Source organism: Lissotriton helveticus, chromosome 8 (assembly GCF_964261635.1).
Source record: "Lissotriton helveticus chromosome 8, aLisHel1.1, whole genome shotgun sequence".
In the NCBI taxonomy this organism is placed as follows: domain Eukaryota; kingdom Metazoa; phylum Chordata; class Amphibia; order Caudata; family Salamandridae; genus Lissotriton; species Lissotriton helveticus.
Genome location: NC_136069.1, coordinates 1,196,794,229 through 1,196,866,317, shown reverse-complemented (window position 1 = coordinate 1,196,866,317; position 72,089 = coordinate 1,196,794,229).

The following is a 72,089-nucleotide window of genomic DNA, read 5'->3' as shown; positions in this document are numbered from 1 at the left end:
CATCGCCATATACACATGTCCAAATGCCAATGGCTACCTTGCCTGGGAAGATGGTGGTGCTGGGGTCACACCGCCGGGGCCAGGCGGTAGGTACCGCGATTCTCGTTACTTAAAATTGCTCTGTCCGTCGGGGACACTGTATCAGTACCCAGCAGCAACATGGTGCAGGGCACAGCCTTGTACACAAAATGCCCTTCTTCCATGTCAATCCCACATTTTGGTATGTGGTACCTGCCATGTTATTTGTGCATTTGTTGATTGATGATGCTTGACACTCTCGAGATGGTAACAATGATGTTCATGTGATCAATGTGATGTGTGTCATTGCTGACCTTGACTAGGCTTGTGTCACTGTATGGCTGTGGTTCCCAAACTGTGCGCCGCGGCGACCTGGTGCGCCGTAATGAGGTGTCAGGGGAGCCGCGCACACTAGGATGACCAACCGTCCGTAATTTCACGGGCCTTTTATCTGTAATTTTGGCCAGCACAGGGAGCAGCGCTGCTCCCCTGTGAGAGGCTTCTCCCCTGTGAGAGGCCTCACCCCTGCTGCTGGAGGCGCCTCGCACTCCTCCAGGAGCACAAGAGCAGCCCCTCCCGCCCATTGTCATTCAGTATGCCGCTGATTGCCACTTACTGAATGACAATGGGGCAGTCTGGGGGTGTGACACCATGTGGCGGCATCCTCCTGCCTCAGACAGTGTACAGAAGGGCATTCTGTATGATAAAAAGTAAAACGCCCACGCTGCAACATTAGAAAACACTTCATTCAAAGAAGCCTGTAAAACAAGTTAAAAAGAATGGTTTATCGTTCTCTCACTGTCCTGTCATTTCAGAACTGAAGTATTTTCAATATTGTATTCAAGAAAGCCATGGTTGCTCCTTTTTTTTTTAAGGAACTAGCAACCAATGACAAAGCCAATAGTCCTGGCTTGTTGAGGTGTAATGATACTTGCTGTATTATATATCTGGATGCAATGACAGAAACAATATAATACCACTGAGGCGGAACACTATGCTAAGCGCAGATTTTTAGCCTAGGTGTTTTAAGCTTCGCTCTTAATTACTTCAAACACCCCATTTGAAGAGACCCCCCCAGTTTTTTTTACACCGCTTAAAGCCCTGGAAACAACACCATGTTACAGTAACCTCACATCCTGGCACTGTGCATCATGCATGACTTCTACGTTTTCAGTCTGCCTATGTGCAGGGGCATAGTGAACTCTCCACCAGCCCACCCCTTGCTGTAGTTCATTCTTGATGGGACTCTTCTGCCTGCAACTCTGCAAACAAAGGCTCAGCTCATAATGTGAAAAGGTGGGTGAGTAAATAAGTGAAGGAATGTCTGAATGGCTGGATGGATTACTGAAAGGATGAATGAAAGGGGGAATGGATAGATAATGAAAGAAAGGATGGATCGATGAGTGAATGAATGGAAGTATGGAAGAGAGAAAAGATAAATAGATGGATGTATGGGTGGAAGGGTAGATGTATGGGTGGAAGGGTAGATGGATGGGTAAAAGTGTGGATGGGTGTGTGAAAGGATGAATGCATGAGTGAAAGGCCAGCTGATGGGTGAGTGAATTGGTGGATGGGTGTGTGAAAGGATGGATGGGTGGATGAATGAAAGGGTAGATGATGGGCAAGTGAATGGGTGGATGGATGAATGGATAAGTGAAATGGTGAATGGATGGATGAGTGAAAGGGTGGATGTAAGGATTGATGAGTTAGTGAAAGGGGGTAGATGGACAAAAGGATGGATAGATGAGTGAAGTGAAAGTGTGGATGGATGAGAGAACGAATGACTGGATGAGTGAACGGATGGTTGGATGAGTGAAAGAATGGATGAGTAATAGGATCATTGGATGGATTCATGAATGGATGAGTAAATGGGTGGGTAGATGGATGGATAAGTGAAAGGGGGATGGAGAGAGAAAGGGAGGATGAATGACTGAAAGGGTGAATGGGTGGAAGGATAAATGACTGGGTGAATGGATGAGTAAGTGAATGGGTGGATGGATGAGTAAGTGAATGGATGGCTGGGTGGAAGAGTGGATGCATGGATGATTGTACAGATGGATGGGGTGAAAGGATGGGTAGATGAATAATGGATGGATGAGTGAAAGGGTGGATGGAGGGATGGATGAATGAAATGATGGACAGAAGGATATATGGTGGATAGGTGTGCAAATGGTTGAATATGTTTGGATATAGATGGGCACACAGATGGAAGGACAGACCTTTTTAGTGTAAAAATAAGGCTGGGGATACTGATTACGACAGACCAAACTCAATCTTCCATTTTCTCAGAGCGGGTCTCAGTACCAAAAGGTACTGAAAGAAGCAGCTGGCATAAATAAGGGTTTGGGACCAGGCACTCTGTTGGGGAAAAAAACGATGGATTGGGATGCAGCCAAAGTGATTGCCAGTGGATGAGATTAATAATTCAAGCATTCCAACCAATATAATACCTTCATTGCGTCCCAAATACTTTAAGGAAGATAACAGGAGGTACACACAACCCACCCACCCACCGCTAAAAAAATGATGGGGAGCCACGGCCAACTGCCGATTAGGTCAGGGGAGCCACAGGTCAAAAAAGTTTGGGAACCACTGCTGTATGGTATAGTCCCAGACTGGTGCCTTCACATCAGCTCGTGCACACAACAGACATTTTTCATGCTGCTGTGATGTATGTGTGGACGGATGTATGCGGGCTTCACATAATGCATAGAGCTGTGACAGGCACAGCAGATGGTCATGGAAAAGTCATGTTTCTGCAAACACATTTGCGGATGTACCAGCAACTGGCGGGCATATGTGACATGTATTGTTCTGCTTGTGTGCATGCACATTGACCAATGTGTTGGTGGCACTTGTGTATGGTTAGTGGAGATGTGTGCCCACTGTGTGTATCATGAGGACACACATGTAACCTGATGTGCAATACAGCTCTCAGGCAGTGTTTGTTTTAACATTACATAGTTGTTGGCATGTGCTGTGGACATCTCATGATGGTTGACCCTGACTTTTTCTATGTCATCTCGCAACTAGGAGAAGGCCAAATCTCCTACGTCACCTGACAGTGCTGGAGGACATGGAGAATGTTGCAATCATTAAAAAATTCCGCCTGGATAGACCAACACTGAAAGTCCTGTGTGATCATCTGGAGCCCCACCTGCAGCCTCGACGTCACTATCCAACTACTTTCACACCCACATACAAGGTGATGGCAGCCCTTTACTTTTTCGCAACTGGTTCCTTCCAGGAGACCGTGGTTAGCGCTGCAGGGATGTCGCAGCCCATGTTCAGCCAGGTGCTGAGGGATGTTCTTGCAGCCATGATGATCTATCGGAATCGCTACATCCATTTTTTGAGGGGAGCAGAATTGGCCGGTGTGAAGGGTGACTTCTATCCCCTTGGGCGCCTCCCACATGTTGTAGGTGCCATCGATTGCACGCATGTAGGTCTGGTGGCTCCACAGGCAACAGAGCACATATATAGGAACAGAAAACATTTTCATTCAATCAATGTTCAGGTGGTGTGCCTTGCGGACATGACCATTTCACATGTGTGTGCAAAATTTCCTGGCTCTGCACATGACTCGTACGTCATGAGGAACAGCATTGTGCCCCGACTGATGGAAAATCTGCATCCCGAGCGTGCTTGGATTGTGGGTGAGTATGCCTACAGATTTGCGTGCTGTATGTTACCTGATGCACTCTGGCTGTGCAACATTGCAATGTGTGTTTGTCATTCACAGGTGACTCTGCATATCCCAGTAGGCCATGGCTGTTGAGCCCGCTGAGGAATCCACAGAGCCCAGCTGACAACCGCTACAATGAGGCCCCTGGCAGGACCCGACGTGTGATTGAGCGGACTTTTGGGCTGCTGTAGTCAAGATTCCGCTGCCTTGACAGGACAGGAGGTGCACTGTCATACTCGCCTGGGAAGGTGTGCAAGATCGTTGTGGCATGCTGTATGCTGCACAACCTAGCCATCCACAAGGGGATACCCCTGCTCCTGGACGATGATGAGGAACCAAGGCCTGCACCTGCTGAAAGACCTGCGTCCAGTGATGAGGACAGTGGAGAGGAGGAAGGATTTGACCTGCGACAACAGCTCATCGCCCGCTACTTCACGTGAAGGTGGGTGACGACGTACAACGTGTACATTGTCTGGTGTGGTTGCTGTTATTGTGTATGGCTATGCGCAGTTGTAACAAACAGGCACACGTACAGTCACCTGTGTGTGGTTGATGTGACATTAACGTTCCATATGGGGACGTATGCTGGCCTCTATTTGTTCACAACTGCAGCCCATTGTCTTGTATGCCAGTAGTGTCTTGTGTATGTTTAGTGTAGTGTACTGTCTGTGATGTCACAATGACACCAGTGACTTTGGTTCTGTCTCCCTAGGTGCTTCAGAATAATGCTGCCCTACACACTGTACATCATTTGGACACATCATGGACTTTGTTTGCACTGTGACTGTTGCACTGAATACCGATACTGAACACAATCTGGTGCGTCATGTATTTTATTATTGAAGTGGACATGTGATTGGTGAGGGAATATTTACAGAAAGGTGAGGAATGAGCAGTGAGTCAACAGTCATGGTACATGAGTTGCAAGAGTAGACACCACATGGATGTGGTGGCCCAGTCCAACAGACGAGTGCCATTTCAGAGGAAACATGGGGATGGACAGTCCAAAGAGTCGATGCAGTGGTGTAGAGGGTTGTCATCAGGACTGGCTCTGTGACGGGCGTGTGGCAGGTGCTTGTGCTCCGGGGACTCCCATGGTCTATTTTGGCGGTGGGGGGTCTGCTGACGGGCCAGCGGCATCAGGGGACTCGTCCCTCTCTGTTGGCGCAGGGGAGGATGGTGCACTGTCATCCTGCAGCACAACAGGAGGGGGCTGTGTTGTTGGTTGTGACACAGGCCTGTCCCTCTGCAACGCCACTTGCTGGCCCATGAGGTCCACCATCTGGCCAAGGCGGTTGTCGGTTGACCTCATCAGCAGAATGAGCTCCCTCAATAGTTCATCCAACTGGCCACTTTCTCCCTAGACCTGTTGGTACGCCTCCACAACTCTGGTGAAGTGATCCAGGGATGGTGTCCACTCCTCCTGAGGTCTGGTGGTGACCCTGGCCCTTCCACCTGACATGCTGCCACGGTCCTCTTGCCTCGCCACTCTTGGTCCCCGCACACTCTCCCTGCCCTCCACAGTTAATGTTGTTGCCTGGTTGTTTCCTGGGACAGGGGGTGTGCTGCAGGTGGTACTGGTGGTACTGGTGGTGGTAGTGGTGGCGGTGATGGAGGCAGAGGACATGACTGCAGGGGTCTGCTGTGCAGTTGTTGTTGCAGCAGACGTGTTGATGGGGAGGATGGGTTCTTGGGACCTCTGGGTCTGTGGTACACCAGATGTGCCGGCCAGGGGCTCATCGTCCAAACTGTCCCGGGAGTCCACATCTGAGAGTCCATGGACCGGGGCTGGAGACTGGCTCTGCTGCTCGTTGTTGTGGTCATCAGCAGTGAGTTATTCATCACCCGTGGATTAGATGGTAAATGGTCAGTGTTGTGCACTGTGCAAGTATTGTTTCATCTGCATTTCATTGAGTATCTATACACTACACAATTCTGGATTATCCACTAGTATTATTGATGGCAACACTGTGTGTGATTCAATTGTGCAGAGGTACAACATTTATACATACATGTCAGGTGTCGATGCATTGCATGAAATGGTTGCTTTGTGTAAGGATGCAGGTCTCACACACACATCATGAAGAGTTAAAATGGTCTGCCTACCTGTTACTCTGTTTGTTGAACTGTCCAATGGCTGCCACATGCTCCTGGGTGGGGGAGGCATCCATGCTGCTGGGCTGTGGGCCAGGAGGCATGCTGGGAGTAGTGAAACAGGCATCCCACCCACAAACAGGACTCCATTACAAGATGCCTACCTACCTGTTAGGTGAGGGGGAACAGTGCAATGGCTGCCACATGCTCCTGGGTAGGGGAGGCCTCCATGCTGCTGGGCTGTGGGCCAGGCGGCATGCTGGGGGTAGTGAAACAGGCATCCCACCCACAAACAGGACTCTATTCTAAGATGCCTACCTACCTCTTAGGTGAGGGGGAACAGTGCAATGGCTGCCACATGCTCCTGGGTGGGGGAGGCCTCCATGCTGCTGGGCTGTGGGGCAGGGGCATGCTGGGAGTAGTGATACAATCCTCCCACCCACACACACTCCTCAATTACAGGATGGCTACCTACCTGTTAGGTGAGGGGGAACAGTGCAATGGCTACCACATGCTCCTGGGTGGGGGAGGCCTCCATGCTGCTGGGGGCAGGAGGCATGCTGGGAGTAGGGAAACAGGCATCCCACCCACAAACAGGACTCCATTCCAAGATGCCTACCTACCTGTTAAGTGAGGGGCAACAGTGCAATGGCTGCCACATGCTCCTGGGTGGGAAGGCCTCCATGCTGCTGGACTGTGGGCCAGGAGGCATGCTGGGAGTAGTGAAACAGGCATCCCACCCACAAACAGGACTCCATTCCAAGATGCCTACCTACCCGTTAAGTGAGGGGGAACAGTGCAATGGCTGCCACAGGCTCCTGGGTGGGGGAGGCCTCCATGCTGCTGGGCTGTGGGCCAGGAGGCATGCTGGGAGTAGTGAAACAGGCATCCCACCCACAATCAGGACTCCATTCCAAGATGCCTACCTACCTGTTAAGTGAGGGGGAACAGTGCAATGGCTGCCACATGCTCCTGGGTGGGGGAGGCCTCCATGCTGCTGGGCTGTGGGGCAGCGGGCATGCTGGGAGTAGTGATACAATCCTCCCACCCACACACACTCCTCCATTACAGGGTGGCTACCTACCTGCTAGGTGAGGGGGAACAGTGCAATGGCTGCCACATGCTCCAGGGTGGGGGAGGTCTCCATGCTGCTGGGCTGTGGGGCAGGGGGCATGCTGGGAGTAGTGATACAATCCTCCCACCCGCACACCTCCATTACAGGATGGCTACCTACCTGTTAAGTGAGGGGGAACAGTGCAATGTCTGCCACATGCTCCTGGGTGGGGGTGGCCTCCATGCTGCTGGGCTGTGGGCCAGGAGGCATGCTGGGAGTAGTGAAACAGGCATCCCACCCACAAACAGGACTCCATTACAAGATGCATACCTATCTGTTAGGTGAGGGGGAACAGTGCAATGGCTGCCACATGCTCCTGGGTAGGGGAGGCCTCCATGCTGCTGGGCTGTGGGCCAGGAGGCATGCTGGGAGTAGTGAAACAGGCATCCCACCCACAAACAGGACTCCATTCCAAGATGCCTACCTACCTGTTAGGTGAGGGGGAACAGTGCAATGGCTGCCACATGCTCCTGGGTGGGGGAGGCCTCCATGCTGCTGGGCTGTAGGGCAAGGGGCATGCTGGAAGTAGTGATACAATCCTCCCACCCACACACACTCCTCCATTACAGGATGGCTACCTACCTGTTAGGCGAGGGGGAACAGTGCAATGGCTGCCACATGCTCCTGGGTGGGGGAGGCCTCCATGCTGCTGGGCTGTAAGGCAGGGGGCATGCTGGGAGTAGTGATACAATCCTCCCACCCACACACACTCCTCCATTACAGGATGGCTACCTACCTGTTAGGTGAGGGGGAACAGTGCAATGGCTGCCACATGCTCCTGGGTGGGGGAGGCCTCCATGATGCTGGGCTGTGGGCCAGGAGGCATGCTGGGAGTAGTGAAACAGGCCTCCCACCCCCATACAAGAATCCATTGCAAAATGGCTGGCTACCTGTTGGGTGAGGGTGGACAGTGTGATGGGGTTAGGGTTGTGCAAGGGAGTAATTCTCAGTGTGTTGTTTGGCATTTGTTTGTACTTACCAGCCTCCATCCCCCCGCCTACTCCTGTGAGACTCTCAGGATGCAGGATGGCAAGCAACTTCTCCTCCTATGGTGTGAATGTTTTGTGTGGGATGGGAGGGCCACTGCCAGTCTTCTCAGCCAGCATCCAGTTCTTGCTCCTCTTCTCCTTGACAACCCTCTTGAGATCATGCCACCGCTTCATGATCTCCTTCTTGGATCTTGGGGGGTTCCCTACTGCATTCACCCTTTGGACTATCCTTTCCCACATTTGGGTCCTTCTGGCTAATTGTGTCTGTTGGACCAGGCTACCAAACAGTTGTGGCTCTACTCTCACTATCTCGTTGACCATGACTGTCAACTCACTCTCAGTGAATTCGGGCATTTTAGGTGAGGTCATGTTGTGTTGTGTTTGGATTGTTTGTGGGTGCTGGTGGGTGGGTGGTGGGTGTGATGTTGGTGTGTGAGGTGTGAGGTGTGCTGGGGGATTGTTGGTGCTGGTGTGATGGTGTTGGTGATGGTGGTGGTGTTTGTGTGTGTGTGCTGTGCTCTTTTGCCTCTCCTGTAAGATGTGGTGTATGGCCTTCTCTTCTGGAGTATTGCAAAGGATTGTGGTCAGTGAAGCTGGTGGTTTTATACTCAGCTGTGTGGGTGTGGCATTTGGATGTCAGGTGTGTTGTGGGGGTAGCCCTGTCCTTGTATATTTTTCTTAGCAATGTTTATTGCTATTTGCATTTCTTTCATGGGGGTGGCATGGCTACATTGATTTGTTCAATGTTTGTCATCACTGCGGTGTTTTGGATTCGTCCGCCATTTTTTTTAATGTTCATTCCGCTGCAGTGGCTATGTTGCAGCTCTTCCACTATCTCTCCCATTCACTCCTGTGTGCGACCGCGGCGGTCGGAAACAGCGGTTCCGACCGCGGGACACTCGTGGATATCCTAATTTCCTGTGCGGTGTCTCCGCTTTACCTGTGGCCGGTTTTGTCTTTTCCGCTGCTTTTCCGGCCCCGCGGTCGGAGTTTTGCCATCACCGCACGCGTCGGGCGGTTTTATTTCAACCGCGGTCGGTCTTTAGTGGCGGTTGATCCTAATTTGACCGGCGGTTTATCCGCGGTCCTGGCGGGCGGTTGTTTTCCGCCTCCATGGCGGTCGGGGCGATTTTCTGCCTGCCATCCTAATGTGCCCCTTAATCTTTTGACTGCAAATGAATGTTGGACGTGAATTATTACTTTTTTAACTAAAATATTTGTGTTTAGAGTAATTTTCCTGCCTGAAATTGGTCAAAACAGATGCTTCTGAGCAGGAGGAAAAGTCAGTAAAAAAGGCAAATTTGGTCACTGTGAGGTTTGAAAAAGTGGTCATTCAACATGAGGCCCTATCCAATTGACATTTTGAATCATTTCTGGTACATTCCAAAAAATCTATTTTCTGATGAAAAACAATGGCCCCGGACCTGTCGAACTTTCCCAAAAGGGGTCAGTATTGATGATTTTTAACCATTTATCCTTTTGACTATAAATGACTGTTGGATGTTAATTATTTACTTTTTCAACAAAAATAAGTGTGTTTAGAGTCATTTTCCTCCCTGAAATTGGTCAAAATAGATGTTTCTGAGTAGAGGGAAATGTCAATAAAAATGGGAAATTTGTTCACTGTGAGTCTTTAAAAATTGGTTATTCAACATGAGGCACGATCCAATTGACATTTTGAATAATTTTTGGTACAGTCCAAAAATTCTATTTTCTGATGAAAAACAATGGCTTGTACCTGTCGAACTTTCCCAAAATGGTCTGTATTGGTGATTTGTGAACATTTAATCTTTTGACTTTAAATGACTATTGAAAGTGAATCATTACTTTTTAACTAAAATAAGTGTGTTTAGAGTCAATTTCCTGCCTCAAATTTGTCAAAATAGAAGCCTATGAGTGAGAGGAAATGTCAGTAAAAAAGGCAAATTTGGTCACTGTGAGGATTTAAAAAGTCTGTTTTTAACATGAGGCATGACCCAATTGACATTTTGAATCATTTTTGCAACAGTCCAAAAAATCTATTTTCTGATGAAAAACAATGGCCCCGGACCTGTCGAACTTTCCCAAAAGGGTCAGTATTGATGATTTTTAACCATTTATTCTTTTGACTATAAATGACTGTTGGATGTTAATTATTTACTTTTTCAACAAAAATAAGTGTGTTTAGAGTCATTTTCCTCCCTGAAATTGGTCAAAATAGATGTTTCTGAGTAGAGGGAAATGTCAATAAAAATGGGAAATTTGTTCACTGTGAGTCGTGAGTCTTTAAAAATTGGTTATTCAGCATGAGGCACGATCCAATTGACATTTTGAATAATTTTTGGTACAGTCCAAAAAATCTATTTTCTGATGAAAAACAATGGCCCCGGACCTGTCGAACTTTCCCAAAATGGTCAGAATTAATGATTTTTTAACATTTAATCTTTTGACTGTAAATGCCTGTTGGATGTTAATTATTACTTTTTCAACTAAAATAAGAGTGTTTAGAGTCATTTTCCTGCCTGAAACTGGTCAAAATAGATGCTTCTGAGTAGGAGGAAATGTCAGTAAAAAAGGCAAATTTGGTCACTGTGAGGGTTTATTCAACATGACGCATGATCCAATTGACACTTTGAATCATTTTTTGTACAGTCCAAAAAATCAATTTTCTGATGAAAAAAGATGACCCCGGACCTGTCGAACTTTCCCAAAATGGTCAGTATTGATGATTTTTTAACATTTGATCTTTTAACTGTAAATGACTGTTGGACTTGAATTATTACTTTTTAACTGAATAAATTGTATTTAGAATAATTTTCCTGCCTGAAATTGGTCAAAATATATGCTTCTGAACAGGAGGAAAAGTCAGTAAAAAAGGAATTTTTTTTCACTGTGAGGCTTTAGAAAGTGGTTATTTAACATGAGGCATGATCCAATTGACATTTTGAATCATTTTTGGTACAGTCCAAAAAATCTATTTTCTGATGGAAAACAATGACCCTGGACCGGTCGAACTTTCCCAAAATGGTCAGTATTGATGATTTTTTAACATTTAATCTTTTGACTATAAATTACTGTTGGATGTGAATTATTACTTTTTCAACTAAAATTAGTGTTTAGAGTCATTTTCCAGCCAGAAGTTGGTCAAAATAGATGCTTCTGAGTAGGAGGAAATGTTAGTAAAAGAGTAAAATTTGGTCATTGTGAGGATTTAAAAAGTCTTTATTCAACATGAGGCACGATCCAATTGACATTTTGAATAATTTTCGGTACAGTCCAAAAAATCAATTTTCTGATGAAAACGATGACCCTCCGGACCTGTCGAACTTTCCCAAAATGGTCAGTATTGATGATTTTTTAACATTTGATCTTTTAACTGTAAATGACTGTTGGATGTGAATTTTTACTTTTTCAACTAAAATAAGAGTGTTTAGAGTCATTTTCCTGCCTGAAATTGGTCAAAATAGATGCTTCTGAGTAGAAGGAAAAGTCAGTAAAAAAGGAAAATGTTTTCACTGTGAGGCTTTTGAAAGTGGTTATTTAATATGAGGCATGACCCAATTGACATTTTGAATCATTTTTGGTACAGTCCAAAAAATCACTTTTCTGATAAAAAACGATGAACCCGGACCTGTCGAACTTTCCCAAAATGTTCTGTATTGGTGATTTGTGAACATTTAATCTTTTGACTTTAAATGACTATTGAAAGTGAATTATTACTTTTTAACTAAAATAAGTGTGTTTAGAGTCAATTTCCTGCCTCAAATTTGTCAAAATAGAAACCTCTGAGTGAGAGGAAATGTCAGTAAAAAAGGCAAATTTGGTCACTGTGAGGATTTAAAAAGTCTGTTTTCAACGTGAGGCATGACCCAATTGACATTTTGAATCATTTTTGGTACAGTCCAAAAAATCAATTTTCTGATGAAAAAAGATGACCCGGACCTGTCGAACTTTCCCAAAATGGTCAGTATTGATGATTTTTTAACATTTAATCTTTTGACTGTAAATGCCTGTTGGATGTGAATTATTACTTTTTCAACTAAAATAAGAGTGTTTAGAGTCATTTTCCTGCCTGAAACTGGTCAAAATAGATGCTTCTGAGTAGGAGGAAATGTCAGTAAAAAAGGCAAATTTGGTCACTGTGAGGGTTCAAAAAGTCTTTATTCAACATGACGCATGATCCAATTGACATTTTGAATCATTTTTTGTACAGTTCAAAAAAATCAATTTCCTGATGAAAAAAGATGACCCCGGACCTGTCGAACTTTCCCAAAATGGTCAGTATTGATAATTTTTTAACATTTGATCTTTTAACTGTAAATGACTGTTGGACTTGAATTATTACGTTTTAACTGAATAAATTGTATTTAGAATAATTTTCCTGCCTGAAATTGGTCAAAATATATGCTTCTGAGCAGGAGGAAAAGTCAGTAAAAAAGGAACTTTTTTTCACTGTGAGGCTTTAGAAAGTGGTTATTTAACATGAGGCATGATCCAATTGACATTTTGAATCATTTTTGGTACATTCCAAAAAATCTATTTTCTGATGGAAAACAATGACCCTGGACCGGTCGAACTTTCCCAAAATGGTCAGTATTGATGATTTTTTAACATTTAATCTTTTGACTATAAATTACTGTTGGATGTGAATTATTACTTTTTCAACTAAAATTAGTGTTTAGAGTCATTTTCCTGCCAGAAGTTGGTCAAAATAGATGCTCCTGAGTAGGAGGAAATGTTAGTAAAAGAGTCAAATTTGGTAATTGTGAGGATTTAAAAAGTCTTTATTCAACATGAGGCACGATCCAATTGACATTTTGAATCATTTTTGGTACAGTCCAAAAAATCAATTTTCTGATGAAAAACGATGACCCCCGGACCTGTCGAACTTTCCCAAAATGGTCAGTATTGATGATATTTTAACATTTGATCTTTTAACTGTAAATGACTGTTGGATGTGAATTTTTACTTTTTCAACTAAAATAAGTGTTTAGAGTCATTTTCCTGCCTGAAATTTGTCAAAATCGATAATGCTGAGTAGGAGGAAAAGTCAATAACAAAGGCAAATTTGGACACAGTGAGGCTTTAAAAAGTCGTTATTCAACATGAGGCCCGATCCAATTGACATTTTGAATCGTTTCTGGTACGGTCCAAAAAATCAATTTCTGATGAAAAACTATGACTACGGACCTGTCGAACTTTCCCAAAATGGTCAGTATTGATGATTTTTTAACATTTAATCTTTTGACTGTAAATGAATGTTGGACGTGAATTATTACTTTTTCAACTAAAGTAATTGTGTTTAGAGTAATTTTCCTGCCTGAAATTGGTCTAAACAGATGCTTCTGAGCAGGAGGAAAAGTCAGTAAAAAAGGCAAATTTGGTCACTGTGAGGTTTGAAAAAGTGGTTATTCAACATGAGGCCCGATCCAATTGACATTTTGAATCATTTCTGGTACATTCCAAAAAATCTATTTTCTGATGAAAAACAATGGCCCCGGACCTGTCGAACTTTCCTAAAATGGTCAGTATTGATGACTTTCTAACATTTGATCTTTTAACTGTAAATGACTGTTGGATGTGAATTTTTACTTTTTCAACTAAAATAAGTGTTTAGAGTCATTTTCCTGCCTGAAATTTGTCAAAATCGATAATTCTGAGTAGGAGGAAAAGTCAATAAAAAAGGCAAATTTGGACACTGTGAGGCTTGAAAAAGTCGTTATTCACCATGAGGCCCGATCCAATTGACATTTTGAATCATTTCTGGTACAGTCCAAAAAATCAATTTCTGATGAAAAACGATGACCCCTGACCTGTCGAACTTTCCTAAAAAGGTCAGTATTGATGATTTTTTAACATTTAGGGGTCGATTAGGATGGTGGACGGAAGGACGACCGCCGGGCTGGAGTAGGCGGAAAAAGCCATTTTCTCGTCCGCCGGCCGCGGTCACTTCGTCCGCCATATTAGGATGGGAAACACTGTCAAATGTCCGTACGCGGCGAAAGAGCACGCACCGCCGTGGAACTACACCTGACCCCGCGGCGGACATAACCAATCCAGAGACACCGCCCTACCAAATGACGTCTCCGACCGTCCTCTACATCACGATGACGGAAAACACACATCAAATCGCTGCGGAAAAACAACCTGCCTGAACACGGCGGATTCACCACAGCGAAGATACAACACATTGCAGAGATACCCACCACAAGCATCTCGCCGTCATGGACCCAGCGCTACACGCATTTCCGATACTCTTCGTGCTCCACCACCAGCAATGCAGTATCAGAACAGCAACAGGGCAGTGTTCACAACAGAGCAGGTACATCTGAGGCAGCACATGAGAGGGGCTAAGTGCATCAACAGTCCATGGCAAGGCACAGGTACATCAGAAACAGCACATGAGAAGGGCTAAGTACATCAACAGTCCATGGCAGAGAACAGAGCAGGTACATCTGAGGCAGCACATGAGAGGGGCTAAGTGCATCAACAGTCCATGGCAAGGCACAGGTACATCAGAGGCAGCACATGAGAAGGGCTAAGTGCATCAACAGTCCATGGCAGAGAACAGAGCAGGTACATATGAGGCAGCACATGAGAGGGGCTAAGTGCATCAACAGTCCATGGCAAGGCACTGAGTAGGTACAGCAGAGGCAGCACATGAGAGGGCACAATGCAGTATCAGAACAGCAACAGGGCAGTGTTCACAACAGAGCAGGTATATCTGAGGCAGCACATGAGAGGGGCTAAGTGCATCAACAGTCCATGGCAAGGCACAGGTACATCTGAGGCAGCACATGAGAGGGGCTAAGTGCATCAACAGTCCATGGCAAGGCACAGGTACATCAGAGGCAGCACATGAGAAGAGCTAAGTGCATCAACAGTCCATGGCAGAGAACAGAGCAGGTACATCTGAGGCAGCACATGAGAGGGGCTAAGTGCATCAACAGTCCATGGCAAGGCACAGGTACATCAGAGGCAGCACATGAGAAGGGCTAAGTGCATCAACAGTCCATGGCAGAGAACAGAGCAGGTACATCTGAGGCAGCACATGAGAGGGGCTAAGTGCATCAACAGTCCATGGCAAGGCACTGAGCAGGTACAGCAGAGGCAGCACATGAGAGGGCACAATGCAGTATCAGAACAGCAACAGGGCAGTCTTCACAACAGAGCAGGTACATCTGAGGCAGCACATGAGAGGGGCTTAGTGCATCAACAGGCCATGGCAAGGCACAGGTACATCAGAGGCAGCACATGAGAGGGGCTAAGTGAATCAAAAGTCCATGGCAAGGCACAGGTACATAAGAGGCAGCACATGAGAAGGGCTAAGTGCATCAACAGTCCATGGCAGAGAACAGAGCAGGTACATCTGAGGCAGCACATGAGAGGGGCTAAGTGCATCAACAGTCCATGGCAAGGCACTGAGTAGGTACAGCAGAGGCAGCACATGAGAAGGCACAATGCAGTATCAGAACAGCAACAGGGCAGTGTTCACAACAGAGCAGGTACATCTGAGGCAGCACATGAGAGGGGCTAAGTGAATCAACAGTCCATGGCAAGGCACAGGTACATCTGAGGCAGCACATGAGAGGGGCTAAGTGCATCAACAGTCCATGGCAAGGCACAGGTACATCAGAGGCAGCACATGAGAAGGGCTTAGTGCATCAACAGTCCATGGCAGAGAACAGAGCAGGTACATCTGAGGCAGCACATGAGAGGGGCTAAGTGCATCAACAGTCCATGGCAAGGCACTGAGCAGGTACTGCAGAGGCAGCACATGAGAGGGCACAATGCAGTATCAGAACAGCAACAGGGCAGTGTTCACAACAAAGCAGGTACATCTGAGGCAGCACATGAGAGGGGCTAAGTGCATCAACAGTCCATGGCAAGGCACAGGTACATCTGAGGCAGCACATGAGAGGGGCTAAGTGCATCAACAGTCCATGGCAAGGCACAGGTACATCAGAGGCAGCACATGAGGGGGGCTAAGTGCATCAACAGTCCATGGCAAGGCACAGGCACATCAGAGGCAGCACATGAGAAGGGCTAAGTGCATCAACAGTCCATGGTAGAGAACAGAGCAGGTACATCTGAGGCAGCACATGAGAGGGGCTAAGTGTATCAACAGTCCATGGCAAGGCACTGAACAGGTACAGCAGAGGCAGCACATGAGAGGGCACAATGCAGTATCAGAACAGCAACAGGGCAGTGCTCACAACAGAGCAGGTACATCTGAGGCAGCACATGAGAGGGGCTAAGTGCATCAACAGTCCATGGCAAGGCACAGGTACATCTGAGGCAGCACATGAGAGGGTCTAAGTGCATCAACAGTCCATGGCAAGGCGCAGGTACATCAGAGGCAGCACATGAGAGGGGCTAAGTGCATCAACAGTCCATGGCAAGGCACAGGTACATCAGAGGCAGCACATGAGAAGGGCTAAGTGCATCAACAGTCCATGGCAGAGAACAGAGCAGGTACATCTGAGGAAGCACATTAGAGGGGTTAAGTGCATCAACAGTCCATGGCAAGGCACTGAGCAGGTACAGCAGAGGCAGCACATGAGAGGGCACAAGGCAGTATCAGAACAGCAACAGGGCAGTGTTCACAACAGAGCAGGTACATCTGAGGCAGCACATTAGAGGGGTTAAGTGCATCAACAGTCCATGGCAAGGCACTGAGCAGGTACAGCAGAGGCAGCACATGAGAGGGCACAATGCAGTATCAGAACAGCAACAGGGCAGTGTTCACAACAGAGCAGGTACATCTGAGGCAGCACATGAGAGGGGCTAAGTGCATCAACAGTCCATGGCAAGGCACAGGTACATCAGAGGCAGCACATGAGAGGGGCTAAGTGCATCAACAGTCCATGGCAAGGCACTGAGCAGGTCCAGCAGAGGCAGCACATGAGAGGGGCTAAGTGCATCAACAGTCCATGGCAAGGCACAGGTACATCAGAGGCAGCACATGAGAAGGGCTAAGTGCATCAACAGTCCATGGCAGAGAACAGAGCAGGTACATCTGAGGCAGCACATGAGAGGGCACAATGCAGTATCAGAACGGCAACAGGGCAGTGTTCACAACAGAGCAGGTAAATCTGAGGCAGCACATGAGAGGGGCTAAGTGCATCAGCAGTCCATGGTAAAGCACTGAGCAGGTACAGCAGAGGCAGCACATGAGAGGGTACAATGCAGTATCAGAACAGCAACAGGGCAGTGTTCACAACAGAGCAGGTACATCTGAGCCAGCAAATGAGAGGGCACAATGCAGTATCAGAACAGCAACAGGGCAGTGTCCATAACAGAGCAGGTACATCAGAGGCAACACAAGTACGTGGGTCAAGCGCCCCGTCCCAAGGACATTAATAATGCATGGGTGGTGACAATGGACAATCTAGACACCAAGTCAAATGGCATGTGACTGATGGGAGCTACACCTCACAGCACAGAATCTGGAGGTCTGCTTGAACTAGTCGCCTCGGACACACTGCCAGCACCAGAAACAGGAGTGTGAGACACAGCCACAGCTCTAGTGACTGACACATGAGCCATAGACCCCGACACACTGCCAGCACCGGAAACAGGAGTGTGAGACACAGCTACAGCTCTAGTGACTGACACATGAGCCATAGACCCCGACACACTGCCAGCACCAGAAACAGGAGTGTGAGACACAGCTACAGCTCTAGTGACTGACACATGAGCCATAGACCCCGACACACTGCCAGCACCAGAAACAGGAGTGTGAGACACAGCCACAGATGTAGTGACTGACACATGAGCCATAGACCCCGACAGACTGCCAGCACCAGAAACAGGAGTGTGAGACACAGCCACTGCTCTAGTGACTGACACATGAGCCATAGACCCAGACACACTGCCAGGACATGTCCCTGTACAGTGACCTACAAATACCATGCCAGCATCTGACACATGAGAGTGGCGGACACGCACAGTGCCAGTACCTGAAACATGAGAGGTCACAACTGACGCAGTGCTACTACATGATGCATGACAGCGAACAGCAGACTCAGTGCCACTATCTGACACATGAGAGTGAACTGCAGCTGACCCACTAGGACCACTGAAATGATGAGCCACAGGGCTGTATGGGCCAGGAGGCAGGGTGGCTCTGGGAGCTAGGGACAGCTGTACTGGAGCGACATTGGGGTGGCCAGGTCTCACTGGTGTTTGTCTCCGTTTCTTTGTGAAATATAGGGGCACCCTGGACATGACTGGACTGGTAAGTGGTGTGGCCTCATCAGACATCAAAGGTGGATCATGTGCTTGTGGTGGTCTGCTCTCTGGGGACGTGCTGGACCCTGCTTGACGTTTGCTGTGGGCCTGCCTTCTGCCCTCTGCATCATGTGTAATGGGGGATGCAACAACAGTGTACTCCTTCCTCTGCTTCTGCAGGGTGTGGATGGGAGTAGAGGTATGTGGGGACTGCACCGCTGACACATGTGTTTTACGTTCCTTCAACAACATCAGCCTCAGGGCAGCCAGGGGTGATGTATGCCTGTCCTTGATGGAGCTCGTGTCCATGGGAGAACCCTTGTCCCTGGGATAGGCCTTGGCCGTAGGAGGTGTCCTGTCTCTGGAATGTGCCTGATCCCTGGGCGGTGCCCTGTCCCTGGGAGCTGACTTGTCCATTGTAGTGTACTTGTCCTTTGAAGTGTCCTTGTCCTTGGGAGTGTCCCTGCTCTTGGGAGGTGCCCTTTCCTTTGAAGTGTCCTTGTCCTTGGGAGTGTCCCTGCTCTTGGGAGGTGCCCTTTCCTTTGAAGCGTCCTTTTCCTTGGGAGTGTCGCTGCTCTTGGGAGGTGGCCTTTCATTTGAAGTGTCCTTGTCCTTGGGAGTGTCCCTGGCCTTGGAAGGTGCCCTTTCCTTTGAAGTGTCCTTGTCCTTGGGAGTGTCCCTGCTCTTGGGAGGTGCCCTTTCCTTTGAAGCGTCCTTGTCCTTGGGAGTGTCGCTGCTCTTGGGAGGTGGCCTTTCATTTGAAGTGTCCTTGTCCTTGGGAGTGTCCCTGGCCTTGGGAGGCGCCCTTTCCTTTGAAGCGTCCTTGTCCTTGGGAGTGTCCCTGGACTTGGGAGGTGCCCTTGCCTTGTGAGTACCTTTTGAGTGGGATGCCTGTGTTACATGTGAATCCCTTTCCCCCAACACCCCTTGAGGATCCTGTGTGTCAACTCCAGTGTAGCTCACGTCGTCTTCGGTGAAAGATTTTCCTGTCCTAGGGGATGGTGTCTGTGCCCTCCGTGCCCTGCCTTGCTGCCTGTGGCTGCTTCTAGTGCAATACCCCGAAAATGAGGCCTGGTCTGAAATTTCACTCTCCCCTGAGACATCAAGTGGTGTGGGTGGGGGAACTGAAGTACCACCCTGTCCATGCGACTGTAGAATGGCTGAAGACACAGTGTTTGCTAATGACTGAACTGTTCTGTGGAGACCAGCAACATCGCCATGCATCCCCTTCATGAATGCTACCACCTGCCCCAACTTCCTATCGTGGTCTTGGAATGCATTGATCATGTTGGTCTGCCCTACACACATCTTTCGCAGCAGATCAACAGCCTCAGCACAAAGTGCACTTTGTGTCACAGGGGCAGGGGCAGCGGTGCCTGCACCGAAGGCAACTCTGCTCCCCCTACTCTTGCAAGCACAAGCAGTACTTGTTGCAGTTGGTGGCAGTGTGGGCCCTGTGTGCTGTGTCCCGACTGAAGGTGTTGATTGCCCAATCCCTGTCTGTGACAACAGTGCTGACTCACCAACACTGGCTGAAGATGAGGACGATGGTGTCTCCACATGTGAGTCCTCAGGGACGGTTCTGTCCCCCTCTTCGGGGCTGCCCTCTTCAGTGTCAGTCTGCGTGTGTGTGATCTCGGATCCGGATGCATTGCCACCACTCATCTCTGTCGTCTGTGGGTCAGTGCCCTCGGCCAAAGCTGAAAGAGAGGGAAAAGATGTTTACCTAAGTGCCACACTCACTTACTGAAGGTTACATATTCACAACTTTCCATACAGTCGGATGACATGTGGCACCCATCCTGCACACAACCCACCCCTACCAGACCTCCTCATATCAAAGAACCGGGGGTGCCTGTGAAACCTGTACATCATACAAACGGGGCAAGTGCATGCAGAACACCACACATGTCATGCCATGGGACCACATACCTCAACGGCATGTCCTGGAACCATAAACTACAAAGCAACTGGTATGTCCACCTTTGCGGACATGGATGCTAACGCTCACTCCGCTAATAGCACCAACATGCAATTGCAGCAAAACAAACGCACCACGGATGTCACTACTGTGTCTGAGCACCAATACATGCATGCACTCACAAGTCACAGACACATACAGTCTGCGTACCGCTAGTTTGCTGTTGATCCCCTCTCAGCCGAGAGCACAGGTCAGGATGCGTCACAGCAATGATACGGTGCATTAGAGGGGTCATGGTGCATCAGGCAAGCCGGGTTGATCTTGGAATCATCCCCAGTGTCATCTCCGCAACATTCTTGCTGAGCCTGGTTATGTCGTCCCAGCGCTTGTGGCAGTGTGTGTGTCGTCTATTGCACACCCCCACTGCCCGTACATCACGTGCTATGGTCCTCCACACCGCCTTGCGAAGGTGCAGCTTCACCTATCATGATGGGAGACAAGAGGGGAATGTCAGTGGACAGTTTGACATTCACAAACATCGTAGAAACACGTATCTTTATGCAGCGATGCTCTGTACAACACATGTGAAGATCCCACAGCACACCGCCAAGCTTGCAGAAGCCAGGAGTCAGTGACCACATCATGCCCACCAACATGTTCCCCACTGCACTTACCACCTGTCCGGGGGCACCGTAGAGCCGTTCATAGTGGCTGAGCACACCGTCCACAAGGACATCCAGCTCCGCTGCGGTGAAGGGACGAGACCGGATCTCTCGCACTCTCTGCATGGCAAGGTCCAGGACTGTGGCACTACAGCATCAGTTGTTGGTTAGCTCAGCAGCAGCAGGATGAGGTGATGGTCGCAGGCAGCAGTTGTTGGATAGTTCAGCAGCAGCAGGTCGAGGTGATGGTCGCAGGCAGCAGTTGTTGGATAGTTCAGCAGCAGCAGGTCGAGGTGATGGTCGCAGGCAGCAGTGGCTGGAAACAGTGAATGTGTGCTGCAGAAATTCACAAATATATAGAGCCCTGAGCTCATATCAGTGGCACACGTCTGCAGCAATTGGTTTTCCCTGGATGCCTCATTCAAAAAGAGCCAATGACTGGCCCTGGTGTGGCGGTGCACGGCTTCCCCTATTTTTGAATGCGATAACGTGCCCCGCATTACCTGTTTCCATTGGCCTCATGTGCACGGACCGCCACGGTTACACACCGGCAACCGCATGTGTGTGCTACCGCGACGGTGCATCATTTGAAAAGAATCAATCACTGGCATCGCTATGGCGGTGCACGCATTCCGCGGGGGCGGAGCAGGCTAACACCTACATTTGATTTTTTAATTCGAAATGGCATGTGATACCCCCCTTACAGTCACATTGCATCACCCACCGCAGACCGCCGGTCCTGCCCGGTCACCCACCGCCGGTCCTGGCCGGTCACCCACCGCCAGCACCCGGCGGTGGGTGACCGGCCAGGAGCGGTGGTGGGTGAGTGGCCAGGACCGGCAGTGGGTGACAGGCCATGACCGGCGGTGGGTGACCGGCCAGGACCGGCGGTGGGTGACTGGCCATGACCAGCGGTGGGTGACCGGCCAGGACCGGTGGTGTGTGACCGGCCAGGACCGGTGGTGAGTGACCGGCCAGGACTGGCAGTGGGTGACCAGCCAGGACCGGCGGTGGGTGACCGGCCATGACCGGCGGTGGGTGACTGGCCAGGCCCGGCGGTGGGTGAACGGCCAGGACCGGTGGTGGGTGACCGGCAATGACCGGCGATGGGTGACCGCCCAGGACCAGCGGTGGGTGACCGGCCAGGACCAGCAGTGGGTGACTGGCCAGGACCGGCGGTGGGTGACCGGCCTGGCCCGGCAGTGGTTGACCAGCCAGGACCGGCGGTGGGTGACCGGCCATGACCGGCGGTGGGTGACCGGCCAGGCCCAGCGGTGGGTGACCGGCCTGGCCCGGCGGTGGGTGACCGGCCAGGCCCGGCGGTCTGTGTTGGGTGCTGCAATGTGACTGTAAGGGGGGGTATCAACTGCCATTTCGAATTACATATTCAAAAGTATGTGTTAGCCTGCACCGCCCCCGCGGAATGTGTGCCCCGCCATAGCGACGCCACTGAGTGATTATTTTTAAATGATGCACCGTCGCGGTAGTATGCACATGCGTTTTGCGGGTTGTGACCGTGATGGTCCTTGACCATGCAGCATATGTCATGCACAATTGCAGGGTCAATGATCAACTTCTGTGTTGGTGGAAGACGTCCCCACATGGCGTATGTACACACACTGCATGTCTCCGCACACATGTAATGTTCTTAGTTGTACATGTGTTAGGACATGTCCAGAATGCTGCAAGAATCCTAATGTCAAGTCAATGGCCCGTGGCCACGTGTGTCTTTCATGTCCATTTTTTGCATGTGTGTTCATACTATTGACCTTGCCAGTGGTTAACAAAGGCTATTGATGTGCACCCAAATTGCGTCAGATGTGCATGACGACGTATTGATGTGTTAGTTTTGCGGACACACGTTTCCATTTGTACACATCTACACAGTACATCAAGGGTGTCTACCCACATTCAGAAGCTGTTGTGAGTGTGTGGTTTGTGTGTGCAAGTAACATTTATGGGGGTATACATGCATTCTGTATATGCGTATGTGTGTTGCCTGTTGTGTGCCCATGCATGACACGTGAGGATGCCCAGCATTGTAGGTGGGGTCATGGGTGCATAAAGACAAGGAGGGTGTGTTCCATGTTCGTGTTGTGTGTGCACGTGCATGTGTGTCTGTGGGGACGCTTGTCCACATTTTGTCCCTCAGGCATGTGTTGTTGTCAGTTCTTTCTACATGTGTGCATGTTACATTGGACATGCTTGCACACCTGATGTTGTTTGTTTGTGGGTGAACGTTGTGTGTGTAGTTAGCTGTATTGCCTTATATATTGGTCCCGTCACACATGTAATCAGTGTCTTCAACATGTATTATTTGCATTGTGTTGGTCAAGATGTGATAGTGTGGCACAGCTATGCGTTGTTGGTCAATTGACATCTGCTACCATCTACTCCCACACAGGAGGGCTCCAAATGTTCATCGACCATACACTGTGCTGGAGGACATTGTTAACGAGGAGGTGATCCGCAAATTCCGGCTTGATTGACCTAGATTGCAGGAGCTTTTAGCCCAATTGTCACCTCATCTGCAGCCACGCAGGACATATCCAGGAGCCAATACACCCACAGCAAAGGTGATGGCGGCACTTATTTGCAACTGGCACTTTCCAGTACACAGTTGGACATGCCGGGGGGATGTCACAATCCATGTTCAGCATGGTACTGCGGGATGTTCTGAATGCCATGATGCTTTACAAGGATGATTACATCCATTTCCCACGGCCGGCAGAGTTGGCAGCAGTCAAAGGGGACTTCTATGCCCTGGCCCAGATACCACACGTAGTGGGTTCCATTGATGGCACACATATTGGTCTCATTCCACCCCAGGCACGTGAGCCTGTATATCGCAATCGAAAGCACTACCATTCAATCAATGTGCAAGTGGTGTGCTAGGCTGACAACATCATTTCCCATGTGTGTGCCAGATTTCCAGGCTCCGCACATGACTCACACATCCTGCGGAGCAGCATTGTCCCCCAACTGATGGCTAATCTGCGTCCAGAACATGCGTGGCTTGTAGGTGAGTATGCTGTGAGGACAATTGTGTTGTATGTGTGGCATGGTGTTCCCACCAATCCTGGTAATGATATTTATGTCTGTCATCCCCCACCTAGGCGACTCTGCGTACCCAAACCGGCTGTGGCTGCTGAGCCCCATACGGAATCCTACTACCCCTGGTGAAATGCGTTATAATGATGCACATGGGAGGACACGTCGAGTGGTGGAACGTACTTTTGGTCTGCTGAAGTCTTGGTTTCGCTGCCTGGATAAAACCGGAGGGGCCCTGCCATACTCACCAGGCAAAGTATGCCACATCGAGGTTGCCTGCTGCATGCTCCACAACCTGGCCTTGCGCAATAACATTGAACTGATCATGGACGCTGAAGACCAACAGGTTGCTCCGCCTCCCATCCCACCCATGTCCAGTGATGAGGATAGTGGTGAGGAAGAAGGTGTGGACCAGAGGCGTCAGCTCATTGATCGCTATTTTCCTTGAATGTGAGTAACTACCTCTTGTGCAGCTAGACAATGCGTGATGTATGTTTGCTGGTGAAGTGTGGATGTGATGTGTCAATGCTGCCTGTTCTGGTATGTTCTGTTTGGAAATGTGTGTGGGAGATGGTGTACATGCAAAGCTCCCTGATGTGTGTGTCCTGTGATCCACTTAATTGGTGATGAGTGTGGTTTGTGGGATGTTGCAGTACAGTGTGTTGTGCTGGGTGTGAATCACTTTCCTGACCTGTGCTTGTTGTTCTCTCATTATCCCTAGGTCACTCCCACAGAGGCATGATTCTCCAAAACATTGATCCCTGGACCTGGTAATGACAATTTATAAGACAATCATGCGATTAAAACATGGAGGTCACACAGCATTGAGTATTTACGTGGTGTTTATTAACAGATTGTGGATTGATGTTGGTGCATATTTACAAGTAGGTGTTGGGGGGAAGTGAGAGTTGAAGGTCATGGCAGATGAAAACACCGTGGGGACACCACATTGTGTGATGTCCACCTAGTCCAACAGACGTGTGCCAATGCTTGGCATTGTGGGGCAGGATAGTTGGCAGGCTCAAGGAAGGGTGAAGTCAGTTGCGGCCCCTCTTACAGCAGGTAGATGAGGCATTTCCACTGCTCTCAGCTGGATCCAGCCTCGGACGGCCCCTCCGTCTTGAAGCCGGAGCGGAGACAGCTGTGGGGGCAGGTTGGCCAGAGACCACCTCCCTGTCAATGGCCTCAGGTGATGGTGGCGGTGGTGTTGGTGACCTGTCCCGCTGGGCACTTGGGTGAGGGGGTGGTGGTGTGGCGCGGGATAACCAATCCCTCCACAGAGCAGTTTTCTGGCCCATGAGGTCCATAATTTGGCCAATGCGAGTGTCAATGGATCTCAACAGCTGGCTGCTCTCTTGTGAGTCTTGGTGGGCCCGATCGGACTGTGCCTGCGACCGCTCATAGGAGGCATGGACTCTGGCGATGGCTTCCAGGGTCTCGGCCCCAGGATGCGGTAGGTCTCCTTCCGGACGTCGCCTAACAACTGCACTCCTGTTTGTGAGCTGCGCCCTCACCTGTGTCCTGTCCCGTCCACTCTCCCTGCTTGCCTGGGATGCCGATGGCCCATTATCGGGCGATGGGTCAGCCAGGGTGGCACAGGCAGGAGTGGTGGTGGTGGTGGTGGTGGTAGCTGCACAGCTCACAATGACAGGTGTTGGTGTAGTGACACAGACCAAGGTGGTGGAGGCAGGGATGTCCTGGGAGCCTGATGGCCCTGGGAGTCTGCTTGGGCCAGCATCGTCCTCTGCACCCGAGCTGTCAATGGGATCGTCCCCACAGAGTCCATGCTGTGAGGGGGGCGACTGGTGCTGGCGGTTGCTGCTTTCGCCGGTCAAGTTGTGATCACCTGAGGGACAAGATTTTCAGAATCAATGCTGTGGACATGACATGTTTTTGGTAGCAACATTACAAATCACTATGGAATCAGGACATGGTTGTTGTTGTCATCATGTTGTTGTGGTTGACAGTACAGGGCAGCATGGTGGCATGGAGGTGGGAAGGCAATACTTATATGTGTGGTCCTGTTCTGCCATTGGATGTTCCCCCTGTGAAGATGTCTATCTACCTGTCAGTTTGCAGGAGGAGATGCACTGGTCAGCAAATGGTGGGCGGACTCAATCTTGCTCTGGGATGAGACATGGGGGCCTCTTGGAAGTTGTAGTGCTGGTGTCTGACACTCCCCATCCCCCACCACCCTCCCTGTAGACATGGGGGCCTGTTGGGAGTTGTAGTGCTGGTCTCTGACACCCCCCACCCACCTCTCACACCCCCTACCACCCTCCCTGTAGACATGCGGGCCTGTGGGGAGTCTGTAGACCTGGGGGCTTGTGGGGAGTTGTAGTGCTGGTCTCTGACACCCCCCACCCACCTCTCACACCCCCCACCACCCTCCCTGTAGACATGGGGGCCTATTGGGAGTTGTAGTGCTGGTCTCTGTCACCCCCACCCCCTCCCTGTAGACATGGGGCCTCTTGGGAGTTGTAGTGCTGGTCTCTCACACCCCCCACCACCCTCCCTGTAGACATGGGGGCATGTTGGGCATTGTAGTGCTGGTCTCTGATACCCCCACCACCCACCACCCTCCCTGCAGACATGGGGGCCTGTGGGGAGTTGTAGGCTGGTCTCTGACACCCCCCACCCACCTCTCACCCCCCACCACCCTCCCTGTAGACATGGGGGCCTGTGGGGAGTTGTAGTGCTGGTCTCACACACATCCCACCCCCACCACCCTCCCTGTAGACATGGAGGCCTATGGGGAGTTGTAGTGCTGGTCTCTGACACCCCCCACCCACCTCTCGCACCCCCCACCACCCTCCCTGTAGACATGGGGGCCTCTTGGGAGTTGTAGTGCTGGTCTCTCACCCCCCCCCCACCCCCCACCACCCTCCCTGTAGACATGGGGGCCTCTTGAGAGTTGTAGTGCTGGTCTCTGTTACCCCCCACCACCCTCCCTGTAGACATGGGGGCCTCTTGGGAGTTGTAGTGCTGGTCTCTCACACCCCCCAACCCCCACCACCCTCCCTGTAGACATGGGGGCCTGTGGGGAGTTGTAGTGCTGGTCTCCCACCCCCACCCTCCCTGTAGACATGGGGGCCTCTTGGGAGTTGTAGTGCTGGTCTCTGACACCCACCACCCTCCCTGTAGACATGGGGGCCTCTTGGGAGTTGTAGTGCTGGTCTCTCACACCCCCCACCCCCACCACCCTCCCTGTAGACATGGGGGCCTGTGGGGAGTTGTAGTGCTGATGTCTCACCCCCCCCCACCCCCCACCACCCTCCCTGTAGACATGGGGGCCTCTTGGGAGTTGTAGTGCTGGTCTCTGTCACCCCCCACCACCCTCCCTGTAGACATGGGGGCCTCTTGGGAGTTGTAGTGCTGGTCTCTCACACACCCCACCCCCCACCACCCTCCCTGTAGACATGGGGGCCTGTGGGGAGTTGTAGTGCTGGTCTCTGACACCCCCCACCCACCTCTCACACACACCCCACCACCCTCCCTGTAGACATGGGGGCCTGTGGGGAGTTGTAGTGCTGGTCTCTCACACCCCCACCCCCACCACCCTCCCTGTAGACATGGGGGCCTCTTGGGAGTTGTAGTGCTGGTCTCTCACACCCCCCAGCCCCACCACCCTCCCTGTAGACATGGGGGCCTCTTGGGAGTTGTAGTGCTGGTCTCTCACCCCCCCCCCCACCCCCCAACACCCTCCCTGTAGACATGGGGGCCTGTGGGGAGTTGTGGTGCTGGCTGCTTTGACAACATGCAAGCCTGGGAACATAGGCAACACTTGTGATTGTTCATGGTGGGTGCATTTGAGTCCAGGACTTCAAATTTGGGTGACTATGTGGCCCAGATGCATGGATTTGAGCATGGGAGATGTGTCTTGGCAGTTGTGCAAGGCAGACCATGGCAGTGAGATTGTGGGCATTGGTTTGTACTTACCAGCCTCTAGTCCCTCTTCGATTCCTTCCAGGCTCTCAGGGTGCAGTATGCCCAACACCTTCTCCTCCCATTCTGCATATGGTATGGGTTCCGGGGGAGTGCCGCCGCCAGTGTGGTGTGCCAGCAGGTGGTTCTTGGCCCTGATGCCTTTCACCCTTGCCTTGAGGTCGTGCCAGCGCCTCTGGATCTCGTGTTTGGTGCGTGGCACGGTCCCTGACACATTGACTCTGGTCACTATCCCATCCCACATGTTGGTTTTGGTTGCCAAGGTGGTCTGCTGGACTAGGGTACCGAACAGATGTGATTCGACACGGATGATTTCATCCACCATGACCTTCAACTCACTGTCTGTGAACTTGGTATTTTTCTTTGGTGCCATGGTGTGTGATGTGCAAGGTGTTGGTGGGGTGGGGTGGGATGTGCAGGTGTGTGGTGTGTAGGGATGGTGTTGTGGGTGTGTTTGTGGGCAGGTTGTATGTGTGTTTGTGTGTGTCTGCTGTTAGTGGTATTCTGCCTCTTGCTTGCAGCTATGCTGTGATGCAAAGGATTGTGGTTGTGGGAGGGATTCATTTTATACTCTGTGTGGTAGTTGTGTCCCAATGGTTGTTGCCAGTCAGGTGTTCTGTGGGTGTGGTGACTTTGGTGCATTTTTCGGTGCTTGGGGGGTGTCATTGGGGCATGTAGTTGCTGGGGGTGGGTGTTTCAGGTGGGTGTTCAGGTGGGTGGGTGTCCTGTTTAGTGTGTTTTCTATTTACTTCCGTCTGCCATTTTGAAATCGGTGTGACGGCAGGGATGGTGTTCGTGTGGTCCTTACGCAGTCATGCACCATTTGTCGATGCATTGTTTCCGCTGCAGTCGAGGAAGGTGGTGAGTTCCATTGGAATGGAGGCGTTATCCTAATTGCGCGGCCAGACCCTACGCAGGTATAGCGGCGGTTGTGCCTGTTCCCGCGGTCATGTTCGTCCGCGGGTGTTTATTTGGTACCGTCCGCTTACGGCGGTCTTTGGTGTGATCCGTCCGCCGCGGTCGGAGTTTCTTGACATAATTATCCTAATAGTCCGGTGCGGTCGGGAGTGTTTTTGCCGCTACCATGGCGGACGGGACACATTTCCGTCTGCCATCCTAATAGGCCCCTTAATGTTTTGACTATAAATTACTGTTGGATGTGAATTATTACTTTTTCAACTAAAACAGGAGTGTTCAGAGTCATTTTCCTGCCTGAAATTCGTCAAAATAGATGCTACTGAGTAGGAGTAAAAGTCAGTAAAAAAGGAACTTTTTTTCACTGTGAGGCTTTAGAAAGTGGTTATTTAACATGAGGCATGATCCAATTGACATTTTGAATCATTTTTGGTACAGTTCAAAAAATCTATTTTCTGATGGAAAACGATGACCCCGGACCTGTCGAACTTTCCCAAAATGGTCTGTATTGGTGATTTGTTAACATTTATCCTTTTGACTTTAAATGACTAATGGAAGTAAATTATTACTTTTTAACTAAAATAAGTGTGTTTAGAGTCAATTTCCTGCCTCAAATTTGTCAAAATAGAAGCCTCTGACTAAGAGGAAATGTCAGTAAAAAAGGCAAATTTGGTCACTGTGAGGGTTTAAAAAGTCTTTATTCGACATGAGGCATGATCCAACTGACATTTTGAATCATTTTTGGTACAGTCCAAAAACTCAATTGCTGATGAAAAACGATGACTCCTGACCTGTCGAAGTTTCCTAAAAAGGTCAGTAATGATGATTTTTTAACATTTAATCTTTTGACTGTAAATGACTGTTGGATGTGAATTATTACTTTTCCAACTAAAATTAGTGTTTAGAGTCATTTTCCTGCCAGAACTTGGTCGAAATAGATGCTTCTGAGTAAGAGGAAATGTCAGTAAAAATGGCAAATTTGGTCATTGTGAGGGTTTAAAAAGTCTTTATTCAACTTGAGGCATGTTCCAATTGACATTTTGAATCTTTTTTGTAGAGTCAAAAAAATAAATTTTCTGATGAAAAAGTATGACCTCCGGACCTGTCGAACTTTCCCAAAAGTCTTTATTCAACATGAGGCCCGATCCAATTGACATTTTGAATCATTTCTGGTACATTCCAAAAAATCTATTTTCTGATGAAAAACAATGGCCCCGGACCTGTCGAACTCTCCCAAAATGGTCAGTATTGATGATTATTTTACATTTATTCTTTTGACTGTAAATGAATGTTGGATGTGAATTATTACTTTTTCAACTAAAATAATTGTGTTTAGAGTAATTTTCCTGCCTGAAATTGGTCAAAACAGATGCTTCTGAGCAGGAGGAAAAGTCAATAAAAAAGGCAAATTTGGTCACCGTGAGGCTTGAAAAAGTGGTTATTCAACATGAGGCCCGATCCAATTGACATTTTGAATCATTTCTGGTACATTCTAAAAAATCTATTTTCTGATGAAAAACAATGGCCCTGGACCTGTCGAACTTTCCCAAAAGGGTGAGTATTGATGACTTTTTAACCATTTATTCTTTTGACTATAAATGACTGTTGGATGTCAATTATTTACTTTTTCAACAAAAATAAGTGTGTTTAGAGTCATTTTCCTACCACCTGAAATTGGTCAAAATAGATGCTTCTGGGTAGGAGGAAAAGTCAGTAAAAAAGGCACATTTTTTCACTGTGAGGCTTTAGAACATGGTTATTTAACATGAGGCATGACCCAATTGACATTTTGAATCATTTTTGGTACAGTCCAAAAAATCTATTTTCTGATGGAAAACGATGACCCCGGACCTGTCGAACTTTCCCAAAATGGTCAGTATTGATGATTTTTTAACATTTGATCTTTTAACTGTAAATGACTGTTGGATGTTAAATATTAATTTTTCAACTAAAATAAGTGTGTTTAGAAAGTGGTTAATTAACACGAGGCATGATCCATTTGACATTTTGAATACATTTTGGTACAGTCCAAAAAATCTATTTTCTGATGAAAAAAGATGACCCCGGACCTGTCGAACTTTCCCAAAATGGTCAGTATTGATGATTTTTTAACATTTGATCTTTTAACTGTAAATGACTGTTGGATGTGAATTTTTACTTTTTCAACTAAAATAAGTGTTTAGAGTCATTTTCCTGCCTGATATTTGTCAAAATAGATAATTCTGAGTAGGAGGAAAAGTCAATAAAAAAGGCAAATTTGGACACTGTGAGGCTTGAAAAAGTCGTTATTCAACATGAGGCCCGATCCAACTGACATTTTGAATCATTTCTGGTACAGTCCAAAAAATCAATTGCTGATGATAAACGATGACCCCTGACCTTGTAGTGTGTTTATCTAGGGACCTGAATCGATATTTCTATTTTATGCCCTTGTCCGGTTATAAATCAATAATATCCATACAAAGGCATAAAAACCCTATTTATAATTCAGTCGTAGCACATGCTGTCACATTAAGCAAGCCTACTCCTCCAGCCCCCTAGAAAGCACACCGAGTTCTCTAAACAAACCAAGCCTTCAGCAACCTGGGAAATCCCCATTGCCTTTGTTTTGATTTCGTCCGAGAACTCCTGTAAAGCACTGTAAGAACGACCAGTTCTTAGTGACATCTTTATTGATATCTTATGTCCAGCCTTACGTCAAACCCGGCACATTTCAGGTATAAATATACCAACGCTGCTTTAAGCAAACACACGGTGATGATTCTGGAGCAGCTATCTACTTGCCCGAGAGCCCAGCTGATGCGAGAGCCCACGGACGCTGCCCCTCCCTTTTGACGCGCTGAGAAAGATGCTGTCTTTTCTCCTGCTGAGAAAATCCAGCTCCGGGGGTTTCCAGCCTACCCTTGCGGGTGACTGGGATATCGAGTCCTGAGAGAGAGATACCAGCCCTCCTGCTTTCTATTACCCAGGTACTGAGCTGACTAAACCCTTACAGAGAATTCTTGAGTCAGATTATTGGCAAAACAAACTTAACTTAAACTGCTTCTTACTTACTCCTTCCCACGTATTAGGCTTAGGTCAGGTACACCGGGGTAGGCTTATTTAGAAGCACCAGTTGAGTACGATTGGTCAATGTATATATGTATGTATATATTTTATCTATTTTAAAGTATCATATGGCTAAGAAACCATATCAATGCTTTTACAGTATTATTTTATAATCCTGCTTTTACTGTACGCACTTTACTTTACTATAAGTATTGCAATTGTAGCAATTCATTTCTCTTGCATGAGGAAGAAGACTGCTCAATAAATAACACCTTTTATTGAAAACGCCCGTCTCTCTTTTCTCTGCAATCTGGTGAAACTAAGTACGCACCTTTGACTGAGTGAAATAGCTGTCTTTTGTTTTCACACGACTCTAGAGATATACTCTTAATCAGGGAGAGCAAAGTTGTCATGTTTTATGGTTGTCAGAAACTAAATCCCTTCTTGTCTATCTAGGGAGGTTAAACTCCACCTCGCTTATTCGAGAAAGTTTCTAGTGACCTCTTAGCTAGCTGGCAAAAACTTAGGTCTAATATAGTCAGTAGAGACCTAGTTAACCTCAGTCCTACGTCTACACTGCTGAATATATTATACCAATGCGCAGAGCCTATTGGGACTATAGGAACTACACTACATGGCGCCCAACGTTTGGTAAGGCAATAAATCTAACGCAAGACGTTAGAGTAACTCAGTCGTGCTTTTTCACACAGACCCTTTCTCCCGTAAATACTCCAAAGACGTCTGGAGTGGGTCAAAGGTTAAAATCCGCCGAAACTTAGTAGGAAGAGATTTCTATGTATAGTTTTTGGTTTATTCAACGTTGAAGGATACAGTGTTCCAAAATATTGTGCACCTAATCTTTGTTTCCTTGAAACTTGATCTGCAAACAAAAACCTTTCTGCCAGTAAAATGGGGGAAAGTGAAGAAGAAAGGGAGGCAGCTAGAATAGCAGCTCGACTCCTAGAGGATGACACAAGTCTCCTACAGAGTGACCCGGATGCAATACTCATTCCGGTCAACATAAGAAAAATTATAACTCTTAAACTTATAGAAAATGGACTGACATCGAGAGGTGGTACAGTCATATTCGTAATTGAGGCACATGAATATCGGCAGACAGAGGTATTCTATTCATGGATAAATTTTCCAGCAGCAAACGCTGTCACACACGAATTCCACTATTACAAAATAGAGGAACCTCCGGATGAGTACACTCCTTTCGAGGAGGTGGAAATCCCATTAAAATACCAAGAGCACCTGCTCTGGTTTAAAGGCGCCCTAAAACATAATAATCACATAACCAGGCTCGTCCACTAGGTAGACCAGGAGCAACGTGGCCGGTTCTAGCCAGCTACACACCACATCCAGACATTGAAAAAATGTCAATACCAGAACTTTTAGCACAGCTAAAACAACTGATTAAAATTCATAGACAATTAGTCCAATATGTAATGCAGACTTCAACAGTCCAACCAGCTATTAACATTCCACAGCTGACCCCTCATCAGGGGAATACAAATAAAATAACACCACAGAACATACAATCATGTCTGGGTAAAGTACCCATAAAACGGGAACAAATTCCATTCTGGTTAGCAAAAAAAATCACTCAAATAGAGGCAGTATTTCCGGATACTACCCCTACTGAGAAACACAGAATTCTGACTATCTGCCTTCCAATGGGGATCGCACCACATATGGAGGACTGTGACACTTGGGGCACAGTCTTTGCTTCCATTTACACAAAAACACATGGTGTTCCATCCATGGCGGTTATACCAGATGTGCTAAGACAGATTCAAAATGAATACGGTCCAGAACCTGCTTTAACTCTGGGTATGAAATTACTGAAAGACTTCAAGCAGGTCTCAGCTTTATTATTATCCAACATAAAAGGAGAAGCAGCATCTGTGGCGATCCTCCAGAAATTGAAAGAAACAGATATAGCAGAACAACCATTTGAACTTGCCAGAATCATAGAAAAATCCTATGAAGAACTAGGAAGAGATAGTTTGGGTGGGAAACCAGTAAAACCCCAACTAACTGAAAATCATGAAAAAATATTTATTAAAAATAATCTAAATACTCCAAAAAATAGCTGGGATGGAATTAAACAATCCACTCCCAAAGAAAAAAGATTCCAGTCCAGAGGAAGGTCTCCTCGGCGGAGAGAGAGATCTCCGGACCAAGGACACAAGTCTCCCCAGAGGGAGCCCTCTGAGAAAAGATACAATCTTAGAAATAGGGATAATTTGAAGAAACCTGATAGATATCAAGATATTGATACACGTCCCTCTCGATCTTTTCAGACCTCCTCGCAGAAATTGGAAAGAAGAGGACGGTCAGAACACAGGGAAGAGCACGTCAAATCCAAAGACAAGGAACCTGCTCATCAAAGTAAAAAATTACAATTTCCAAAAAAGAAGGTAGCCAGTATAAAAGTAATCAAACATGCCGAGGATCCTGAGGACACAGCTGAAAAACAGAGAGTGGGCTCAGACAATGCTAGACAGCGCAGCAGAAGTGAGCATAGCTCGCAAGATCCTGATGAATCATCTGGAGACAGTGGACACGAATTAATACATTCAGGTGGAAACTGCAGATACCAGAGTTAGCAAACCTCATAAAATATACGAAATAACATTACGTATAGAGGGAGATAAGACTAGGAAAATAAGGGGTCTATTTTGGGATAACCTTTCCAAAGGCTATGACATCCTTTTAGCTGAAAAAGACTGGCCACCAGAGTTTGTCAGGGAGTGCCCTCATGGCGAAGAAATTATTATGCCTGCCTTCTCAAATCATAATCCATTTCATAAAAAATATACACTTGCAAGAAAGTGGGCAGTAGCCCAAGCTCCTGCATTATATAAAAACCATGTAGGATGGGATGAGGACTCTCCTCCTCACAAAATCCAGTTAAATTGTCAACCAACTACACAGAGGCAGTACCCAATTAAGCAAGAAGGTAAAAAACAGGTCAGGGAGATCTTAGATCAACTTGAATACCAAAGGGTGATTGAAACTTGCACCTCACAAATGAACAATCCTTTGCTTCCTGTCTCCAAGCCAGACGATTCATATCAACTAGTTTTGGACTACAGACACCTAAACTCATGTTGAAAAACGTTTGCAGTACAAAACTCAAACAGTGCAGCACTAATGAATAACATCGTGCGCAAAAAATACAAAACAACATTAGACAACTCTAATGGATTCTTTAGTCAAAACATAGCACCTGAAAGCAGGTATTTGACCGCTTTCTCAATAATGGGCTCGCTGAAAAATTTCTGTCGACTCCCACAGGGGTTCAAGAACAGCCCAGGATTATTCTCAGCAAGAGTAACAGAGTTACTACAAATGTATGATGATGAGGCATTATCTTATGTCGATGACATCTATCTAACAGATGATGACTTGGATACTCACTTGAAAAGAGTGAACACAATAATACTTGGGTTCGCAGCAGAGTGTTACAAATTCAACTTTAAAAAGTCACAAATTGCCCATCTAACTGTCCTGTTTTTAGGATATGAATTATCAAGTGAAGGCAAAAGCCTGGCAGACAATTTCTTAGAAAAATGCGCTGTAATCCAAGCACCAAAAACGCTGAAAAACTTACAATCAATTCTAGGTTTCCTGAATTTCGGAAGAACTTACATTCTAAATTATGCAGAGAGGGTTAAACCTCTCTATGAATTAATAAAACCTGATTTTAAATCAATCAATTGGACTAAAAAACACACAGAAATTTTGAGATCATTACAAACAGACATGTTAGCTAAAACAAAATTGCAAACCCGCAATAACACACGCAACCTTGTAATCCGAGTCATCCCAGGAAGATGCGGATTCACATACCTAACCTCTAATGAGGGAGAAACGGTACCAATAGCATACAAATCACATTTGTACACAAAAGCTGAAATGAAATTTAGCTCAACTGAAAAAATTCTAACCGCGGTTCAGACTGCTGTAGCAAAAGAGAGAGCCCTAGCACAAGGTAAATGAATAATAATCATTACACCAGTACCGGCTCTAGAAGCGGTAACAAAGGCAAGCATTCCGAATGCTACAGCACTACATCCGAGATGGATACAATGGGTTAATTCTCTTACTGCAACAGACGTGGTATACGAATTTGATCCTACTTTGAAAACACAATTCCTACAATATGAATATGAATGTACTCTGCCAACTGAAATCCTACCTCTTGAACATTACGGCTGTATAATATATACAGACGGATCAGCACAACTCGCAGTTGGGGGTAAACAAGCTTACAGTGCTGCGTGCGCGATTGTTAAAGGTCGTTGGCACGAAGGGAAATTTAGACCACTGGTCACTAAAACGCAATCTCTAGGAGATTGTACAGCTCAGCGAGCTGAACTACAAGCATTTAAGATGGCGCTTGAAAATACCAATCGCGAATTCACAACACTCATAGTGTGCGATTCGTATTACTGCGTACAGTCTTATAATGATACTTGCAGACTGGGTTCAAAACGGTTTCAAAGACGCAAAAGGTGGCACAATCAAGCATAAAACGCTTTGGGAACAAGTAGTTCTTTTACAGAAAGAACTACAAAAGACTCACGTGATACATACACTGAGTCATCAACGTGATGGCGTTCACGTTGCGGGAATTCATTGGCTGATGAAGCTGCGAAGGCAGCTGTGCAAACGGCTTCCATAGCTGCTATCACCCGGTCAAAAACAAAAATAGACAGCGAGATACTGCAAGCTGTCAGTGCTACAGTGAAGAATGAGATAAAATCACTCCCGAAGGGCTTTCCAGTAAAGTACTCATACATAACTGATGCGAATAACGTTCCATTTGCTCGAATCCCTGGAGTGGGGGATAGGGCAATTCCAAACATGGAACATAGGTTAGGACTAATTACAGTGGCACACGAAGAGCTAGCTTCTGCATATGCTGGTGTTTCCGCAACAGTATCATTATTAAAACAGAGATACTGGTGGCCGCGCATGAGAAAACAAACCAGGAACTATGTTCTAGAATGCGCAATATGTCAAAGGATGAAAGTTTCAACAGTGAAACGACCAGCACAGACGCCCCTTCTAATCTCAGATAAACCATTAGCGTGTATTTACCTGGACCACTGTGGTCCCTTACAAAGGGATGGTAACTATAAATATATCATGGTCGCAGTGGATTCATGCACGAGATTCATTTGGATGTGGCCCCAGCGCTCGGCTGACACCAGAACTGTTATAAAAGATTTGCGAGTCTATATCGGCACATACGCAATTAGCATGCTACATTCTGACCAGGGTCCCACTTTTAGCTCTCGAGCTTATAAAGAGGCCATGACCAGCATGGGCATTGCATTGCGGTATTCTTGTCCCTTCCATCCTGAGGGAAACGGGATTGTGGAAAGAAAAAACCGAGACATAAAGCAATCTATAACGGCAAAGGTATTAGGTTCGGGGGATGGGTGGGTCAAACATTTAACAAGTGTCCAACGTAGTCTTAACAATCTGCCAAGAAATTCTCTAAAAGGTTTCAGTCGTACGAACTATTGTTCGTAACTAGAATGCATATCCAGGACCTTGATAGTCAGACTTCAGTGGTAGAAGGAAAATGCTTTGATATCAAAGATCGTTTGGCTATTTTACAGGACTTAAATGAAACAAGAAAAGACCTGAGCAACATAAAGTTGAAACAGCAGCCAACAGCCACTGAAGAGAAACCACCTGTCCCAGCAAGGCCTGTCTGGGTTCCAAAGATTGGGGATCTGGTCAGAAAGAAAATCGCGGTGAAGAAAGAATTTGGGCTTTCTTACAGAAAAGCAGTACCTGTCTTAGCTGTCAACGGAACAAGATCAGTTGTACTACCGCCCCTTGCTGGTAAAAAGGAGAACCGAGTTGTATCCATCAACCTGGTTAAACCACAATAATGTGGCCAATAATAAGTAGTAGGCCAAGTGGACTCCCAAGAAATAGCAGAACGCCAAAGTTTGCTACAAAACAAGAGGTTCAAACTGAGAGACTAATCACATTTGATAAACCTACAGTGAATAAACAAGGACTATGCAACAAAGCCATGGAACTTATGCCTCTTAAAACCCAAACTGCAACAGCTCGTCAAGAAACACCTGTCTACAACGATGTAGCCTCAGACTATGCTAATGAAACAAAGAAAATTCCAAAAGCAAATGAAAATCCGGAAGCAATTCCAACAATTGACAGAACTGCATCAGGCTACTTCATCAATTTCGATGACTTTTCTGAGGATCCAAGCGAACCTGAAGAACAGCCAACTACAAAGACTTTTAAAGACAAAGCAAAAGAACTCTTTCATCAACTCAAAGAAACCTATCGGATTTCTCCATGGATTGAATTTTGGTTTGTGCTAGGTGTACTTTTCCTCCTGCTTTGGCTCATCATGGTACTGTGCTTGGGACATTTCATTGAGGGAAAATATAGTACAATGGACACAGCAAGTCAGAACATCAACTTGGTCCTAAAGCCACACAAGTCATCCCACATCGAGAAAAGAGAACTATCATCAGTAAATTTCACAGCCAATCCAATACCCGGTGGGGTAGCTTGGGACAAAACTGATTACGAAATGTATGGCCCGGTCGAGCTCTTGAAGTATCCACATCAATTCAAGGTTTCATTAAGTGACTTTGTAAAACCGAGCACATTCTCTGATGATTGGGACTTTGAAAGTATTAATGATATGATGTCAGATTTGGTTATGTCAGCAAAATTTACAGAACATGATTATTTACAGGGTTCATCAAATTATGAACAGACGTACTGCTACAATCACTATGCTAACCAATATTTGCATAAATCTGCTCAACCTAGAAATGTTTTTAATTGTAATTAGGGCTCCCGGTTTTATGGTATTTATTTTTTCTACATTTCCGTCTGTATTTATCCATATTTATTTTTTGCCAATTTTTTCTTTATTTATCCATTTCTATTTTGTGTTTTCTGTATAAATGAAGCTGCCATGGGTATTTTTCCACATTTATTTGACTGATAAATGTATGAATGCCCAAAAGGTTTCAGCAGTATACCGTGCAATAGCGTTATCTGAAAACACTTGCATTGTAGAATAGCATCAATAACTGTAAATCTGCACTTAATTAAGCTTAACTTGGAAATCTGTTGCCTTTTTTCATCTCCCCTAACTCTCAATCTGTACACCTACTGACCTGGCACTCTTGAGTGACAGCAGAAAAAAAAACATGCAAAGAAGACACATTTTATTTTTTATTTTTTGTTTTTTGGTGTAAAACGTTTATTGAGTACTGTCAGGGTTACACAGCGTCATGCCTACAACCCGGAGGCCGGCCGCCATTAGTGGAGACCATCAGGATGAAAAGTGAAAGTCAACAGTCGGCATATGTAGTATTGCATAATGAGCGCATCAATTCAGTGACAAGTACAAACGTAACTTAGACATATCAATTCGTCTTACATTTTCTGTAAATATTGTAAGTAACTTTAACATGTGCGATAACTCAGTCACGAAGATGGAGAGGCATGTGCCCCGGTGTGATGGCATGTCTACATTCAAAGGTGGTATGAGACCTTACAGCATCTTAACATGTCCCCACATCCTCCAAGTGTAAGGGGGGTAGCAAATCATATTCCCAGTATACCAACCTCAATCCTCGGCATCTACTGGAGAATCTGTGATTAAATAGCAGTGCAGCGGGGCCCAAATATCAGCGGGTCTGGAAGCGGGAGGTAGCAGTTCAGTGTAAGTGTGCAATTGTTCTTGGCAGTACACCATGTCTCGCATCCACTCCTTAAATTTAGGTGCCCTCCCCCTTCCCCACTTGCAGGCTACTCTGCGCTTAGCTAATAACATGGCCATCGCCACATACTTGCGGTGGGCAGCTTGGAGAGGTTCAACGTAGCCTAATAGTGCCAATAATGGAGTGGGCGCTACCGGCTCATCAATCATTTTGGAAAGTGCCTGGAAGATCTGTTCCCAATAGTGGTATACCTGAGCGCATTCCCATGCAAGGTGCAGGAAGTCAGCCCCCGGGGCCCCGCATCTGTCACACGCGTCACTAGGCCTTAGCTGGAATCTGTGTAGTCGCGCAGGTGTATAGTATAATCTGTGAATGAATTTATAGTGAATGATTCTATATCTGCTGCTGGATGAAATGCGTTCTGTTTACTGTAGGCAAAATGTCCATTGTTTATCAGTAAGGGCTACGGCTAATTCCTGGTTCCATTTCTCCCTAGCAGGCACCTCAGTGTATTCCATATTAACACGCACCGACCTATATAACGTGGACACCAGTTTGCTGGGGCTATCAAGTTGAAGCATATGCTGCAGAGGGAGAAGCACAGGAGGTTCGTGCGGGAAATCAGGTGTAACCGCCTGCAGACCGTGCCTAAGCCTGATATAGTAAAATATCTCCAGTGGCGTCGGCTGTATCCCGGCATATAGTTGGTCTTTAGTTTGAAAAGTGCCATCTTTATACAAATCTCCCCACGTTTGAACATGAAGTTTTGTCAATAATCTACGAAAGCCAGCCTCCTGTAGGAGCGGCAGCTGCGGGTGGTATGTCAAGGGGAGTAGTGGGGCATACATCAGTTGTAGGTCCAATTTCGAAGTAATACGATTCCATGCCGTCACTGTGCTGAGGACCGTGTTTGGGGTTTTATCTCTACCTTCAACTGGGGAGTAGAGTGCTCCTTCGATCGGTGTCGGGTGTGCTAGCCAATGTTCGGCCGCCAATTGGGGCATGTATCGAGGCTGTCGTATCCAAAAATAGGCGAAGTGGGCTTGGGCAGTCTGGTAATAGAGTTCGAAATCCGGGATCCCAAAACCCCCCTGCGAGTACGGCCTAACCAGTATCTCCCATTTAAGTCTGGCCGTCTTCCCTCCCCAGACCAATCTGAGTAATTCTGAGCGCAGCTGTTTAAAAAAATATGTCCCGGGATCAAATGGTATGTTCATAAATAAGTACAGGAGCTGGGGGAGTATCACCATCTTAACCAGTGAAGCTCTCCCCGCCATGGACAAGGGGAGGGTTATCCACCTGGAAACATTGTCACTGATTTTGTTCATCACCGTCCCATAATTGGCACGCATAAGGGCCACCCTATCGTTTTCTATATGAATACCCAGGTATTTGAAATCTCCCTCGCACCAGGCAAGGGGATATTCCAGCTGAAACTCACGTGTCGAGGCAGTATGTGGAAAAATGCAGGACTTGCTCCAGTTAATTTGCACACCTGAGAGAACTCCAAAACGGACGAACTCCCTAAGTATGGGGTGCAGATTCTCGCCGGGGTGGCGTACATAGAGTGTAATATCGTCTGCGTACATTGAGATGAGGATTTGCCTTTGATAGCACCTCAGCGCACTATCCCGATGATGTTGACGTAATTTAGCTGCAAGGGGTTCAGTGGCTATGGCGAACAGGAGCGGGGACAAGGGGCATCCCTGCCTAGTCCCCCGTGAGACAGGGAATTCCGAGGACAACTGCCCGTTAATGAGTACTCTAGCCACAGGACGCGTATACAGCAGCTTGATCCAGGATATAAAAATAGCAGGGAAGCCCATCCGCTCAAGCACCTGGAATACATAATCCCACTCAAGCGAGTCAAACGCTTTAGTGGCGTCTAAAAAAATGGCCGCCATTGGCAAGTCCTCATGGATAGAATCATTTACTGAGAAAAAGGTGCGAAGATTGTGCGAGGTCGCCCTGCCGGGGACAAACCCAGCCTGATCAGGAAGTATAAGGTTTGGCAGCAGGAGACTAATGCGCGTCGCAATTAGTTTGGCGAGTATCTTCACGTCACAAGTAAGTAAGGAGAGGGGCATATAGGAATCGCAGCGTGAAGCAGGCTTCCCAGGCTTCAGCAGGGATGTGATAAGGGCAGTTCTCATGGAAGCGGGGAGGTACCCAACCTCTAGTGCATCTTCGTACACCTCCCGCAGGACCGGTGCCATGAAGTCGATGTATGTCTTGTAAAACTCTATGGGGATGCCGTCATGCCCAGTGGCTTTGCCCGATTTCATGTGCATGATAGCTTCCCTGACTTCATCAAGTTCAAACGGGGCACTTAAAAAGGCCCTTTGTGAGTCGCTCAGCCATCCCAAGGAGACATCCGCCAGGTAGTCCTCAAGGGTCAGTTCCCCCGTGCTGGTGGAGGTGTAAAGCGCACTATAATGACTTACAAATTCATTCAGTATTTGTGTGGTATCCCTAAGGAACATCCCCCCAGCAGTTTCTAATTCCAGTATGATGGTGGGCGAACGCATAAGCCGAACCGTAGTAGCCAGAGCTTTCCCAGGCCTCTCGCCCTCTCCATATCGTCGCGCCACCCAGTATTTGTTCCTGAATTTCACCTCGCGGGCAGCCTCATCGGTGTAGTCCGATAGCTTTTCCCGTATCACAGCGAGCGCTTCGCCCCCAGGGGTTGCTCTAAGTTCCCTTTCAGCTCGCCCTAAGTCAGCTTCCAGGGATCTCAATCTATCCAGTATGCTCTTTAGGACCCCCGAGCCCTTTGAGATGCAAATGCCTCTAAGCGTGACTTTAAATGCATCCCAGATAGTTTCAACATCCCTAACTGAGTCCTTATTACGTTGAAAGAAGTCTAAACATTCCTCGCGAAGCTCCTCCTGGAATACCATATCTAGGAGCATCGAGGGCTGCATGCGCCATGCCGTGACAGGGGGCCCCATGTCGGCACCTTTCAATGTGATCCGAACCGGAGAGTGGTCCGAATACGTTCTGGGGAGGTGTGTTGCGTGTACCAGTGCTGTGTAGAGATGGGACGTTAGGAATATGTAGTCAAGTCTAGCCCACGATTTCGCCTGTGCGGTAAAGTGAGTACCTTCCTCCAGCGCCCCACAATGTGAACGCCATGCATCTATAAGATGGTTGTCATCAATAGTCGCACGAATGACCTCCCTCCCTTTAGTGTAGTGATGCGGGGCGGGATGTGATCTGTCCAAAGTGGGGTTCAAGGCTACGTTAAAATCACCCCCCATATAATGTGTTGGGACCCCGTCTCAACTATCGCTGCCCATAAGGCAGTGAAGTACTGCGGATCATCTACGTTAGGTCCATAACAACAGGCCAGCGTCACTGATATACGCCCCAACTTGCCCCACATTAAGCAGTATCTCCCCTGTGGGTCTGTCCTTGAGCCTGCCAGAAAGAAGGGTGTATTCCGTTTGACAAGTATAGCCGTACCACGTGCATATGATGAATATGAAGAGAAGGCAGTGCATGAGGCCCACCTGCTGCCATAGGTGTGTGGGCCATTAGGTGCAAAGTGCGTTTCCTGTAAAAAAGCAATGTGTATGTTATGGCGATCTAGATATCCCAGTATCTGTCTCCTCTTTCTGTGATCCCCCAGCCCCCTCACATTCCAAGTGAGTACATTCAGGTGTGTGTCCCCCATGGGTGTAAATGGATACATACAGTAGGAATCAAGGCATCCAACAAGGCGTAGACACAATCAGGGAGACTTACAACCCTCAGATCGCCCCTCAAGACAGTGTTACCCGGGGGGAATGGAAATCGTCGCCCAGGAGCTCCTCCCTTAGCTGCAGTACTGCGTCTCAGCCCCTCATTTTGCACACATAACAAAGTAGACCCATCCTTCTCCCGGCCACCAGCTAGCCATCTCCAAACGTGACTTCGAAGCCATTTTACGAGAACTAGTGCACATGTTCTAAACCAAAACCAAACAGGTGTCGCTAAGTAAACCCCTACCCACCTCCCACCCATATGTAGAAGCAGTTTTCCGTCACTGGACCTCCATGTTACGGGCCAACAACAAAAGCAAACACATCTCCCTACACAATACCTCCCCCTCCCCCCCCAACACCCTCCAACAATAGTACCAGGCATGCAGATTGAACAGTAGCATTCAGCAATCCACCGAAGAGTCTCCACCCACCCAGCGCTGCTAAAGTAAGCCACCCTGTATCATCAGCAGGCATACCATGCAAGGTCCCCCCCCTCCACCCTACTCCCACTGAAGCGTCCCCAACTCGCCAGCATCCCTTGCCCACCCCCCACCCACATAGTAACCAGAACAGGTAAACAATATTAGAGCAAAAGTCAAGGTCCTTGGGGCACACCCAATAGGGGCCATCAGAGGTGCACGGTCACCCACCCCTGTTCCTCCCGCTCCGTGCATGTCCACCCTCATCGTCCTTCTCCGGGAGGGAGAGGGAGTTTGGGGGGTGGGGGCCTGGCCTTGAGTCCTAAAAAAATGTCCATGGACTCGACAATTCTCGCTCTGGTGCCTACTCGATTCACGGGTTCACACTCTGCGACTCTGGACAATAGCTTGCTTAATCTCCACAACGGCCCCTTGCGGCGGGATGCCTGGCTTTCACCTTGCGGATACCCTGCTGGGGTTATCTCACAGGGGAATACCAGGACGGGTTCCCTAAGCAAGGGCTTAGAAAACGCTCGGTGATATGCGCTATATAAATTCCTGTACATTTACATTTACATTTACTCCTCCAGCCCCCTAGAAAGCACACCGAGTTCTCTAAACAAACCAAGCCTTCAGCAACCTGGGAAATCCCCATTGCCTTTGTTTTGATTTCGTCTGAGAACTCCTGTAAAGCACTGTAAGAACGACCAGTTCTTAGTGACATCTTTATTGGCGTCTTATGTCCAGCCTTACGTCAAACCCGGCACCTTTCAGGTATAAATATACCAACGCTGCCTTAAGCAAACACATGGTGGTGATTCTGGAGCAGCTATCTACTTGCCCGAGAGCCCAGCTGATGCGAGAGTCCACGGACGCTGCCCCTCCCTTTTGAAGCGCTGAGAAAGACGCTGTCTTTTCTCCTGCCGAGAAAATCCAGCTCCGGCGTTTCCAGCCTACCCTTGCGGGTGACTGGGATATCGAGTCCTGAGAGAGAGATACCAGCCCTCCTGCTTTCTATTACCCAGGTACTGAGCTGACTAAACCCTTACAGAGAATTCTTGAGTCAGATTCTTGGCAAAACAAACTTAACTTAAACTGCTACTTACTTACTCCTTCCCACGTATTAGGCTTAGGTCAGGTACACCGGGGTAGGCTTATTTAGAAGCACCAGTTGAGTACGATTGGGCAATGTATATATGTATGTATGTATTTTATCTATTTTAAAGTATCATATGGCTAAGAAACCATATAAAAGCTTTTACAGTATTATTTTATAATCCTGCTTTTACTGTTCGCACTTTACTTTACTATAAGTATTGCAATTGTAGCAATTCATTTCTCTTGCATGAGGAAGAAGACTGCTCAATAAATAACACCTTTTATTGAAAACGCCCGTCTCTCTTTTCTCTGCAATCTGGTGAAACTAAGTACGCACCTTTGACTGAGTGAAATAGCTGTCTTTTGTTTTCACACGACTCTAGAGATATACTCTTAATCAGGGAGAGCAAAGTTGTCATGTTTTATGGTTGTCAGAAACTAAATCCCTTCTTGTCTATCCAGGGAGGTTAAACTCCTCCTCGCTTATTCGAGAAAGTTTCTAGTGACCTCTGAGCTAGCTGGCAAAAACTTAAGTCTAATATAGTCAGTAGAGACCTAGTTAACCTCAGTCCTACGTCTACACTGCTGAATATATTATTCCAATGCGCAGAGCCTATTGGGACTATAGGAACTACACTACAACCTGTCGAACTTTCCTAAAAAGGTCAGTATTGATGATTTTTCAACATTTAATCTTTTGACTGTAAATGAATGTTGGACCTGAATTATTACTTTTTCAACTAAAATAAGTGTGTTTATAAAGTGGTTATTTAACACGAGGAATGATCCAATTGACATTTTGAATAAATTTTGGTACAGTCCAAAAAATCTATTTTCTGATGAAAAAGATGACCCCGGACCTGTCGAACCTTCCCAAAATGGTCTGTATTGGTGATTTGTTAACATTTAATCTTTTGACTTTAAATGACTATTGGAAGTGAATTATTACTTTTTAACTAAAATAAGTGTGTTTAGAGTCAATATCCTGCCTGAAATCTGTCAAAATAGAAGCCTCTGAGTAAGAGGAAATGTAAGTAAAAAAGGCAAATTTGGTCACTGTGAGGGTTTAAAAAGTCTTTATTCAACATGAGGCACGATCCAATTGACATTTTGAATCATTTTTGGTACAGTCTAAAAAATCAATTTTCTGATGAAAAACTATGACCACGGACCTGTCGAACTTTCCCCAAATGGTCAGTATTGATGATTTTTTTAACATTTAATCTTTTGACTGTAAATGAATGTTGGTCGTGAATTATTACTTTTTCAACTAAAATAATTGTGTTTAGAGTAATTTTCCTGCCTGAAATTGGTCAAAACAGATGCTTCTGAGCAGGAGGAAAAGTCAGTAAAAAAGGCAAATTTGGTCACTGTGAGGTTTGAAAAAGTGGTTATTCAACATGAGGCCCGATCCAATTGACATTTTGAATCATTTCTGGTACATTCTAAAAAATCTATTTTCTGATGAAAAACAATGGCTCCGGACCTGTCGCACTTTCCCAAAAGGGTCAGTATTGATGACTTTTTAACCATTTATTCTTTTGACTATAAATGACTGTTGGATGTCAATTATTTACTTTTTCAACAAAAATAAGTGTGTTTAGAGTCATTTTCCTACCACCTGAAATTGGTCAAAATAGATGCTTCTGAGTAGGAGGAAAAGTCAGTAAAAACAGGCAACTTTTTTCACTGTGAGGCTTTAGAACGTGGTTATTTAACATGAGGCATGAACCAATTGACGTTTTGAATCATTTTTGGTACAGTCCAAAAAATCTATTTTCTGATGGAAAACGATGACCCCCTGACCTGTCGAACTTTCCCAAAATGGTCAGTATTGATGATTTTTTAACATTTAATCTTTAGACTGTAAATGACTGCTGGATGTTAATTATTAAATTTTTCAACTAAAATAAGTGTGTTTAGAAAGCGGTTAATTAACACGAGGCATGATCCAATTGGCATTTCGAATACATTTTGGTACAGTCCAAAAAATCTATTTTCTGATGAAAAAACATGACCCCGGACCTGTCGAACTTTCCCAAAATGGTCAGTATTGATGATTTTTTAACATTTGATCTTTTAACTGTAAATGACTGTTGGATGTGAATTTTTACTTTTTCAACTAAAATAAGTATTTAGAGTAATTTTCCTGCCTGAAATTGGTCAAAATAGATGACTCTGAGTAGGAGGAAAAGTCAATAAAAAAGGCAAATAGGGACACTGTGGGGCTTGAAAAAGTCGTTTTTCAACATGAGGCATGATCCAATTGACATTTTGAATAAATTTTGGTACAGTCCAAAACATCTATTTTCTGATGAAAAAAGATGACCCCGGACCTGTCGAACTTTCCCAAAATGGTCTGTATTGGTGATTTGTTAACATTTAATCTTTTGACTTTAAATGACTATTGGAAGTGAATTATTACTTTTCAACTAAAATAAGTGTGTTTAGAGTCAATATCCTGCCTGAAATTTGTCAAAATAGAAGCCTCTGAGTAAGAGGAAATGTCAGTAAAAAAGGCAAATATGGTCACAGTGAGGGTTTAAAAAGTCTTTATTCAACATGAGGCACGATCCAATTGACATTTTGAATCATTTTTGGTACAGTCTAAAAAATCTAATTTCTGATGAAAAACTATGACCACGGACCTGTCGCACTTTCCCAAAATGGTCAGTATTGATGATTTTTTAAAATTTAATCTTTAGACTCTAAATGTATGTTGGATGTGAATGATTACTTTTTAAACTAAAATAATTGTGTTTAGAGTAATTTTCCTGCCTGAAATTGGTCAAAATAGATGACTCTGAGTAGGAGAAAAAGTCAATAAAAAAGGCAAATTGGGACACTGTGGGGCTTGAAAAAGTCGTTATTCAACATGTTCGGACTGGACTGTTCCCATGAGGCACAGGGTCAGAGCTGGTTTGCATATAGCCAGTGTCTAACCCAGGGTGGTGTGGAGTGCAAAAAAACGATGGATTTAGGCCCAGATCCCTGTACTGGGGTGAATGTATGACATTGTTCTACATTCTGTCCATCAACTGTGTTTTTTGCAATTTTCACCCCGAGTGGGCTGGGTATGCTCAGACGTGAGTCCCAGGCTCTCCACACCACTGGAGTCAAGCTATCCAGGCTGATGAAGGCTGATAGCCAGAAACCGGTCCTTGGATGCTTGATTCCGGTCTGGGAAAGACATGGCTTGGTAGTTCGGACTGGACTGTTCCCATGAGGCACAGGGTCGGAGCTGATTTGCATATAGCCAGTGTCTAACCCAGGGTGGTGTGGAGTGCAAAAATACGATGGATTTAGGCCCAGATCCTTGTACTGGGGTGAATGTATGACATTGTTCTACATTCTGTCCATCAACTGTGTTTTTTGCAGTTATTCAACATGAGGCCCGATCCAATTGACATTTTGAATCATTTCTGGTACAGTCCAAATAATCAATTTCTGATGAAAAACGATGACCCCTGACCTGTCGAACTTTCCTAAAAAGGTCAGTATTGATGATTTTTTAACATTTAATGTTTTGACTATAAATTACTGTTGGATGTGAAATATTACTTTTTCAACTAAAATAAGAGTGTTTAGAGTCATTTTCCTGCCTGAAATTCATCAAAATAGATGCTTCTGAGTAGGAGGAAAAGTCAGTAAAAAAGAAACTTTTTTTCACTGTGAGGTTTAAGAAAGTGGTTATTTAACATGAGGCATGATCCAATTGACATTTTGAATCCTTTTTGGTACAGTTCAAAAAATCTATTTTCTGATAGAAAATGATGACCCCGGACCTGTCAAACTTTCCCAAAATGGTCAGTATTGATGATTTTTTAACATTTATTCTTTTTGACTATAAATTACTGTTGGATGTGAATTATTACTTTTTCAACTAAAATTTGTGTTTAGAGTCATTTTCCTGCCAGAAGTTGGTCAAAATAGATGCTTCTGAGTAGGAGGAAATGTCAGTAAAAAATGCAAATTTGGTCACTGTGAGGGTTTAAAAAGTCTTTATTCGACATGAGGCATGATCCAATTGACATTTTGAATCATTTTTGGTACAGTCCAAAAAATCTTTTTTCTGATGAAAAAAGATGACCCCGGACCTGTCGAACTTTCCCAAAATGGTCAGTATTGATGATTTTTTAACATTTGATATTTTAACTGTAAATGACTGTTGGATGAGAATTTTTACTTTTTAAACTAAAATAAGTGTTTAGAGTCATTTTCCTGCCTGAAATTGGTCAAAATAGATGACTCTGAGTAGGAGGAAAAGTCAATAAAAAAGGCAAATAGGGACACTGTGGGGCTTGAAAAAGTCGTTATTCAACATGAGGCATGATCCAATTGACATTTTGAATAAATTTTGGCACAGTCCAAAACATCTATTTTCTGATGAAAAAAGATGACCCCGGACCTGTCGAACTTTCCCAAAATGGTCTGTATTGGTGATTTGTTAACATTTAATCTTTTGACTTTAAATGACTATTGGAAGTGAATTATTACTTTTCAACTAAAATAAGTGTGTTTAGAGTCAATATCCTGCCTGAAATTTGTCAAAATAGAAGCCTCTGAGTAAGAGGAAATGTCAGTAAAAAAGGCAAATATGGTCACAGTGAGGGTTTAAAAAGTCTTTATTCAACATGAGGCACGGTCCAATTGACATTTTGAATCATTTTTGGTACAGTCTAAAAAATCTATTTTCTGATGAAAAACTATGACCACGGACCTGTCGCACTTTCCCAAAATGGTCAGTATTGATGATTTTTTAACATTTAATCTTTAGACTCTAAATGTATGTTGGATGTGAATGATTACTTTTTAAACTAAAATAATTGTGTTTAGAGTAATTTTCCTGCCTGAAATTGGTCAAAATAGATGACTCTGAGTAGGAGGAAAAGTCAATAAAAAAGGCAAATTGGGACACTGTGGGGCTTGAAAAAGTCGTTATTCAACATGTTCGGACTGGACTGTTCCCATGAGGCACAGGGTCAGAGCTGGTTTGCATATAGCCAGTGTCTAACCCAGGGTGGTGTGGAGTGCAAAAAAACGATGGATTTAGGCCCAGATCCTTGTACTGGGGTGAATGTATGACATTGTTCTACATTCTGTCCATCAACTGTGTTTTTTGCAATTTTCACCCCGAGTGGGCTGGGTATGCTCAGACGTGAGTCCCAGGCTCTCCACACCACTGGAGTCAAGCTATCCAGGCTGATGAAGGCTGATAGCCAGAAACCGGTCCTTGGATGCTTGATTCCGGTCTGGGAAAGACATGGCTTGGTAGTTCGGACTGGACTGTTCCCATGAGGCACAGGGTCGGAGCTGATTTGCATATAGCCAGTGTCTAACCCAGGGTGGTGTGGAGTGCAAAAATACGATGGATTTAGGCCCAGATCCTTGTACTGGGGTGAATGTATGACATTGTTCTACATTCTGTCCATCAACTGTGTTTTTTGCAGTTATTCAACATGAGGCCCGATCCAATTGACATTTTGAATAATTTCTGGTACAGTCCAAATAATCAATTTCTGATGAAAAACGATGACCCCTGACCTGTCGAACTTTCCTAAAATGGTCAGTATTGATGATTTTTTAACATTTAATCTTTAGACTCTAAATGTATGTTGGATGTGAATGATTACTTTTTAAACTAAAATAATTGTGTTTAGAGTAATTTTCCTGCCTGAAATTGGTCAAAATAGATGACTCTGAGTAGGAGGAAAAGTCAATAAAAAAGGCAAATTGGGACACTGTGGGGCTTGAAAAAGTCGTTATTCAACATGTTCGGACTGGACTGTTCCCATGAGGCACAGGGTCAGAGCTGGTTTGCATATAGCCAGTGTCTAACCCAGGGTGGTGTGGAGTGCAAAAAAACGATGGATTTAGGCCCAGATCCTTGTACTGGGGTGAATGTATGACATTGTTCTACATTCTGTCCATCAACTGTGTTTTTTGCAATTTTCACCCCGAGTGGGCTGGGTATGCTCAGACGTGAGTCCCAGGCTCTCCACACCACTGGAGTCAAGCTATCCAGGCTGATGAAGGCTGATAGCCAGAAACCGGTCCTTGGATGCTTGATTCCGGTCTGGGAAAGACATGGCTTGGTAGTTCGGACTGGACTGTTCCCATGAGGCACAGGGTCGGAGCTGATTTGCATATAGCCAGTGTCTAACCCAGGGTGGTGTGGAGTGCAAAAATACGATGGATTTAGGCCCAGATCCTTGTACTGGGGTGAATGTATGACATTGTTCTACATTCTGTCCATCAACTGTGTTTTTTGCAGTTATTCAACATGAGGCCCGATCCAATTGACATTTTGAATCATTTCTGGTACAGTCCAAATAATCAATTTCTGATGAAAAACGATGACCCCTGACCTGTCGAACTTTCCTAAAAAGGTCAGTATTGATGATTTTTTAACATTTAATGTTTTGACTATAAATTACTGTTGGATGTGAAATATTACTTTTTCAACTAAAATAAGAGTGTTTAGAGTCATTTTCCTGCCTGAAATTCATCAAAATAGATGCTTCTGAGTAGGAGGAAAAGTCAGTAAAAAAGAAACTTTTTTTCACTGTGAGGTTTAAGAAAGTGGTTATTTAACATGAGGCATGATCCAATTGACATTTTGAATCCTTTTTGGTACAGTTCAAAAAATCTATTTTCTGATAGAAAATGATGACCCCGGACCTGTCAAACTTTCCCAAAATGGTCAGTATTGATGATTTTTTAACATTTATTCTTTTTGATTATAAATTACTGTTGGATGTGAATTATTACTTTTTCAACTAAAATTTGTGTTTAGAGTCATTTTCCTGCCAGAAGTTGGTCAAAATAGATGCTTCTGAGTAGGAGGAAATGTCAGTAAAAAATGCAAATTTGGTCACTGTGAGGGTTCAAAAAGTCTTTATTCGACATGAGGCATGATCCAATTGACATTTTGAATCATTTTTGGTACAGTCCAAAAAATCTTTTTTCTGATGAAAAAAGATGACCCCGGACCTGTCGAACTTTCCCAAAATGGTCAGTATTGATGATTTTTTAACATTTGATATTTTAACTGTAAATGACTGTTGAATGAGAATTTTTACTTTTTAAACTAAAATAAGTATTTAGAGTCATTTTCCTGCCTGAAATTTGTCAAAATAGATAATTTTGAGTAGGAGGAAAAGTCAATAAAAAAGGCAAATTTGGACACTGTGAGGCTTGAAAAAGTCGTTATTCAACATGAGGCCCGATCCAATAGACATTTTCAATAATTTCTGGTACAGTCCAAAAAATCACTTTCTGATGAAAAACGATGACCCCTGACCTGTTGAACTTTCCTAAAAAGGTCAGTATTGATGATTTTTTAACATTTTATCTTTTGACTGTAAATGACTGTTGGATGTGAATTATTAATTTTTCAACTAAAATAAATGTGTTTAGAAAGTGGTTATTTAACACGAGGCATGATCCAATTGACATTTTAAATACATTTTGGTACAGTCCAAAAAATCTATTTTCTGATGAAAAAGATGAACCCGGACCTGTCGAACTTTCCCAAAATGGTCTGTATTGGTGATTTGTTAACATTTAATCTTTTGACTTTAAATGACTATTGGAAGTGAATGATGACTTTTTAACTAAAATAAGTGTGTTTAGAGTCATTTTCCTACCAGAAGTTGGTCAAAATAGATTCTTCTGAGTAGGAGGAAATGTTAGTAAAAAAGGCAAATTTGGTCACTGTGAGGGTTTAAAAAGTCTTTATTCAACATGAGGCACGATCCAATTGACATTTTGAATCATTTTTGGTACAGTCCCAAAAATCTATTTTCTGATGAATAACGATGACTCCTGACCTGTCAAACTTTCCTAAAAAGGTCAGTATTGATGTTTTTTTTAACATTTAATCTTTTGACTGTAAATGACTGTTGGAAGTGAATTATTAATTGTTCAACTCCCATAATTGTGTTTAGAGTAATTTTCCTGCCTGAAATTGGTCAAAACAGATAAGTCTGAGCAGGAGGAAAAGTCAATAAAAAAGGCAAATTTGGACACTGTGAGGCTTGAAAAAGTCGTTATTCAACATGAGGCCCGATCCAATTGACATTTTGAATAATTTCTGGTACAGTCCAAATAATCAATTTCTGATGAAAAACGATGACCCCTGACCTGTCGAACTTTCCTAAAAAGGTCAGTATTGATGATTTTTTAACATTTAATGTTTTGACTATAAATTACTGTTGGATGTGAAATATTACTTTTTCAACTAAAATAAGAGTGTTTAGAGTCATTTTCCTGCCTGAAATTCATCAAAATGGATGCTTCTGAGTAGGAGGAAAAGTCAGTAAAAAAGGAACTTTTTTTCACTGTGAGGCTTAAGAAAGTGGTTATTTAACATGAGGCATGATCCAATTGACATTTTGAATCCTTTTTGGTACAGTTCAAAAAATCTATTTTCTGATAGAAAATGATGACCCCGGACCTGTCAAACTTTCCCAAAATGGTCAGTATTGATGATTTTTTAACATTTATTCTTTTTGATTATAAATTACTGTTGGATGTGAATTATTACTTTTTCAACTAAAATTTGTGTTTAGAGTCATTTTCCTGCCAGAAGTTGGTCAAAATAGATGCTTCTGAGTAGGAGGAAATGTCAGTAAAAAATGCAAATTTGGTCACTGTGAGGGTTTAAAAAGTCTTTATTCGACATGAGGCATGATCCAATTGACATTTTGAATCATTTTTGGTACAGTCCAAAAAATCTTTTTTCTGATGAAAAAAGATGACCCCGGACCTGTCGAACTTTCCCAAAATGGTCAGTATTGATGATTTTTTAACATTTGATATTTTAACTGTAAATGACTGTTGGATGAGAATTTTTACTTTTTAAACTAAAATAAGTGTTTAGAGTCATTTTCCTGCCTGAAATTGGTCAAAATAGATGACTCTGAGTAGGAGGAAAAGTCAATAAAAAAGGCAAATAGGGACACTGTGGGGCTTGAAAAAGTCGTTATTCAACATGAGGCATGATCCAATTGACATTTTGAATAAATTTTGGTACAGTCCAAAACATCTATTTTCTGATGAAAAAAGATGACCCCGGACCTGTCGAACTTTCCCAAAATGGTCTGTATTGGTGATTTGTTAACATTTAATCTTTTGACTTTAAATGACTATTGGAAGTGAATTATTACTTTTCAACTAAAATAAGTGTGTTTAGAGTCAATATCCTGCCTGAAATTTGTCAAAATAGAAGCCTCTGAGTAAGAGGAAATGTCAGTAAAAAAGGCAAATATGGTCACAGTGAGGGTTTAAAAAGTCTTTATTCAACATGAGGCACGATCCAATTGACATTTTGAATCATTTTTGGTACAGTCTAAAAAATCTATTTTCTGATGAAAAACTATGACCACGGACCTGTCGCACTTTCCCAAAATGGTCAGTATTGATGATTTTTTAACATTTAATCTTTAGACTCTAAATGTATGTTGGATGTGAATGATTACTTTTTAAACTAAAATAATTGTGTTTAGAGTAATTTTCCTGCCTGAAATTGGTCAAAATAGATGACTCTGAGTAGGAGGAAAAGTCAATAAAAAAGGCAAATTGGGACACTGTGGGGCTTGAAAAAGTCGTTATTCAACATGTTCGGACTGGACTGTTCCCATGAGGCACAGGGTCAGAGCTGGTTTGCATATAGCCAGTGTCTAACCCAGGGTGGTGTGGAGTGCAAAAAAACGATGGATTTAGGCCCAGATCCTTGTACTGGGGTGAATGTATGACATTGTTCTACATTCTGTCCATCAACTGTGTTTTTTGCAATTTTCACCCCGAGTGGGCTGGGTATGCTCAGACGTGAGTCCCAGGCTCTCCACACCACTGGAGTCAAGCTATCCAGGCTGATGAAGGCTGATAGCCAGAAACCGGTCCTTGGATGCTTGATTCCGGTCTGGGAAAGACATGGCTTGGTAGTTCGGACTGGACTGTTCCCATGAGGCACAGGGTCGGAGCTGATTTGCATATAGCCAGTGTCTAACCCAGGGTGGTGTGGAGTGCAAAAATACGATGGATTTAGGCCCAGATCCTTGTACTGGGGTGAATGTATGACATTGTTCTACATTCTGTCCATCAACTGTGTTTTTTGCAGTTATTCAACATGAGGCCCGATCCAATTGACATTTTGAATCATTTCTGGTACAGTCCAAATAATCAATTTCTGATGAAAAACGATGACCCCTGACCTGTCGAACTTTCCTAAAAAGGTCAGTATTGATGATTTTTTAACATTTAATGTTTTGACTATAAATTACTGTTGGATGTGAAATATTACTTTTTCAACTAAAATAAGAGTGTTTAGAGTCATTTTCCTGCCTGAAATTCATCAAAATAGATGCTTCTGAGTAGGAGGAAAAGTCAGTAAAAAAGGAACTTTTTTTCACTGTGAGGTTTAAGAAAGTGGTTATTTAACATGAGGCATGATCCAATTGACATTTTGAATCCTTTTTGGTACAGTTCAAAAAATCTATTTTCTGATAGAAAATGATGACCCCGGACCTGTCAAACTTTCCCAAAATGGTCAGTATTGATGATTTTTTAACATTTATTCTTTTGACTATAAATTACTGTTGGATGTGAATTATTACTTTTTCAACTAAAATTTGTGTTTAGAGTCATTTTCCTGCCAGAAGTTGGTCAAAATAGATGCTTCTGAGTAGGAGGAAATGTCAGTAAAAAATGCAAATTTGGTCACTGTGAGGGTTCAAAAAGTCTTTATTCGACATGAGGCATGATCCAATTGACATTTTGAATCATTTTTGGTACAGTCCAAAAAATCTTTTTTCTGATGAAAAAAGATGACCCCGGACCTGTCGAACTTTCCCAAAATGGTCAGTATTGATGATTTTTTAACATTTGATATTTTAACTGTAAATGACTGTTGAATGAGAATTTTTACTTTTTAAACTAAAATAAGTATTTAGAGTCATTTTCCTGCCTGAAATTTGTCAAAATAGATAATTTTGAGTAGGAGGAAAAGTCAATAAAAAAGGCAAATTTGGACACTGTGAGGCTTGAAAAAGTCGTTATTCAACATGAGGCCCGATCCAATAGACATTTTCAATAATTTCTGGTACAGTCCAAAAAATCACTTTCTGATGAAAAACGATGACCCCTGACCTGTTGAACTTTCCTAAAAAGGTCAGTATTGATGATTTTTTAACATTTTATCTTTTGACTGTAAATGACTGTTGGATGTGAATTATTAATTTTTCAACTAAAATAAATGTGTTTAGAAAGTGGTTATTTAACACGAGGCATGATCCAATTGACATTTTAAATACATTTTGGTACAGTCCAAAAAATCTATTTTCTGATGAAAAAGATGAACCCGGACCTGTCGAACTTTCCCAAAATGGTCTGTATTGGTGATTTGTTAACATTTAATCTTTTGACTTTAAATGACTATTGGAAGTGAATGATGACTTTTTAACTAAAATAAGTGTGTTTAGAGTCATTTTCCTACCAGAAGTTGGTCAAAATAGATTCTTCTGAGTAGGAGGAAATGTTAGTAAAAAAGGCAAATTTGGTCACTGTGAGGGTTTAAAAAGTCTTTATTCAACATGAGGCACGATCCAATTGACATTTTGAATCATTTTTGGTACAGTCCCAAAAATCTATTTTCTGATGAATAACGATGACTCCTGACCTGTCAAACTTTCCTAAAAAGGTCAGTATTGATGTTTTTTTTAACATTTAATCTTTTGACTGTAAATGACTGTTGGAAGTGAATTATTAATTGTTCAACTCCCATAATTGTGTTTAGAGTAATTTTCCTGCCTGAAATTGGTCAAAACAGATAAGTCTGAGCAGGAGGAAAAGTCAATAAAAAAGGCAAATTTGGACACTGTGAGGCTTGAAAAAGTCGTTATTCAACATGAGGCCCGATCCAATTGACATTTTGAATAATTTCTGGTACAGTCCAAATAATCAATTTCTGATGAAAAACGATGACCCCTGACCTGTCGAACTTTCCTAAAAAGGTCAGTATTGATGATTTTTTAACATTTAATGTTTTGACTATAAATTACTGTTGGATGTGAAATATTACTTTTTCAACTAAAATAAGAGTGTTTAGAGTCATTTTCCTGCCTGAAATTCATCAAAATGGATGCTTCTGAGTAGGAGGAAAAGTCAGTAAAAAAGGAACTTTTTTTCACTGTGAGGCTTAAGAAAGTGGTTATTTAACATGAGGCATGATCCAATTGACATTTTGAATCATTTTTGGTACAGTTCAAAAAATCTATTTTCTGATAGAAAATGATGACCCCGGACCTGTCAAACTTTCCCAAAATGGTCAGTATTGATGATTTTTTAACATTTATTCTTTTGACTATAAATTACTGTTGGATGTGAATTATTACTTTTTCAACTAAAATTTGTGTTTAGAGTCATTTTCCTGCCAGAAGTTGGTCAAAATAGATGCTTCTGAGTAGGAGGAAATGTCAGTAAAAAAGGCAAATTTGGTCACTGTGAGGGTTTAAAAAGTCTTTATTCGACATGAGGCATGATCCAATTGACATTTTGAATCATTTTTGGTACAGCCCAAAAAATCTTTTTTCTGATGAAAAAGATGACCCCGGACCTGTCGAACTTTCCCAAAATGGTCAGTATTGATGATTTTTTAACATTTGATTTTTTAACTGTAAATGACTGTTGGATGAGAAGTTTTACTTTTTAAACTAAAATAAGTATTTAGAGTCATTTTCCTGCCTGAAATTTGTCAAAATAGATAATTTTGAGTAGGAGGAAAAGTCAGTAAAAAAGGCAAATATGGTCACAGTGAGGGTTTAAAAAGTCTTTACTCAAAATGAGGCATGATCCAATTGACATTTTGAATCATTTTTGGTACAGTCTAAAAAATCAATTTTCTGATGAAAAACTATAACCACGGACCTGTCGCACTTTCCCAAAATGGTCAGTATTGATGATTTTTTAACATTTAATCTTTAGACTCTAAATGTATGTTGGATGTAAATGATTACTTTTTAAACTAAATAATTGTGTTTAGAGTAATTTTCCAGCCTGAAATTGATCAAAATAGATGACACTGAGTAGGAGGAAAAGTCAATAAAAAAGGCAAATTGGGACACTGTCGGGCTTGAAAAAGTCATTATTCAACATGATCCAATTGACATTTTGAATACATTTTGGTACAGTCCAAAAAATCTATTTTCTGATGAAAAAAGATGACCCCGGACCTGTCGAACTTTCCCAAAATGGTCTGTATTGGTGATTTGTTAACATTTAATCTTTTGACTTTAAATGGCTATTGGAAGTGAATTATTACTTTTTAACTAAAATAAGTGTGTTTAGAGTCAATATCCTGCCTGAAATTTGTCAAAATAGAAGCCTCTGAGTAAGAGGAAATGTCAGTAAAAAAGGCAAATTTGGTCACTGTGAGGGTTTAAAAAGTCTTTATTCAACACGAGGCATGATCCAATTGACATTTTGAATCATTTTTGGTACAGCCTAAAAATTCTATTTTCTTATGAAAAACTATGACCACGGACCTGTCGAACTTTCTCCAAATGGTCAGTATTGATGATTTTTTTAACATTTAATCTTTTGACTGTAAATGAATGTTGGATGTGAATTATAACTTTTGAACTAAAATAATTGTGTTTAGAGTAATTTTCCTGCCTGAAATTGGTCAAAATAGATGCTTCTTAGCAGGAGGAAAAGTCAGAAAAAAAGGCAAATTTGGTCACTGTGAGGCTTGAAAAGTGGTTGTTCAACATGAGGCCCGATCCAATTGACATTCTGAATCATTTCTGGTACATTCCAAAAAATCTATTTTCTGGTGAAAAACAATGGCCCCGGACCTGTCGAACTTTCCCAAAAGGGTCAGTATTGATGATTTTTTACCATTTATTCTTTTGACTATAAATAACTGTTGGATGTGAATTATTATTTTTTCAACTAAAATAATTGTGTTTAGAGTAATTTTCCTGCCTGAAAATGGTCAAAATTGATGCTTCTGAGCAGGAGGAAAAGTCAGGAAAAAAGGAAAATCTGGGCACTGTGAATGTGTAAAAAGTCTTTATTCAGCATGAGGCACGATCCAATTGACATTTTGAATAATTTTTGGTACAGTCCAAAAAATCTATTTTCTGATGAAAAAGATGACCCCGGATCTGTCGAACTTTCCCAAAATGGTCAGTATTGATTATTTTTTAACATTTGATCTTTAAATTTTACATTTGTTTTATTGAATTCAGAAGCAAAAGCAAGTATTACATTGCAATGAAGAGACAACATGCATAAAAAGCCGGCGGAACAGACAAGCATGTCTTCCCTGGGAATTGACTTGTAGGTGATATACATGTGCCCGATCATAAGTTCAGTGCAAAGGCCGTAAGAAATAGGTCGAATGTGTAAGCAGAAGTTCAAAAACCAAAACCAAAACCCCTCCACCTTCCCCACCCTCTCCCCACCCCAACCAGTGTGCCATACCAGGAAGATAATCGCTAAGATGATCCCATAATGAGGAACGCAGCCCCTCATGAGGTCACGGGGGGTCAAGTGTAGTCTCCGTGAGGCGCAATAACCGGAGATATCTAGGGCATGTGACTTCATTAAATGTGGAGGAAAGGAGGGATAGCAATGGCAACCAAACCTTCTGAAATGTAGTGTCAGTCTGCGTAAGGGAGGCGTGAATTCGCTCGATACCTAAGGTAAACCAGAGTTTGTGCAGCCAACCCGTGTGTGTGGGTTTGGTAGTTGAACCCCAAAGCGACAAAATGTGTTGTGACGCGGCTTGCATGGCGATCCCCATCTGACGGCCTCGGATGGATTTTAAGGGGAAAGTGAGTGCATTGGGAAGGCCTAGGACGGCATACGCCGGGAATCTCGGGATTTCAGTGTCAAATGTGGCATCAATGTCATCTAAGACTGTGGTCCAGTAGTCTCGAACCTCACGGCAGTCCCAGAGAAGATGAGTTAAGGTGCCCCTGTCCCCACATCCTCTCCAACACAGCTTGCTGCGAGTCAGGTTCCTTTTGTACAGCCGTACCGGGGTAAGGTGCCAATAAAGGGATAGTTTCACTGCTGCCTCCCTGCCTGCGGTGTTGCGTGTTGTGTGAGAACCTCTGTAATAGATGTAGCTCCATTCCCGGTTTGTCAGGGTCCTCCCCAGTTCTGCCTCCCATCGCTTTTGTCCCGCCGCTCGACCCGGTGGGGTGGGGGGTGTGAGCATTTTATAGAGGTCTGAGATAAGGTCTCTGTCTGAGTCCTTTGTCAACAGCCACTTCTCGTACTCCATCATGCGTCTGCCAACTAGGGGGGCGTAGTCTGGGTGCGTGAGCCAGTGCCGTATCTGAAAGTACTGGAAAAGGCGAGGGGAAACAACATCATAACCCCGTTTTATGTCAGAGAGGGGAATAAAACCCTGCAAGTCAAAAAGATGACCAGCGGAGTGACAGCTCGTGCCGCTCCACTGCGGGAAGGCACGAGGGTCAGTGCCAGGCGGAAACACCGGGTTGTCCAAGATGGGAGTGAGCGGGGAGGGAAAGGTCGTCAGCCCTCTGCGAACTGCGACCGCATCCCAGACGCGCATGGCAGTGAGAGTGATGGGCGACCTCAAGAGGTATCGTGGTCTGTGCTGTCGAGGGAGGAACGGGACTTTCCAAAGGGACATTCGAGCCATTGCTCTATCCTGAAATAACTACAGTTTTTCAGATTCCCGCCTGTACCACTCCACCAGGTAGTGAAGTTGAGAGGCCTGGAAGTACTGCAGCAGGTTGGGAATCCCAAGGCCCCCATCGTCCGTGCTCCGATACGCCAGCTGTTTATGTAAGCGTGGCCTTTCCCCCCCCCGATGAAATGGTGAAGAGCACCTTGTAGGGCTGTGATGGTGCCAGCCGGAGGCATTACTGGGATAGTCTGGAAAACGTACAGAATCTTTGGTAGGGTCGACATCTTTACTGCCGCAACTCGTCCCAAAAGGGAGAGGGGTTGCCTAGACCAGCGTGTAAAATCCGTGCGTATATGAGAGGTAAGAGCTGTGTAATTAAGGGTGACCGTGGAGTCCATAGAGGAGGTGAGGGTAACACCCAGGTACGGGAGTTGTGCGGTCATTTGCAAACCTACGGTGTATGCTGGTGCATATGTTTGTGCGTGGGCATTCTTACCTAAAGGCAGGATCAGGGATTTCCCCTTGTTTATCTTGAAACCGGATATGGTGCCAAAGGAGTCTATTTCCTTTAAAAAGGCGGGGATGGAACTTTTGGGATGGTCGATGGCAGCTATGATGTCATCGGCGTATAGGCCAATGGCATGGGGTTCCCGTCCAAAGGTGATGCCATGAATGTCGGGGTTGTCGCGGATCTTTTGCGCGAGGGGTTCCACGTACAGAGCAAATAAAAGAGGCGAGAGGGGGCACCCCTGCCTCGTGCCGCTCTGGATCTCGAAGGGATTAGAGCAGAGGCCACCCAGACGGACCCGAGCCTGAGGCTGATGATAACAGCTCGCGACCCAGGACCGAAAACTGTCCCCCAGGTTAAAGCGCTCCAGGACTCGTTGTAGAAAGGTCCAGTCGACCCGGTCGAATGCTTTTTCAGCATCAATGGCCAGCAGGGCCGAGTCCGAGTCTTGAAAATGGGCCTTGTCAATTAAGTGAAGTATCCGCTTGGTATTGTCGCTGCATTGGCGGTTCGGGACAAAGCCCAACTGATCAGGCTCCAGGATTCCAGGCAGGCAGGGGCCGAGGCGTGCGGCAAGTATGCCTGTGAAAAGTTTCAGGTCCAGGTTCAGGAGGGAAATCGGGCGAAACGCCGAGCATTGCCTAGGTTCCTTGCCCGGTTTAGGCAGCACCACTATCTCCGCTGCCAGCATGTCTGGGGGGATAGAGCCCGGGCCTTCGAAGGAATTGAAAAGCCGAGTGAGGATGGGCGCCAGCAGATGGCTGAATGTTTTATAAAAACCGGCTGAAAAGCCATCAGGCCCTTGGGGATTTGAGGGGGCGAAGGCGGGATATAGCTGCCAACACCTCGTCTAAACGGATGGGATCTTCCAGTGCAGCCGCACTGGCCGCTGACAGTGCGGTAATCCCTGCACCTTCCAAGTACGCGTCAACCTCCCTAGTCGAGACCGTATCTGCTCGGTACAAGGAGGCATGGAAACCACGAAAGGCCTCAGCGACCAGGGCCTCCCCCTCTATGTCAGCGCCTGTCCCATCTTTGAGTGTAGTAATTTTCGAACATTGGGATTTAGCTCTCAGTGCGCTAGCCAGTAAGCGGCCAGTCTTATTCCCCCCCACATAATAAGCATGGCGGAGGCGAAGAGTAGCAAATTCCGCCCTATCGGTATCTAGGCTAGCTAAGAGAGCTCTGGCCGCCTTCAATTGTCTCCACACCCACGGGGCCCCAGTGCGGCTGTGGATTCTCTCCAGCTCAGACACCCGGGCAGTGAGGTCTTCTCTTTTTACCTTGCGGGCCTTAGCTTTAGCCGCCGCAATCGCAATACATTCACCCCGAGTCACTGATTTCAGGGCTCCCCACAGAGCAGAGGCCGACGTCTCGGGTATGTTGTTAATAGCCAGGTAGTCAGTGATGCATTTATGAAACTGCTTAACCACATCCGGTCTTTGCAGAAGGGTTTCGCGCAGTCTCGAAGAGCCGGGGGGGCGTTTAAGCTTGGGGATCGCGAGCGATAGCTCGACCGCGTCGTGATAGGAAAGGTCCGCCGGCACTATGAAAACATCCCTGAGATTCGCGATGAGATCGGAGGAGCCCAAGTAGTAATCAAGTCTGGCATAAGTGCGGTGAACATGGGAGTAAAAGGTAAAATGTGTCACCCCAGGATTGTTGGCCCTCCAGAGGTCCACTAGATCTCTCTCCGACAGCCACGCCCTGCCCACTGTGGTAATGGTGCCTGTGTCCCCATATCGATGTCCGGACCTGTCTAAGTTAGTGTCCATTACTAGGTTGAGATCCCCCTGTAGGAAGGTGGATATCTGACTATGGTTACCCCCAACTTTTTGCCTAGTGTTTTGCTGGTTTTTGACTTAGTTGGCCTGGGATCCTGCTATTCAGGACCCCAGGCTTCCTGCTCTCTCTGTTAAAATTGACTCCATGTACCTTAGGTCCATATCTAATTAGATAATGGGTCACCTTATTAGTCCCTGTACAGTGTACCTTAGGTACCCAGGGCATAGGTGTACCCAGGGCCTACCAAGGGCTGCAGCATGTATTATGCCACCCCTGGCTGGCAATCCAAAATGACACAACTGGCTGCTAAGACAGCTGGGGCAAGGTGGTGTAATCACCCTTTGCTGTAGATATAGTATACCTATATCTAACCCCAAAATGGACACATATGCTCCTATAAGTCACTCCTATGGCAGGCCTTATCAATCCTGAAGGCAGAGTGCTTGGAATTATGTGAGATGGTGCTCTAGCATGAGCTGAGCCTGTCTACAGCTTTCGGAACCAAGTCCTTTAGCTGTTTCCATGATAACGCTATACCATATACTCTTAAGTGCATTATAATCCTCGCGGTTGAATGCTAACTTTGGTATAGCATTATCAAAACATGTCGAGTAAGGTGTCATACGAATTGGAATACTACCCCCTCGCCAGTTCTGGCAACGGGGGTAGCATTCCAACCTTCTAGAGGGACACGACATGTAAGTAACTGAGAACCCCGGTTAAAGTTAGCTCGAGCCTTGGCATCACAAAATGGATGCTGCCACCACAGACACAAGTCTGACCTCCTGCAGCTGGGAGTCCTTCCAGCGAGGGATGCTCGGACAAAGGGTTTCCTGCCTTGGGAGGTGCTAGCACCACCCCAACCAGGATTTTGTGTATTGGGTAGGACAGGCCTGAAAGGAATGAGACATGCCTGGGGCACACAAGGTGTCCTGTGCATACACCGGTTCAAACCAGTTGCTGGGGCATCCCTGCCCCAGCTCTGGCGCGAAACCGGACAAAGGATAGGGGGTGTAACCACCCCCCTTCCTGGTCCCACCCATAGGAGGGACCTAGTGGTAGTACAGCCCCCTTTAGCAGGATAAAGGTAGGAGCTGGTCCCATTCCAAATGAGATTATCCTGAACAACTTACAAGAAGAAACTCTGGACTTCGACGTTCTGCTCCACAGAAGACTGAAGAATCTCCCTTGTGTGCAAGGAGTGTCCACCCTGCAACTGCAGGCACCATCAAGCGTCCAGCGGCTTCACTTTGTCATCTTTCCTCGAGGATGCAGACTTTATTGCCCAACAAGACATGGATTACCAGACCTTTCTGACCTCAACTCACATCTGCAGCACAGCTGAGATCCGTGGGTGCGACGAGACACGTGGGACCGGCCATCTTGGAGAAACTGCACTTCGCTTCCAGCACGACTTCTGAGGTAAAACTCGACCAAGTGCTTTGGGGATTGAGAAGCCCCAGCCCCGAGCAGCTCCTGCACCGAAGATCAGCCCTCCAGCATCCACGAGATCTGCGTGGGGCCCTTCTGCCTGTTTGCTGCTTGACGCGTTGTCTGGTCACTTGCCGGCTGGCTAGTGACCTCCTAGATGGCGATCCTTGAAACTTACACTGCTGGTCTGGTTGCTCCAGACTGGCCCTTGCTCCCTTCCAAAAGAGGAGTACCCAGGACCTTCCTGGTCCACTCCAGACGCCGTTTCCCCTCACTGCGTGGGTTGCCTTTGCCCAGGCCTGTTGACTCCAAAACCAGATCCGACACCGCCGCCAGCGAGAACCTGCGTGGGACAAATTGTGCCTCCATCCTGGTTGTCAAAGACACCTCCTGGTCCACGTGGCTGCAGAGACAAGCGTGCACTCTTCACCTGATCGCGACGATGACATCTGGTTCCTTCCTGGTTCCACTCCAGTCACTGGCTAGTGACTTTGAACATTGTCCCCTCTGCTTTCAGGTCTTCAGCATCCCTGATCCACCCTTGGATCACACCGGACATCTTCCTCCTGGTTGCCTGCAGCATCTTTTCTTTCAGGCTCCATAGACTTCAACGCAGAAACCCGACACGACTTCGCACCTATGCACCCGCAGCCCGTGGGTGAGGTAACAAGAGCATTTTGGTGCTCAAGGGTAGATTAACTCTCCTAGTGTCCAGATTCACAGTCGTTTTAGTCCTAACCAGTCAGGATTGTCCGTACTCACCTTTTTCTTGAAATGTACTGTCCATAGACGTTGTCACGCATCCCGCGTGTGAGTTCACACTCTGCACCCGCGTCCCGTGGGCCTCCTATTACTTACCTAAAGTTAGGATAGTGTAGTCCCAGCGATCCTACAGCCTCTGGACAGCTCCATTCCTTCTATCGATTTCCTTATACCATTTACTTAGTATATGGTTTGCCGTGCCCCTAGGGCACCATTGTAATTTTGTGCAACTTATCGTATTTTTCCTAAGAGATTGTCATGTGCTTAGCCCTCTGACCTCATAAAGAGTTCAGAGGTGTTTGTTATTAATAAATATACTGTTTATTTTCATAACAACCTGTGTGGTGTCCTTTCATCTGGTATTCAAGGGGTTATATGTGGTAAAACAGCTGGCTTCACATGCCAAAAGAGTTTAGCCTAAGACTGTTTTGTCCATGCTACCATTAGGATAGCTGGTCTATAAGGTTGACTTACAACCAATCACCATAAGGGTTGTTTTGACTGATACAGGGTGATCCCTAGAACTAGTGAGCATCATATATCAGGCCAACTTCTCACATTGGTGTGCAGCGGTTGGGATTTGAGCTTGCTGTTGTTTTTACCAAATATAATCTTGAGATATCATTTGAAAGATCACATAAGGTACCATAGGTACATATAACAAGCTTAGAAATACTCTGAGTTCTACTGAACCAGCTGTTGTAGTAGAAAGGGCCTAGCACACCCTGACTACAACTCTTAGCAAGGGATCAGTAGGAAAACCCATAGTGTAGGTAGGTGCATCACTTACACCTCACTAGAAAAGCATGTCTACCCATGGAGAGACTTCAGTGACTCGCCTAGTGGTTAGTGACCCTCCACTGGTCCTTTCCAGATATGCAGCACTCAGTTTCCAGGAGATGAGACAATGGTGTACCTCCAGGGGACTGAAACAGGGTTCCAACCCTACCACCTCCTTTCTGTTAGGTCTCTTAGAGACATATGATGCTAGAAGGCCTTCTAACACAGGCCCCTCTAATCCAGATGGGAGCATGCCCTCCTTAGAAGGTGAAGCTGGTGATCCAGACTCTAACCTCCCTGAAACAGAGAATGTAGATGGTAGGGGAAAGGGAGACTTATCTGAGGCGAAGGCAGACAATGGGCAACCTTTAGTCAGCAGACTTACAAGGGCCAATTTAGACCTACATAGGGAGAGAACTGGGGGACCCCCAGTGCTATCCATAAGCAGGCCTAACTTTGGAGTTAGAAGAGATAGATCTCATTCTAGGGACTCCAATAGATCTGTGCTCTCTCGCGCCTCTCATGCATCTGCTCAGAGGAGGATGACTTACCCTCAGAGGAGAGAGCATGAGGTAAAGATGAAGGAGGCTAATCTGAGGATTCAAAGGGAAGAACTTGCCCTTGCCAAAGAGAAGCTTGCCTTTGCTAGAGAGCAACAGTTGAGTGGGGTAGTCCCCACTGGTGGCAGCAATATCCCTAGGGATAAAGAAAGGGGTTTTGATACTAGAAACCTGAGTAAAATAGTGCCCTCCTATAAGACAGGAGATGATATCCACAAGTGGATAACTGCTCTGGAGAGGGCCTGCAAATAACAGCAGGTGCCCCAGAGTCAGTGGGCAGCTACATTGTGGCTCTCCTTTGAAGGCAAAGGTAGAGATAAGCTCCTCACTGTTAGAGATGAGGATGCTAATGATTACCAAGTCCTGAAAACTGCACACATTGATTGGTTTGGCTTAACAACTGAACAGTACAGGTTACTGTTCAGAGACACCCAGAAAACTCAGGCTCAGGATTGGACTGATTTTGTAGATTGTGCTACTAAGGCTCTGGAGGGCTGGTTGTTGGGAAGTAAAGTTACTGATTACACAGGATTGTACAATCTCATAATGAGAGAGCAAATCTTAAATAACTATCAAAACCAGCTTTTGCACCAGCACCTGGTGGACTCTGATCTGACCTCTCCACAAGAATTGGGTAAGAGGGCAGACAAATGGGTCAGAACCAGGATTAGGCCTAAGAATCAGGGTGGTGACCAAAAGAAAGAGACTACCAAGCCTCAAGAGAAAGGTGGGGATAAATCTACAGAGAAGACTTCCCCAGGGCCCCAAAACTCCAAGAATGGGGGTGGGTCCCAAGACACTTCCTCCACCCAGAAGAAACCTTATTGCCATGCCTGCAAGCAGGTAGGCCATTGGAAAACTGACAGCAGTTGCCCAAAGAACCAAAATAAGGAAAACATACCCCCAAGTAACACTCCCAAGCCTCCTGTTACTACTAGTAGTAATCCCCCAGGTGGTGTGAGTGTCCCCAAGAATTTGGGTGGTTTTACTTTGGGAGTTCCTGGGGACTCTGGCCTAACCAGGTCCCCTAACTTAGATACTCTTGTCTGTGAAAATGGGATGGGGTTTGCCAACTTCACTGATTGTCCCAACACTTTGGACAAATACAGACAGGAGCTGCTCATCAATGGTCTGAAAGTTGAGGCCTATAGAGACACAGGGGCTAGCATCACCATGGTGACTGAGAATCTAGTCCCCTCAAGGCAACTTATACCTGGTGCCACATATCAGGTGACAAACATTGATGGAGTACAGAAAAATCATTCCATGGCAGTGGTAAATCTCGGCTGGGGAGGTGTCACTGGCCCAAAGAGAGTGGCAGTGTCAGCAAACTTGCCTGTAGATTGTCTACTGAGGAATGATTTGGAAATCTCAGCCTGGGCTGAGGTGGAACAAGAAACCCATTCTAAAATGGTAAATCTTCCTGAACAGGTTAGGAGGGCTGTGCCAGTCTCAGCCCAATCTCAAACAGATTCCTTCCCTGAAAATGTTAGCAGGGCTGTGATGGTAACAGCCCATACCCAAACTGAGTCCCTTCCTGAAAAGGTTGGTGGGGCTGTGATGGCCACAGCCCAAACTCAAACAGATTCCTGTGTTGTGAAGCCTGAAACTATGGATCACTCCACACAAACAGAGAGCATTGAGGAGGAAGAGAAATCTCCCTCCCACCAGACTTTAGGAAAGGATCAGCCTCCTCAGGGAACTGATCTTACCCCTTGTGAAGAAACTGCCCCAGAGGTAGTCAGGCCTAGCCTGGCAGAGCCCCTTATGTCAGTGGACCCTTCCAAGGTGGGACCCAGTCTGGAGCAGGTAACCTACCCCTCTCTACCCTGCCTCAGTCAGCCCAGGGGTACAGAGGTCAAGGAGGCCAGTGAGCCCCAAAGGGCCCCCTGTCCAATAGAACAACCCCATCAGCAGATTAGGGACACCAAAGCTAGCAGCCCTAGCAAGGTGAAAAAGTTAGAAACTCCTGAGGGATCCCCCTTAAACTTAGTTAGGGACCTCCCCCAGATGGACTCTGTTGGGCACAGCCAAACTTGGGACCTAAGGGCCCCAGACCTGACCTGTCCCTCCAGTAAGCCAAACAGAGGGACGCAGCCTCCAGCTTTAGGTAGCCAGAGGTTGACCCTGAGAGCTCAACACAACTCAGTCATGGAAAGAAAGGCCTATATGGTGGATGATGATTGGAGGAAGCTGAGCCCAACATTATTGGAGCCTCACTTCAGTGCTCCATCTCAGCACCAGCCTTTTACTTTGCCAAAACACACCACAGGTAGAGATTCCCTATGGTGGAGACCCTCAGATACCCTTAGGGTGAGGGATTGCTTAGTGGACCATGAGATAGGGGGTAACCATGCCAGTGCATGCACCTCCTCATATGGCCACTCAGGCAATATAGGCTTACCTGGTCAAGGATAGCCTTATCTCCTTTCGTTTGGGGGGGTTATGTAGGAAGGTGGATATCTGACTATGGTTACCCCCAACTTTTTCCCTAGTGTCTTGCTGGTTTTTGACTTAGTTGGCCTGGGATCCTGCTATTCAGGACCCCAGGCGTCCTGCTCTCTCTGTTAAAATGGACTCCATGTACCTTAGGTACATATCTAATTAGATAATGGGTCACCTTATCAGTCCCTGTACAGTGTACCTTAGGTACCCAGGGCATAGGTGTACCCAGGGCCTACCAAGGGCTGCAGCATATATTATGTCACCCCTAGCTGGCCATCCAAACTGACTCAACTGGCTGCTAAGACAGCTGGGGCAAGGTGGTGTAATCACCCTTTGCTGTAGATATAGTATACCTATATCTAACCCCAAAATGGACACATATACTCCTATAAGTCACTCCTATGGCAGGCTTTATCAATCCTGAAGGCAGAGTGCTTGGAATTATGTGAGATGGTGCTCTAGCATGAGCTGAGCCTGTCTACAGCTTTCGGAACCAAGTCCTTTAGCTGTTTCCATGATAACGCTATACCATATACTCTTAAGTGCATTATAATCCACGCAGTTGAATGCTAACTTTGGTATAGCATTATCAAAACATGTCGAGTAAGGGGTCATACGAATCGGAATACTACCCCCTCGCCAGTTCTGGCAATGGGGGTAGCATTCCATCCTTCTAGAGGGACACGACATGTATGTAACTGTGAACCCCGGTTAAAGTTAACTCGAGCCTTAGCATCACAAAATGGATGCTGCCACCACAGACACAAGTCTGACCTCCTGCTGCTGGGAGTCCTTCCAGCAAGGGAGGCTCCGACAAAGGATTTCCTGCCTTGGGAGGTGCTAGCACCACCCCAGACAGGATTTTGTGTACTGGGTAGGACAGGCCTGAAAGGAATGAGTCATGCCTGGGGCACACAAGGTGTCCTGTGCATTCACCGGTTCAAACCAGTTGCTGGGGCATCCCTGCCCCAGCTCTGGCGTGAAACCGGACAAAGGATAGGGGGTGTAACCACCCCCCTTCCTGGTCCCACCCATAGGAGGGACCTAGTCGTAGTACAGCCCCCTTTAGCAGGATAAAGGTAGGAGCTGGTCCCATTCCAAATGAGATTATCCTGAACAACTTTACAAGAAGAAACTCTGGACTTCGATGTTCTGCTCCACAGAAGACTGAAGAATCTCCCTTGTGGGCAAGGAGTGTCCACCCTGCAACTGCAGGCACCATCAAGCGTCCAGCGGCTTCACTTTGCCGTCTTCCCTCTAGGATCCAGACTTCAGAGCCCGACGAGACCCGGATTCCCAGACCTCTCTGACCTCAACTCACATCTGCAGCACAGCTGAGATCCGTGGGTGCGATGAGACACGTGGGACCGGCCATCTTGGAGCAACTGCCGTGGGCCTCCTATTACTTACCTAAAGTTAGGATAGTGTAGTCCCAGCGATCCTATAGCCTCTGGTTAGCTCCATTCCTTCTATCGATTTCCTTATACCATTTACTTAGTATATGATTTGCCGTGCCCCTAGGGCACCATTGTAATTTTGTGCAACTTATCGTATTTTTCCTAAGAGATTGTCATGTGCTTAGCCCTCTGACCTCATAAAGAGTTCAGAGGTGTTTGTTATTAATAAATATACTGTTTATTTTCATAACAACCTGTGTGGTGTCCTTTCATCTGGTATTCAAAGGGGTTATATGTGGTAAAACAGCTGGCTTCACATGCCAAAAGAGTTTAGCCTAAGACTGCTTTGTCCATGCTACCATTAGGATAGCTGGTCTATAAGGTTGACTTACAACCAATCACCATAAGGGTTGTTTGGACTGATACAAGGTGATCACTAGAACTAGTGAGCATCATATATCAGGCCAACTTCTCACCCCCCCCAAGAGCAAAGAGGAAGGAGGGGACTGAAGCGATTCTCATATGGCGCCTTTTAGGAAGGCCTCTTGTCCCGTATTCGGGGCATAAAGGGTACCGATCGTCAGATGTTGGTCACCTATGGTAATGGTTTAAGCTAAGAGCCTGCCTCTGAACTCCCCTATCTTGTCCCCCACCTTCCCTTGAAAGCGCTTAGACACCAAAATAGCTACCCCTGCCCTCTTTGTTGGGAGAGAGAAAAAAAATTGTTGGGGAAAGGCTCGGGAGCGCATCCTATGCCAGTCTTTCGCAAGAAGGTGAGTCTCTTGTAATAGACAAATCTCAGCCCCAGAGTTTTCCTAGTAGGAGATTACTGCCCTCCGTTTGGTAGGATTGTTCAAGCCCTTCACATTTATTTATTTATTTATTTAGCGATTTGTATAGCGCCTGGTGACCCAAGGGCATCCCCGCGCTGTAAAAGGCTGATAATTAAGAGTCAATATCTTTAAAGTGGGATCAGGCATAGCGAATCATAGGGGGAGAATGCTGCGCAAGAAAGCGTTGCCGTCATACAAGAAAAAAAAGGAGCAAACAGTTCAGCTTTTCTGAATCCCCTGACACACTGGTTCCCTCCCACAACTCCACTCCCTTACCCCTCCAACCTTCCCCCCTACCCCCGCCCACTCCATTCCCTCCCCCAAAACACCCATCTCCCTTCCCCCTCCCCCTCCGTCCCCCCCATCCCCACCGAACCCCTCAACCATCCCCTACCTCCCCCACCCCAATTCCAACTCCCCAACTGTGTGAAGACAAAGTCCCAGTCCTGTCAGTCCAACACAGGGCTGTGGTGAATGTATCTAGTAGGGTGAAGTCCAGTGACGACCTTCGTGGCCCCAACCCTCCCCCCTCACCCAGCTGAGAAACGTGCAGAGACGGTCCCCCCCGGCAAGAGGAGTCAATCAGAGGACGAAGTTTCTTTGGCCACCTCCAAGATGGCAGTGGCCCTTTCTCGCGAAATGATGTGGGCCTGAGGTTTGGAGCGCAGGTCAGGGGAACGTCTGCGGCCCACCGTCTGCCAACCTCCTCTGGATGGGCCCTGGGAAGACTTCAAGGGCGACGTGTCCTCCGCCAGGTCTATGCCCAACAAGGCACAAGTGTCTTTGAGGGATCGCATCTGATGTAGGGTGCCGTTCCATTTGAATATCAGGCGGAACGGGTGGCCCCAGGAGTAAGGAATCTCTTGCTTCCGCAGAATGTCCGTCGCCACTTTGAATGCTTTCCGTTTCTGGAGAATGATAGCCGAAAGATCTTGATATAAAGCGATGGGGTGTCCGCGGAAATGGAGGGGTTGGTTTCTCCGGGCCTCACGGAGGATTCTTTCCTTAAGCAGGGCAGGCGAGCGTCTGGGAAGCCCCACTCTATGTGCCCTGTCAATTCTGATGGCAAAATCGGAGGGCTACCCCAGAATCTCCCAAAATGGGTCTTGCAGGTAGGCTGTGATTAAGCATGGGCGTAAAATCCGCTCCGCTCGCGGATTTTTCGGATTTTCGGCAAATCCGCAATCCGCGAACGCTCGCGAATTTGTCGAAAATCCGTGAATCCGCTCGCGGCGGATTTTTTGCTTGGTTGCGGCGCGCGG